We start from the raw sequence: 70,484 nt of genomic DNA on the forward strand, positions 1-70,484 counted from the left end.
GCCTTGATGGCATTAGGTTGCAGCGGAAACCACTCGGAAGCTGAATTGTGCGATCCGTGAATGGATGGCCTTTTCCGGTCGAGATAAAATCCTCCTCCTCGCGTGGTAACGAACGCGCGCGCGCGCCCCTTTTGTCAAGCGTACGGGGTCACTCGTTTTGCTGCTTTGTTTTTCCGGCAAATTTCCTGACCAACTGCCCTTGCCTTCTTCAGGTCGATAAGCATCCACGGGGGTAAAAATTAAGACCATAAGCACACGGCAAGCTGGCTGGCTGGCTGGCTCGTGGCAATGATGGTGATGGGGGTTGTACCTAAAACAACGGGGTGAAATAAATGGCCGTTTTGCACGTTGGAAGGGAACTGAAAGCAAGAGAGAGAGAGAGAGAGAGTGCCTGTGGTGGCGCCGCGGAAGAATGTTTAATTTATAGGGGCTAAACATCCGCCCAAAGGGCACCGGGTGGTGAGGTGGATGATTTTCTGGCCAAACTCCGGATATCCGGCCCACTCACGGGCCACCGGAATGTGCTCTCCGTGTGCGCGGCTTTCGCACACAAATTAGCCCGAATAATGGGCCGAGTGTACGAAAAAAGGAGATTTCAACGCAATGCCGCCCCTAATGTGCGCCCGTCGAAAGAACTCGTCCTCGAGGGTGGCGACGAACGCGCGTGGAACGCTGCTGCTTGTTGGGAAAAGCGTTGCGTCTTCCCGGCACTCACGCCTCGGGGCAGTAAATAAGCGTGAGAGACCACATGTTGCTTGTGAGTGAACAACCCCCCACAGGGCAGGTAAATAGCGAAGGTCGTGATCCTTGCGAGCTAACTCCACCCATCCGTGAGAGTGAGCTGAAGCTCGCTCTCTTTCGCTCTGAGTGCTGCTTTTTCAGCTACTCTCAAATGCCCACCGCTATGTGTACATAGCACACTCAGATGTCGATGGAGATGAGAAGAAAAAAAAACAGAGAGAGCCACAAACAAAACGCGCAGCTTTTGGAGCATCTGCATTCTTTTTTTTTTTTTCATTTCACCCTCAGTAGGCGGAGCTAAGCGCGTCGATGGTGGCGCAAACTCATTCTGGGCTCCTGCCTGGACACGATGCAGAAACAAACGGACGAGCGAAAACACACAAAAAAAAGAACGTTTTGCAAAATAAAGCAAACAACTGCACAAATCCTCCGTTTTTTTTTTTGGTTTTCTCCGCAAAAACCGTCAACCCAGCGGTTGTTCGGTGTCAATTTGCCCGGAAGCCCGAACCCGGGACGGTTTTCTGCGCATCGAAATCATCCCCCATCGGGTGAACGGTGGAAAAAGCGGTTCTACTATTCTCTTAATCGTAAAATGACATGTTGGACGGGTTGCTGCGCTACCGTGTTCATTAGCGAGATGGAGGATTGTCGGGTTTTTTTTTCGTTTGCCCGCAAAGGTCACAATTTTTGCAAAAAGTGAACTGCCGCGTGTTGGAGGTGCCGTTTGCGGGTTACCTGTCCTGTGGATCCAATCCTCCAGAGATTGACAGTTTGATGCGTAGACGGAGGAGCAGAATGTAACGATTTCCGCTAATTCGCAGGATATCTGTTACGATATTCCCCGATTTCGGAGGATGGCTGTGTTCGGTTTTCCTGAACGGCCTATTTTCAAGCCCGTTGGATCATTGATTTGACGTATGCAAATTTTCTGGCTAGGATTGCTGACGATGTTCGTTCTATGCAGGGGTTTAAACTAATCTAAAACGAGTTTTTTAGCATTTAGCAGAATTTTATCATTGACCGCAATCTTCATAAACAGTGCAGGTTTTTAGTAGCTCTCAATTCAGGCTCACTCTCCCAGATACTTTTAAATTGATTTACACAATAGCTTGCTAAATGTACGAACGGTTAAAACATCATTCGAATTGTTCTAAATGGTCAATAATTTCATATCATTCCTAAATCCGATCCAGTAAAGTAAAAATTTCAACGTACGTTCGCCAGGATGGTCAGAAAAGTTCCAAAAGTTCATGTCCGTGTCCAAAAGGGCTCCCCAAAATAGTCCTCGCTCAAAAACGAACTGCCTGTGCACGTCTGTGCTGTGTGCCATTTAGCTCTGGTGCATTTTATTTTTACCCACCATCCGGCCGAATAAACACGTAAAATACATTTACACCAACACTCGCCCGGAGCCCGGTGACAGGTTCGGGTTTTAAGTGATTTAATTGAAATTTGCATGTGCGAAGTGAATAAATTGTTTCCCATGCCCGACCCGGTCAGACCCGAGGGTTGTGTTGTGTCTCCATTTTCCACCAATTGCAGGACATCATCCTGTGGCAGCGATGTGTGTCCACCTTTTTTTCGGACTAATTTACCCACTTTCGTTGGCCGGAATTTTGCGCTACAAATGGGCAAATTTTGTACATTTTATCTCACCCACCAGCAGCCCACGCGTTCATGCCCCTGGATTCGATGCATTGCACCGTGTTGTACCGTAAATGCATTCTGCCTGTTTCGTGGGCCTTCGATGTGGCAGGCAAGAGAATTACGTGGAACCGGGAACCGCTGTCCGTCACCGTTTCCCGGTGCCGTGGATGTATTTGCCATGGTCTTGCCGAAAAGTGGTCTCGCAAATTGAAACCAACCACCAGCAGCACGGAATGTGTTTCGCACGTGGGTAGAAGAGTTCGTCTCCGCTTGCCGAAGAACCGTTGACGTGTTTATACACGTTATGAATATTTCATTTCGTTCTACCGAAAATGCAGGAATTTGGCGACAAAAGTTGCCCTGCAATGCTGCAATGCTGGTGGGAAACGGTCGAGTGCCATGTTCTGAAAAAACCACAATGGACAGCTGCTGCTTCATGGTCGGGCATTATCGATGGTCAGCTGGGTTCGTTTAGAGCGTTGGCAAATAATTTGTTTAGAGAGGTATCTAATAGGGCGACGAGTGGGCGGTTGAAAAGTGCACTTAAAGTGCTTTTAAATCACGTTTATTGGATAAAAGGATACTTGCTGTTTTTTTTTACATCAAAGCTCATGAAAGAATCACACATTTTCCCATTAAAAGAGGTAAAATTTTACCACAAAAACCCAACCCAATGAAGGGACTGTCAAATTTGGACCAATTTTTTGCTCTTCCGGTGCCACAACCGGTTTGAGAGCCTTTAGATGGTACGTTTTCACCACCAAAAGACCTCACATACTTGCGCACGCATACGACATTGAAATTCAATTCATCCTTAATCTAAAATGGCAGCCTCGAGGATGGTTGTAATGCTGGAACGGGGTTTTTTTTGGGTAGCTAAAGGTTCATAATCGGACCAAACAGGACCAAGTTCGCTTCGGTTCTATTTCATGGTAAAAAAGATGTCCGCTTAAAACGATTGGCAAGCGGATGCGCTACTCATTGAGAAGAGGAAAAAACACACAATTGGAACACAAGGACGTAGAATGGGTTCTTCTGTTGTTTCTTACTCCATTTGGGGCTCGCTGAATTTGTCGGCGAAATTTAATCCTCTCCCAACTGAGGCAACAAACCGATGGAGTCCTTGCTTTTTTTTTGTGTTCTAGCTGTATAACCGTACAATAAAAGAATCATGTCCGTTTCAATTGGAAAACGATTCGTCCTTTCATTTCCTTTTCATTGCCGAAATGAATCCGATACCCGTCTGCTGGAGGGGATCCGAACTCTCGGTAGAATGAATGAAAAATCAGGACCCGGTACGACAGGCAGTGGGTTAATGAAAGGAAATCCTTTTTATTTTACCCGTTCCAGATCAAAAATAAGGACCTTTCCAGCGCCATTTCTCTGCAGTTGAATTCCGGTTATTGTTCGTACAAAATGTTCCTATTGGGCGAAAATTGGGCATATCGCCGTGCGCACGACCATAAAGTTCCCAAACCAAACGGCTCCCAACAGAAATAAAGCACACATTAGCGATCTCTTCATCCGCTGGGTGTGTGTGTGTGTGTGTTTTAATGCCCGCTAAACGCTGCACCCAATTAGCCGGGCGAGGGATTTTGCGTCGGTTTTTCACGTGCAGTTTTTCCAACGTGCGCGTGGAAACGACACGAAACGCGACTCGTTCGTGTGCACCGAAGGACTCGGTTATTCGGAGGGCACCGAAGAAAAACGCAACGAAGCTTACGCCAGCGTTTATTTATCGTGTTTATGTTCCCAACCGTACATAAGCGCTCCCCGGGATCCGCAAACCGGGTGAGCCACGCGTTGCGAAAAAAAAAACCCTCTCGATACACAATGGCGCACCACGCAAGGCTCCCAGTGGCTGGGGCTGTACACATGGAAAACAGGACCCTCTGGTGAACACCGACCGAGGTTGCTCGATCAAGCAGGCGCTGCGGAAAAAGTTCACGTGTGCGTGCGAGAGAGAGAGCGCGCGCTCGCGCTCACCCGTGAAAGAGAGCGACTGCGTTGCACCTTGGCAAGCGTACGTCACCCAGCACCGGCGCATGGTGCTTTCTCGCTCGCACGCACTAAACCGTGAGCGCTACAGCAGCATCCATCCGCTCGAGCACTCCACCGAGTGTGAGCGAGTGCGCTTGGACGGTACATTCGCTTGCTCGCTCACACCACCACGCACGAATGGTTCGCGATCTTCTCATCGCGGTCACCTTGGGCTGTCATTTAGTGCGGCGATACCAGAGGCGCTCACGGGCCTAGACGACGACGACGACGTTTTGGGGCCCGACCGTCGCCCAACCGGGGGTTTCGCCCTACAATCGTTCGCTCTCGCTCTAGCGCTCGAAGCGGAGATCCCTGGCTCCCGGGAGCACACAGCACACACTTGCTCGAGAGGGTGGTTTAGGCGTGTATCGGCGTGCATTGTGCAAACACACTCACGCATCCGCTGGCTCGGTTGGGCGACGACCGAATGCTGGGTTTTCTCTCTGGTCGTCTCGGCTGTGCTGGGTTTGGTGGGCGCTCGCGTCCCAACAGGGCTTTCATTCATCCATTTCGCCTCAAACCGGTCGGCCAAGGTTTTTGGTGTCGATTTGGTGATGCCGCCGCTTGTTGGTGTCTCTTTGGTGGTTGCCTGTGCGAGCTGAACAACCGAAGCAAACACACGGAAAGGATTTCGTTCGTGTTTCGTCCTTTTGTCCGCGTGCAGTGAGCTTTCGTCTGCTGGTGGGTGGGTGGCTGTAAGGGTGTTCTTACATGCGTGTGTGTGTGCTACCTGTGCGTGTGTGTGTGTGTGTGTGATTTGAAGGAAGTGAAAATCGAAACGTACACCCTCAGTGACTTCAACGCACGCATTCGCCAAACGGGCACGCCAATGAGCAGATAATCAAAATAAAACAAAAAAGGGTATCAGCACCAGACGAAATCGTCCTCGAGTGTCCTTATTCTACGGTTTGCGGTTTTTTTTTATTGTGTTTGCGTAGTGACATCGTTGTAATTAATTCCGTTCCGTTAGCACGTTTGTTAGCCGGAGTTTGTTTATCGTTAACTGAAACTTCCCGATTCGCTTTTGCCCCCTTTTTCGTGCCGTGTCATGTTGAAAGGAGCTGCGTTTTGTTATAACAATTGTGCGGGAATTTTGCGTGATTTTACCGCGTGCGTATGGCTGCGATGGCCATGAAGATGCTCTACCGTGGCCCAAGCAGCCGATTGGAAACGTTGATTGAGAAAATTCAGCAAAATACGAACGGCAGCATGATCGCACCCGGTGCCTTGGGTGGCCTCGCTGGGGTGAAGGACTTTTCGCTAGGTCAAGGTAGGCAGGATGTTGGCACGTGACCAACAAGCGATGGAGCGTGTCTTGAGGAGGGAAAACGAAGGACCTTTTTCGGGAGACTTCAATGCGCGTCATACAAATAGTCCTAGCAAATGCTTTTTTTTACTTTTTTTCGTGGCATTTTTATAATGACTCTTGTCCTGCAAATGCATACTTCAGTTTATACCTCGCTCTAAATTTTTCTCCATATTTCAACAACGCTTCTGATCATCCCCTCAAGGTTAAAGGCAGAAAAATGACACTTTCTGATAGTGGCAAACGAATGTTTAGTCTACGATCGTGTGATGTGACCGTCGTTGACTCGACAAAAAGCGACATGAAAATAACACTTCCGCCTTTTCAAAGAAGCCTCCAGTTTTGTAAACAAATCATGCATATTTCCTTGCGATACACGTGGCAAACCTTCGTGATTGTGTATTTATCGCGAATACAGTGTGAGTCGTTGTGTCGCATATCTATCAACCCCGGGGGTGAACCAACTGTGGGTGTACTATTTCATGGTAATTGCCTTTGGGCATTAGGACAAAACGAATCCGATTGGAGAGCATTGCTTCCAAGGCAAGGGTCACGACCGTCTCCTTGAAGTGGTTTATGTTTTGCTTTGTTTTCGTGTTTCGAGTGCTGATGAACTAACATAAAAAATGATCATAAGAAGCTTAGTTGGTTCTAGTATTTGCCTTGTCTTTGGACGTCTATGCGATTATTACAAGCCACAAACCTCGCGTACCTTGAAACACACAGGTCTTATGTTGAACGTCATTTAACAATTTTTTTTTCTCAAATTGCAAGCTACAGCAATAGATTGAAAATTTGCTAGACTCTCTTATTAACATATGTATGTTTGCTGATAAACAAATAAAATAGGGAAACCTTAGAAGAAATAGTTTAACTTTGGTCAATTAAATATATTGATTGAACTTGTCCTGAGTTTATTTTTTTTGTTTAGTAAAATTTAATTGCACCAAAACTCTGCTCTCCATAAAAGAGCTCTTTGTAATTATCCATTTTACTATTCCGCACACATGGATTCCATCTAGATCCAACTATTCCAATGCCACACCGGTCTTTAAGCACACTTTCAAAACACCCATAAATCAGTTTAGCTTTATTAACCGGAGGGATTCATTTATCAAAACGCCACACGACTCCCTCCGAGGGCAAACGACGCACGCGCCCGGTGGAATGGGGGTGGCTCCACCCGCCCCCCTCCCTTCCCACACGGATCGAATGAAGCCGAAATTTAAATAAAAATTACTGTATCCCCTCTAATTACACTGGTTAGCACGCGAAAGGAAGTTTCAATTAAACGCAGCGACAGTGAGAGAGAGAGAGAGAGATAGGAGAGCAGAAAATCAACAGATGCGCCACCACCGCCACGGAGGGATCCCCTGGCTTGTGGAGGGGATCCCCCACAGCTTTTCCTGCTCGATCACAAAAACCGTGTCGGTTGCCGGGAAGGAGAAAGATAATATCCAAGCCCTGGGATCCACGCGTTGGCCACAATCGCGACAATTGATAATGTCCCAGCCGCGGCGGATGTGGCTACTGATCGTTGGATCGGGCGGGTTTTCCTGGGGGAATGATAATGAAGGCCTGCTTTTTTTCAACACCCCCACCTCTTTTCCTGCTCAAGCCCGGGCGCTATGCGCTAGGGCGGGGGAGCAATTATGACATTAAGGCTTAATATCAAGATTAAAGACGATTTATCGCGTCACATCGCGACGTCTTTGCCTTTCGTACGCAGCCACCGAGTCGCACAATCACCATTTGGTGTGCTGTGCCGTCAAAGGAACCCGCCGGAAACGCCATCCGAACCGCCGATGGTGCGAGAATGAGCGTCACCGGATATACCCTGTTGACCTTTCGGTGCGCGGATTAACGAATCCCGGAGCTCAGCAGCTGTGCCGTGGTGGGGGTTTTTTTTTTGTTTTTTTGGTGTGGTGTAGTGTTGCTGCCACAACCCGAGGCAATTAAATTAGAAGCGATTTTCATTAATTCATTTGCCTGCGAGAGCCGCCTATCATATCACCACCAACGTGGTGTGTCGGTCAATGTATCCTGGGGGCTTGGGTCAGAAGATGAGTTGAAATGATTACAAAATGAGGCGTACACAAAATCGCCCTAAATTTCACCAACAACCTGTGAACCGAACGAAACGCCATTAGGAAAAGTGGAATGGAATTCAAAAATATGCCCAAAAACCCTGCTAAAGCGTCAAGCTAATCAGGTGCCATCTTTTGCACACAACACAACTGGTTGTCGCCCTGTCAGCCCTTAACCGACCCTTAGAACCACTGCAATTATGGTTTCATTTTATCACCACCACCCCCCACCCCCCACCCACTAATTGACCCTAATGTGTGCGGAAAAAGTGCTTGTCCATTATTCCGCGGATATGCTTCAACTTCACTTCCGAGGTCTCGTGAGGGCCGCCTGTTGTTTTGGGCGCATCTTGGCCCCATGGAAATGAAGTGTCTTAATTGGGGCCAGTCCAGGCCAGGGTGGAAGATAAGAGGAGAAAACGCGCTTCTCCCGAGGCCATTCCGTCAATTGGCATGCATTTTTTATCGTCCCTGCAAAGTGATACAATTAAGCGGGCCGAGAGAAAAGCCATGGGAGCGCGCGAGAGTGTTACTTAAGATTAATCAAGTCAAACACCCACAGTGTGATGGCCTTTGGACGGGGGGTTTTTTTTTTGTGTGTGTCGCCCGGGCAGGATGTGCGTAATTGTTGGGACACGCGGCCAGAATCACGATAAACAGCGACACAGTGTGAATCCGGACGTGAGAAGTGTTGGTTTCGTGTGTATTTCTTATCGAAAAACGTGCAATTTTGCTTGAGAATTTTCCCATCCTACGAGTGAAAATTTCATGAAGCTTCTTTTGCAAATCCAGATAAAGGTTTGAGCAAAATGTGGACATCAATTCTCCGGTCCAAATCGCACTCCTTTCCTTCGAGAAACACGCACACGTGAGTCGTAAATTTCCATCTCTGCCACTGCCCTTTTGTAAAAACAAAACTCTCCACTCACCTGAAGGTGTTTCGTTTTCGTCCTGGTGGTGGTGGTTTATCCTTACACCTTGCTGCCGGTGAAAATGATGTCTAAACAACGACCGTAACGAAAACGAATGGGCTAAATGGATGGATGGATTGGTTGGTTGATGGGCTATCATTTGTAATGTGCATTTGCCAAATTAGGGGACGGGAGTGAGCGAGCCACAAAAACGAAAAACAAACGCAAGGGATAAATGGCTCCCCGCGAATAAGGAAAAAGCAGTGCCATTAACACTCGGCTTCTTCGTCTGCCATCTTTCAGGCACGCAGGGAGTGAATTTATTATCTCTCACCTATCTAGCTGCAAGCGAAGCGAAGCGAGATCCTTCCATGCGTTGTAAATTCATGCATGTAAATCCACAGATTTTGTGGCAAATTGTGATTGATTGTGTCGTTAGGTTTGCCCTTTTTTTTGAGATGTTCGTGTGTGTGTGTGGCTCAAAAATCACGAATAATAAGGTTGCTCCTTGTTTGCTGATAATACGCGTAAATGCTGTGCTATTCCATTAAAATCGAAGCTTCATCCATAAACCAGCAAATTATGTCAATCAAACTCTGATTAATTCTCATCTTAATGCCGTGCGCTTCAACTCACCCACACAGAGCTGTACTCCTCGCACACATCGTCCAGCTTTTCGCCGTCCATCTCCGACGGCATGACAACACCGAACTCGATCACGAATGATGGCACCAACGACGGAACCCTGCTGCCGTTGGAACCGACGGGTGAAAAGCCATTCCGTCAGGGTAGCAGCCAACAGCTGCATCATCACGTGCATCCTCGGCATCATCATTTGCATCATCGGCGAGCGGGTTCGGGAGGTACCGGAGGAGGACATTCGTCTGCCGGGAAGGAAGGTGGCAAATCGAAACACCAGCATCATCATCATCATCATCACAATAATAATAACAACAGCAGCAGCCACAATCATAACAGCAGCAACAATAACAACAGCAGCAGTAAGGGTCTGAACAGCACGTATCATTGTCAGTTTTGTGAGAAGACGTTCCCGCGGCTCGGTTATCTCAAGAAGCATGAGCAGGTAAGCGTTCAAATGTTCTTTTAGAAATTTTTGTATTAATTTTGGAGCTTATTGATTTGTGTTTAAATGCGTACTTTATCACAAGAGGCATTGTTGAGATGAAAGTGGTACTCGATGATTAACGATCGTCATTCCGGGGTGCATTTAATTGCTCCTCCTTATACCTCCTAAGAGATAGTTGCAGCCAACTTCGAAAAAACAAATATTTAACCCATTTATTAGACAAAACTATTACGCTCCAGTTGTTGATCTTAATCCATTGTAGGTTTTGGGAAATATCATATAAGCAGCGGGGGACCATATAATGTGCTAATAATCAAAGCAAAAAAACTGCAAGTTAGTGTTATCTTAATGCCTTTTACTTTTTTTTGTGTAAATCGAGGCTTTTTTTTATACGGATAAGGAATTTTGAAGCCCTTTCCGTTCCTTATTTGCTTTGTATTGGTTGGTTATTTGATAAACCTACCCAAATCTAGATAAAACTAGCTACCGTTCCTGTTTAGTCAATCCAGTAACATCTTTCAAAGCCTTTTGCCTCTTTTATCGTTCCTTGTTTGAGGTTGAAATCTCGCTGGTGGTCACTGACATTGACCAACATCTCGGACTGGTTTCGGGATGAGGTGTCAGTGTTTTTTTTAATACTGCTGGTTCCCTCGGAAAGGCGAAAACGCTTTTTTTTCTCTCTCTCTCGCAAACCAACAAACAATTATCATTTCACGCGTCATCTCACAACGCACCCTTAAAATTCGAAGCGATCCATCGAAGCGGCTTGTACAACAACATGACCCTCTCGAGTCACATACACCATATCGAGTGCGTTGTACGTTTCGAAACCTGATGGGCAGTCGATCGATCGATTAGTCGAGCTTCGTTGCGAATGAGCATAATTGCGGCCGTCCTGATTGTGCGCAAGCAAGCAAAAAAAACCCCCCCACAAACCACCTTGACGCGTATACTCGCGAAATCCAAAGTCAAGGTGAAAAACCGCAAATCCTGTTGATCGAAGGGTAGTGGCGCTACTTCAACCGCTACAAGGTGCACGTTTAGCGCGACGTTTGGGCGCACAAAGTGACACTACCCGTGTGACAGTGGACAACAACAGCTTGTGAGAAAAGGAGATGAAAACTGCAAGAAAAAGCCTATCTTTCCCTCCGGAACACGCCGCATGTGTTGTGTGGTGCAGCAGCGATGCGAAGAATTTCATCCACATCCGATGCAGTTTATCCCAGGGGGGGGGAGGAATTTTACCTCGCATGTTGACTTTCTTTCAGCGGCACGGATGGACAATTAATTAACCTACAACAACGATCGATCGGTGCTCGAGAGCAGGTCCCTTGCGCTTTTTGCGAACGATCCAAACAAGACCTTTTTGAAGAAGAACAAAAAAAAACAATCAATCAAACGATCCCAACGCTGCCCCAACAACTGACGGAAATTGCGATTGCGTTCGTGAAATGCCCCGGCTCAAGGTGAATTCCCTGGGTTGGTTTGCCGATAAAATTGTCACCCGACGAACGGGAAAAGTCCCCAAAGGGTCCCCAATCCGGATGGTGCGAAGAACAGGTCACACAACAGGTGGTCGATCAATCATATGGTGCGCCATAGGTCGCTTTAAGCTGCGGTAATTAAATAGCCACAAATAGGGGGGGCCCGCTTTATTGAGCCCTGGGAAGAACAATTACGGGACCGCGCTCTTTCCGGCAGGACACACACGCCGTGTGAAATCACCGCGCGGAGGTCAGAATGACGCACAGAGACGATGTCAAGTGAGGATCTAACGAGTCTAGGATGTAACCAGTGCCATCGGTGGAACGCGAAAAGAGGCGCATCATTAGACTGGCTCAGGAATGTCCCCCGTCGGTATCGATTACTGTCAGGTTGGTTCGAGTGTTCGAGTGTTCGGAACCAGTTCGATGTGGCTAATGAGCCTCGATGTGGTGGCAAAGGAAGTCGGATCCCTTCGGAAGCTCGTCAACACGCTCGTCAACAGCATTTTTGTCGGCTTTTAAATACTGCTGCAATATAGTCCCATTTTTTTCTCTGCTGCTGCTGCTTCTGTTGGCGAAAGATTAACGCCCGTCGGTGGCTGAAGATCGCGCATTTCTTGGGACAAACTGCTTTCGATTCGTTGAGCTTAAGACATTAGAGACAACCGGATTCTACCATTTAAATGTCCCTGTTTACACGAACCGGGGGGGAGGTTTAATTTATTTATAAGACAAAAAACGCCATCCTCCAGGTATCAAAGGCCAATTTGTTTTTGCCAGTTCTGCACAAACCCGGTGTCGTGTCCTGTTTATTAGGCAGGCGTCCTTTCCATGGTTTGTGACACAAAACGACCGCCCGACTCGTTGTTACAAAAGCCAGTCCTTTCGGTGCTGTAAAATCGGGTTTCCAGGAGCACCGGCAGAAAGTTTCGCCCGGCGCCTTCCGAATGGCCGATTGTTGTCTTTCCTTTCGAAGCAGTGCCAGCAGTGCAGTGGGAATGAATGAGGATACAGACGAACACATCCCCACAACACGATGTTTAGCGTGTTATTCGGAAACGGTATGAGGAAACGCAACTCGTGCCACGGTAGCGTCTTGCCAAATACGCAAGGACACCCCATCCTGGATGTTTGGGAATTGGCCACTGGGACGGTGCATCAGCAGCAGTGGATAGTTCAAAAGGCGAGACATAAAAGACAAACATCTTGCGGTCGTCTGCATCCGTGGCCCTTCGAAAACCGGGCACTTATTTTCTAGCCCTTCCCGGAGCAGCTGCCCCAAGTTTGTGTGTCAGGGATGTGGCTTCGTGTCGCCATCCGAAGGACAACACTCCCGCCCTTTGGAGATCCGTGGTGTAGTTTTGTGTTTTAATGATTTCTTTATTAGGCATTGTGTGTGCGGACTGACTGCGAGTTTCATTCAGCTCTTGAAAAAGCTCGCTGAAAAGAAGCGAGCGGTCGGTCCGGACGCTTCCAGGGTTGGTTGGGAACGTTGCCACGCGGCAATAAAAATTTCCCGGAAAATCGCACCAAACCCGGTGCGGTTCATTATCGTTTGTTCGTGCTCATACTTTCCGCGGATGTGACGGCGGCGATGTTTATGTGTCTCGCGGCATTAGCTCACGTCCGTCACGGGGCTTACCCTTTTGAACAGAACAGTTGGTTGAAGACCGGAAAGAAAAAAACCGCTTAAAAAGGTGCGAAACTGACAGAGAGAATCGCCCTGAAGGTTGGCAAATCATGAACGCACGCTGTGGTGGCCACGGAATGCACGCGCGTAGGAACTGCAATAAAAAAGCGAGAAAAAGGGCTTCCAGTGTTTGAGAGCAGAAAAAAGCCACCATCTGGGAGATGGGAACTCACCTTCAGGGGGTTTGGATGTCATTTTTTAAATTCTTCGTCAACCCGGGTTAAGATAAGGATTGAACAGGGAGATGAATTTATCACGCTACTCGCCCTTTTTTTTCCACGGGCTTATTTAAACCGGCGAGGGTGTGATATTGTAATGAAAAAATTAATTCCCGCTCTCAATTTCCACACGCTTTATCTCACCAACATCGTGAGAAATTGGCGCTTTTGCGCGTGCAAAAGGTGCATAATTTCCACGATCGGCACCCAGCGATAGAGCGTGCAAATCAACGATCGTCAAGCCGTCAAGCCCCCACTCGGGGAGCTAATTAATGAAGCTATATCGGCCTTTTTAGGTGAGGGAACCGTTTAGGCAAGACACCGGTTGGGCACCTTCCGTTTCGTTTCGTTTTTTTCCTTTGCTTTTCATCCCCAATTTAGCCGCAGTAATTAGCAATCGCACGATCGATCTCCCTTCCCGCGAGGAAAAAGCCATTGCGATCGGTGTCGTTGAAACGCTGCGAAGGACCCAAGCCCAGGGCGGCCACCCAACCCATGTCCCGTTTTGGTGTGGCTTTGAAACACCCAGGTCCTGGGGCTGGGCGGGTTTAATTCACCCGTCGGGTTGGCCGCGATCGATGGCGTGCCCAAGGAGGGAGCATCGATTGGGAGTTCGTTTCGGTGCGACTTGCAAGACTAAAAACGAATGCTAATGCGATGGGCTGCGATGTTTAGCCGGTTTTCTGTCTTTTGCTGCCACAAAAGCATTCGAACCACTCAAGGGAAGTCTTTGGTGGCCATATCTGAATTTCCACGGCCATATATTCTAAAGGAACGTGTCTCAGACAAAGCGGAACGAGGTGTTATGGCGATCGTTTTGGGTGCTGGAAAACGTTCGCATACATCTCACTAATGTACATCGCATATATATTATTCAACCCCTTTTATTATGGGTAAATATCGTTCATATCTCTGTTGCGGCTTTCGGTACATAAATATCTGTTTTTCGTGTTTTTGCATGCCTCAAAGTTTATGGCAAAAAATATTTTCTCACAAACGAACGTCTCTGTTTTGTATTGACGCATTATGGGATTCTTTTTGTTTGTTTGTTTGTTTGCTGGCATTGCAAATTAAGATCATAAAAACACCCTTTTGTCGCTCGGTACACACATCTTATCTACCCTGCGGCTCAATCCCATCCCAGTTCCATCAGCTCACAGGCACCATTCAACGACAAACTTACCGGGCTTCGGAACAAGCGAAGCATCTTGAAGCGGAACTTCGTTCCATTTCTCAAAACAACGCGCCCGGGTTTCGTGAAAGCATACCGATTCTTCTTCTACAAAGCGGAACAACCCCACAAGGAGGTGGCTCCATCTCTCGGTGAGAAAGGGAAACAAAAAGAAAAGAAAAGAAAAGAAAAAGCGGAAATCAGAAATTGCTCCACAGCGGGCGCGCGAAGAGATGTCACCTAGCTGATAAGGAACCCGCTCATTTTGCCTGAAAAGATCGCCCATCCAAACTGCGAAACCGAGCCGCCGGCGGATCATAAGGTTCCCGCGGCCGGAGAACCATTTTCAAGGTCCCGAAACGGTGGCGGAGATGCGCGAAAAGGAAGCAAAAAGCCGCCGCCTCAGAGACGGGACGAGCAACATGGAACACGGTGCAAGGAGCAGAAGAAGAACGGTGGACAAATTTCTGCCCGTCTCGTTGATCCAAAGGCGCGATAAGAGAGAGAGAGAGAACCCTCCCCCTGCCGACGAAAGGCCGCCCGTTTTTTTTTTTTTCTATACGCGAAAGAGGGCGAAACCGGCCCGGAATCCTCTCTTCAGTTGCGCAACACACATACGGAACTGGGACCTTCGTTCCTTGGCTTTTTTTTTTTTGAAGGTGGAAACCCAAGCGAACCCTTTTGCCACCTTCACCGACGACGGGCGCAAAAGAAGCGGGCCCATTTATGCATTCCTTCGATCGCCTTCCGTAGATGCCACCGTCTGGTCGCGCAGTTGCGCCTCTCGGATGCTTATCCCTGTTGGGGAAAACCCCAGCAAGTAGGGAGGCGCAAGATCAATATGTATGAGAAAAAGGGTTTCGTCCATTCGGTCCCCGGTGGAGGTTCGGTTCTTCGCTGCTGTCATAATTTGGACGCCTTCCCCTTTCGGGCGGAACGGATCACAACGCAGCCGTGAAAAAGGGAGACTGAAATGAATGGAGCCGAATCAGCGATGGAAATGAAAAGAAAGAAAAAAAAACACACGGAGACCAACACGCCACAGGATGGTAAAACACGGACACACGGGACGTGCAAAAATTTTGACAAGTGTGTCTCAAACTGGCCACTCGAAGCCGCCCTCCGTACTTCAACTCCCGAGAGCTCCCGGAGAGTGTGAATTCCAGTGCCCTTTTTCCCGTGGACTTGACCGGGGCTTGGGGGGGCTTCATTCCTTATTAATTCCACAGCCGCGGTGGCGAGGTTTCCAGTTCCCCAGTTCTCACCTGAGCTACCACCAGCAAGAAGGACTTGATCATATCATACTCCAACTGCGCGCGCGCGCAAAACCACCAGGAGGCCGTGTTTGCGCAAGCATTCCGGACGCGCACCTTCGCGAGGCGATGTAGAAGGTCCTAACCCGGTAGGTCGTCCCTTGGCCGCGTGTACACCAAAGCATGCGCGGCGTTTACTATTTTGCGTTGCTTAGTCCGCTGGCCCGTTTGAGCGGTTCGCTTAAGGAAACCTTCTCCCCGGGGGGAAAAGATCTCGGGCGCTGGATGCCATCTTTCGCGGCCTGCAGGTCTGTGGTGTTTTTATGGTGTTTTTTTAATAATTCATTAAAATACCACCCGGGAGATTTGAGAATTTTGTTGTGGCAACCAAAAAGAGCAGCAGCAGAAAAGCAAACACAAAATGTGCCAAAAATTATAAATGCATCGATAATAGAGCGTGTGGTGTTTTTTTTTTTTTGGTTTCCTCATTTTCCCACATTCCACAGGGGTTTAATGCCTTTTTGTTATTGTGTAATGATCTATTTTCTTTCAAAAAGGACATTTGTTTTTCAGCGTCTTTCATTACGCGAGGATGCCTACGAAGGACCACCTTGCGTACCAGCTGCTAAAAAATGTCCTAATCTTTCTTTTTCTCATCTCTTCTCACTTCCCCAGAGCCACACGGAACACATGCCGTTCAAATGTGAATACTGCGCCCGATTGTTTAAGCACAAACGATCCCGCGATCGCCACACGAAGCTTCATACGGGTGATCGCCGATATCGGTGTCTACACTGCGAGGCTGCCTTCTCCAGGAGGTACGTATACTTGAGCCCTGGGCTCTCCCGGCTGCAGATTGAGGTTAAAAATGTGTCCCTCTTTTTCTCTCTCCCCCCCCCCTCCACGCCGCCAGTGATCACCTGAAGATCCACATGAAAACGCACGACAACCAGAAACCGTTCCAGTGTACGATCTGCAACCGAGGCTACAACACGGCCGCAGCCCTTACGAGCCACATGCAAAACCACAAGAAGCAGCTGGCACTCACCGGGAGTCCGAATCTCACGTACAGCCCCCGATCGACGACGAGCTCACTCTCGAGTGGGGGTGGCAGTGGTGGTGGTGGCAAGCGTGGGGCCAAATTTTCACCCTACGCCAACGATCCGCTGCTGTTGATGAGCCGCGGAAGCGCTAAACTGTCGGCGCTAGCGAAAGGCGCATCCGGTGGAGGAGCGCTAAACACGGCACAGAATACCAGCCATCGAACACCGACCCCGGGTGGCCATCAGGAGCTGTTGGCGTGTCCTTACTGTACGCGCACGGATTTCGCAACACTCGAGCAGCTCGGGTTGCACGTACAATCGATGCACGGACACGGTGGTGCGTTGGGGTTGCTGGCGGGAGACACTCCGTTGCCGTACTTTGCCGCCCATCTCCGGGGTGGCCACGGTGGTGGTGGTCGCCGTGCGGTCACACCGGATGCGAGTTCACTTTCACTCGGTGGACTCGGCCCGTACCCACCGATTAACTGCGAGTTTTGTACGATGAAGTTCCCGACGGTGCCGCTGATGTTCGCGCATCTTAAAGCGGCTCATCTGGACCGGTTGGCTGGGGGGACGGCAGTTGGTGGCCACCAGCGGGGTTCACCGAATCATGGCCAGCTGGGAACAAGAGCCACCGCCAGTGGGTATGCTTCGCTCGAGCAGCTACACTTCGGTAAAAGCCTGCTGGGAAGTGCGTTTCCATCGTTTTACGGTGGACTTGGAGCAGGATCATCCTCAACATCCGGTGCGCGAATGTCCGGTGGGAGTGTAAAAACGGAACAGCACCGATCGTCCGCGGTGGCCACGGGTCGTGATGAGAATGGAAACGAATCGGATGAACCGTCCAGTAAACGGCGGCGGCGGCGTGGAGCTGAAGAAGATGATGATGGGATCACTTCCGGTGCGACACAGGACGAACGTCGGCAGAAGGAATCGCGGCCACAGAGTACCGATCGTTCGGAAGATGACGTGCCACGTGAGGAGAATGCTGCAGACGATGAGGACGATGATGAGGACGACGACGATGATGACGCTGGGGATGACGCTGGTGATGACGATGGTGGTGATGGAGGAGACGAAGATGGTGGTGGTGGTGGTCCCGTGGACGTGGTGGACTACAAGGAAGAACCGGACACTATGCGAGAAAACGACACGCGATCGCTTGAGCGCGAGTCAGCGTGTGGAAGCAGGATCAAGCAGGAAAGAAAGGACGACTCGGATCCGCTTGGTCCTGGTGGGCCAACATCACCGGGTTCAATGTCCGGGCGCTCATCGCCATGTGAATCACCGGCCGCATCGTTGACGCGTCCTTCAAGCCATCCGACGACGTCCCAGCGGGAAAGTCCAACCGAACAGCTTACCCCGACCGATCTCAGCCAACCGAAGATGAAACGGCTCAAGCTTGAGGCACTCGACGATGAGGATGAGGACACGGGCCAACCCGTGGAGGGAAGAAACGTTCCGTTGGGCTCGAATCATCGTGAACGGCACCGAGATTCTGGTAGACGTGAGAGTGAACCACGGGAACAACCGCGGGCCTCACAGGAAGGTACGATTCGTCCTCATCAACCTCACGGTTTTCAACAGCAGCAACAACAGCACTCGTACCATGGCTCGGGACCTCGGGAACAATCACAACAATCAATCGCACAACCCGCACCGGGTGCATCCTTAGCAGGATCTCAACAACAGCAACAGCAACATCAACAACCACCTGGTGCGTACCTCTGCAATCAGTGTAACGCCGCTCTACCCGATTTCGAGTCGTTCCGTACGCACCTAAAGGCACACCTGGAACAAAGTGCGGCCAGTGCTGCGGCTGCCGCAGCGATGCGTCTTTCCGGTGAGCAACACTCGAGTTGTGGTTCGGCTGGGGCTGCATCCGCCACTGGCACAGGATCCACTGGATCCGGTGGGGCACTATCGCTCACGGCGTTCCTGTGTCAGCAGTGTGGCGCAACGCTCAGTTGCCAGGCCGAGTACGAGCAGCACACGATCGGGCACTTTCTTGTGATGGCGATGGAATACCGTTGCCAGGCGGCTTCTTCAACCGGAACCGGTGCGACGACCGCCTGCCCCGGGAAGACCACATTCGCGAAGGTGGAAGACCTCCACAAACACCTGTACGAGGGACACATGCAGCTGCTCTACAAATGCACCGTTTGTGGGGAAACGTTCGACTCCAAGGTGCAGGTGCAGGTGCACTTTGCCGTAAGCCACTCCGTGGAGGTTAAACTGTACCGCTGTTCGGCCTGTGCGGAAGTGTTTCGATCGGAGCGTGAGTTTAGGTAAGCGCAGGATCGATTTATCCCTTCGATCACGCTCACTAACCGCGTGTAACCGTTTGCTTTATCCTTGCAGGCAGCACATACGCACCCGTCACCTAGCGGCCGGAGCCATTCAGTGCATGTTCTGTCGGATGGTTTGCGCTTCCGAGCTGGAGATGCACTTTCACTTGGCGTCCCACGCCCGCAAGTACAAGTAAGTATGCAAAGGAGCTGCAGTCGGATTCGGGGACAGTCTTCCTAACAACGCTGCTTCTCTCGCGCCGAAACCCACAGGTGTCCGGCATGTCCTGAATCGTTCCACGTCGAGTTTCTGCTCGATCGGCACATCCAAACGCACCACACGCAGAAGGAAACGGTTTCACCGAATCGCCGGGAGGCGATCACCCATTCGGCTGTGGCTTCTACGCCATCGTCCTGCACGTCCACTGCCGCTGGCACGAGCTCAACAACGGCCGCATCTTCATCATCCGTTTCAAGTCAACCGGCTGGAGTTTCTGCGGGGTTGGACTATCTACAGCTGCACGGACAAATGGCGGCTATGGCGGCAGCGGCCGCTTGGCCCAGCCTCTACCAGACGGCTAACAAGTTCTACGCCAACCCGCTGCACGTGGACACGCTGAACCAGCTCAAACATCCGCAGCATCTTCTGCACGGGTTCTACGACACGATGATGGGAAAAGCCCAACAGCAGCAGCAGCAGCAGCATCGTGCCTCATCGTTCCTATCCGATGCCCCTGCAGCTGGGACAGGCAAAAAGAACCCGTTCACATCAGGCCACTCACCGAACACGGGCCATTCGACGACGCAGCTTGCCAGCTCGCTTTTGGGGCTCGGATACGGTGCCACGACGAGCTCCTCCACCGTGGCCGCTCAGTCCCAATCGCAAAGGGACCGTTCCGGTGGATCGCACCATCACGCCCACAACGGTTCCTCGGCGGGAGTGTACTCTCCCGAGGGTGGAAACGGCACCGGAACAAATGGCACCGGAACCACCCCGGCCGGGTCGAAGCTGTACTCACCGATCTCGATGATACAACGATACGGAGACGGAACCGGTTTGGGGCCTGTGGCACGAGCGGGTGGAGAATCTCCCCCCGACCATCCGCTGCTGGGAACCGACCAAGCGACCCGGAAAGCCACCCAACAGGCGAGTCAACAGCAGCAATCACAGGCTGTTCCCAAGCCATCCTCCGCGTCAACCGGTCAGCAATCGTCCGGTTCCGCTGCTGCCCAGATTGCGACCGTTTCGGGCAGCAACTGCTGCTACAGCTGTGGTATCTGCGAGCGGTCCGATTTTAGCACGGAAAGTGAGGTCCAAACGCACCGAAAGATCGTACACAATCTGAAGACGGGCGTGAGCTTACGGTGCGCGTACTGCAACGGTGACTTCCGGTCGAGGTAAAACGACCAGCGAAATTTCCCTCAAGGTTGTTTGATTAACACCCCCTTTTTGTATCTCTCTCTCTCTCTCTCCCACATGGCGTTTCAGAAACGAGTTGGAGAACCACATGAAGGTCGCTCACAACACGGGCGGTGGCAAGCACAAGTGCTTGATTTGCGATGAAATATTCCCCTCACCGGCGGTGCTGGCCGAACACAAGCTAACACACTGCAAGGTCGGTGCATCCGGGCGCTGTTCGCACTGTAGCCTCCCACTACCGGATGCTCACACGTTCAAGCAACATCTTCCGGCGCATCAGCAACCAACCGGAACGCAACCGGTCACGCCGGCAAGTTCTGGCTCGACCACGGCCACTGTCACAACGTCCGCAAACTCCGCCCAAGGTGGTAGTGGCCCTTCGGGTGGTTCCTCCAGCACCGGACAAACCGCCCCAGGTGGATCCTCATCGGGAGGTAACACGGTGGCCACGGGATCAAGCACCTCTACTGTGGCTAACGCGAACCTGGAACAAGAACGCTTCCCCCAGCAGTGCATCTGTTGCCGGCAGACGCTGAATTCCGAGTTCGAGATAAGCCTCCACGCCAAGTAGGTGTAGGCGATAGAGGTCTATCGCGTTACCGAGGGACCCCCGGTTTCTAAACATCTGCTGACATTTGCTTACTTTATTCTTCAGATTCCACACCAAATCCCCGGACACTAACGAGCGCACGTGTGCCCTCTGCCTGGAACCGTTGCCGACGCACCCCGAATCGGTGACGAAAATTTGCGATCCGTGTCTGAAACGGCACAACTTCCCCTCGAAGCTGCTGTCGATGAATTTCCTCAAACCAGCCGGTTCTTCTGGCACCACTCCGGGAGCTGGTCCACATGGTCACATCGGAAGCACCGGATCGGGAGAAGGACGGATCGCAGGACCACCACCACCGGCAGCACCACCAATAGCAGGTTCAACGGGTCATCACCATCACGAGCAGCTCGGCGGTGGCACGCGGGACTCCGGCACACCGGTGTTCCAGTGTAATCTGTGCAAAAAACCCCTCCCGACGGGTCAAAGGCTGCAGGAGCACCTGATCGATCACACATTTGCCGGGTGTGAGGAACGCGGCTACGTTTGCTACCTCTGTTCGGCCGTTTTTACCTCCTCCGCCGGTTTGCAAGCACACCTGCCCGTAGCGCACGCGAGTGCGGCCGCCAAACCGTACGACTGCGAACGGTGCGGCATGGCGTACTTCTTCCGGGCCGAACTGGAGCATCACCTTATCGATCACGAGCTGGGATTGAGGTTGCCGGTGCCACCACCACCACCACCAGCAGCTGGGGAGTGTTTCGAGCGTGAGGATGAGCGACGATCCCGGCGACGGGCATCGGTGAACGTTGAGGACCATCATCCGGTGGGAACGCGGATCAAACAGGAGCAGACGGACACCGATGGAATGGTGGACGATTCACCATCGGAGGAGGACGATCTGCGAAAGGATTGTGCAAGTTTTCGCGGCCAGTTGGCATCAGATGGCACCTTGGGGAAGGATAATGAGGCGCGTGGTGATGGTTCTGAGCGCCAGAAACCGGTGCAGGAGGATGATGAGGACGCCGCAAAAGAAGAAGAAGAAGCAGAAGAAGACGAATCGATTGAACATGATAAAGCTGATAATACAGGCGTGCGGCCAGCAAGAAGCAGCAGCATGAATGATGTTGAAGCTGAAGATGCAACTGCGGAGAATGAGCATCCTGCGTCACGGCGGCCACCGGATGCCGAGGAAAACGAACAGGAGGGTGAAGAGGAAGAAGCAGACCAAGAAGAAGAAGAAGAAGATGATATGGATATGGAGGATGGCGATGGACCGGAGGAGGAAGAGGATGAAGATGAGGAAGAGGAGTACATCGAGGTGGAACATACGGCCCTCGAGGACGGTGGAAGCAAGGGTGGCAGCAACAGTTCCGATCACCCACCCCGAAGACCACCACCGAACGTGTTGATGAACGGTGGGAAGGATTGCGCCACACTGGCCGCCGGTGGTCCTGCCGCACCATTTCCGGTCGTAACGGCGGCCGAGTGAACGTCGTTTGCGCGCCCGCAGTTTGTAGAAACAAAGCGTGCTAATTTGAGAACGCAAGAAGACAGCAAACGACGGCCATCCGTAGCGCGTGCGTAAAACGTCCGTAAGCGCAAGAGCGCATTTTGTTACATACGTTTTCGTTACTGCGAATTGTGTGTAGCCCCCCCCCCCCCTGGTGTGTAGTGGGACATTTTTTTGGCATATTCGCTTTGCTGCACACCCACGATACGCAAACGCTCACGCTCGCACATCCTTTTCGATCCCCACCATTATTGTGCACCACCCGTACGAGAAAAGCAAAGGAAAAAGGGGTTAAGGCAGAGGATAATCGCTTGTATGGAAGGAAAAAAAACAGAAACAGAAACGGACAAACACACCAAGACGCTTTTAGACCAATGTAGTACCAGTGTTTTTTTTTTTTGGTATATTTATTAACCGATTAGCCAAGTAAGCCACATCCTCGCTCTCCTGCCCTTGATTTCGCGCGTCCGCACACGATATATTATTCGATGATACAGTAAAAATAAACTAGCGAAAAGTCCTTACATCTAAATTGGCTTTAAAACTGCATTTTGTCATTTTGCGTTTACGAAAGAAAAAAAAAACCACACGTGAAAGAACAAATTCGCTCGCGCACATTTGCACGCAAATCGCACGCTATATTGCGTGCAAGTTGCGTTGCACGCAATCGGCAGCACGCAAATTACAACACCACACATTGCGCGCAAATGGTAAAATTTCGATCGCCAAAATCGCCTCGAAAAGCCGAGCGACACCAGCTGAAGTAACAGGAGCGCATGATCATAAGCAGGTAGCGCAACCGGGCGCCCGAGCGTATATAGCGGTACCGCTCACTCGCGCGGCGCGCTGCTCTAGCACAAACACAGGGTGGCTATGATTGCGATTCGCAAATTGGATATTTATTACAATAAGATTTAAGAAATTTAACAAAAAATTAATAAATTACAAATTTTACCCATAATCTCACTTTCGTAAAACAATCCAAAAAATAGTCAACCACAATGTTTTTTTTTGTTTTTGCGTAGTTTATTTTAATCATTTGAATAAAAAAAATGGCTCGGTTCAATAAACTCAGCTCAATAATAACTCTTAACTGCGTTTCGTCTAACATATCTCTCATATATTCATATCTCCCATATAACAAGGGAAAACAAATGGATACAAAGCTAAATGATTTTGTTCATAGCCATATTTGATGATACATTAAAAATAAACTTGCGAAAAGTCTTAATATTTAAGCGAGCTTCACTGCACATTCACTGCTTTAGTGTTACGATAAAATGGACGCTACAACACACGCAAGAACGAGTACCGTACGCGCGCTACACGCAAATCGGCAACCGAGTCACGCAAACGAAAAATTCGCTTTCGCCAAAATCGTGTCAAAAAGACCAGCGTTACCAGCCGAAGTAACAGGAGCGCATGATCTCATGGAGGTTGCACAAAGCCAGTTGTTCGAGCGAATATTGCCGTCCCGTTCACTCGACCGGCGCTTCCCAAGGCCTAATTTTGGCACAGGGTGATTGTGATCGTCCGCGAAATTAAAAATTTAATAAAATAAGCTTTGAGAAATTTAACAATAAATTATTAATTTATAAGAAACAAAAAGCAATTAAATTACTAGATTTTATTCATAACATCACGTACTTAAAATAAATAAATAAAAACTCCAACAACGGTGGTTCGTTTTGTATCGTTCGTGTATATTTGAATCGTTCGAATGAAAATTCCTTCTCTTAATTAAGGCACATAATGTATGCGGCATATGTATGATTATATGTATCATAACCGTCGGTATAACAACTGATCCGTTTTCATCTTCTCTTTTGTGGTTCTTTTCGGCATCCGTCAACTGGAAGAGATATTCTAGCGATTTTGGAGACGCATATAAGCTTTACGGTCGTGCTGAATTTAGCTGGATTAGGAGAATTTTGCTGTGCCGTCCTCTATGTCTACTGTATGTTTATATATATATATATATCAAACCGAATACGAGAATCAATATATATGTGTAAAATGTATATAGTAGATGAGTCCCATTAATATAACGTTTTGAAATCGTAGAAACAGCGAATAGCGCGCATATGATCGTAATGCTACGGATTAACACACTTCGTGCCACTTACTATTACTAAGTGTTAAAGGGTTGGGTAGTAAAAACGAACTTCTGCTCAACCTGATATAAAAACCGACAAGTCAAAAATCGAATATATAAACTTGAATGTGAATCGTAAACATAGTAATTCTCTCCAAAGCCAAGAAACAGCAACCCGTCGCTAACAGTTCGCTCGATCGATATTGGCGCATTTCAGTGTTCAAAGTATAACGACACACACACACACACAAAAAAGCCGGATTGGAGTCAGTGTGTGCTGCACCTTTCGAAAGATCGCCTTTGTCTCATTCTCCAAAAAGGATGATCGTGATCGTTCAACTTAAAAAGACAACAAAAAACAATAATGCGCTCATTGTGGCGGGGCAATAGCGCCTCCTGCCCTTGCATCCCTTCTTCCCATTCGCTCCGCTTTCTTATCACAATAATTACGACCTAATACACCTGGCAATTCTACCATGCGGCGTGTCCGCTAGTGCTATAACAGGAGAAAATAACTGGCAAACGATGCTAGACCGCCACACGCATTCTGCTGGCTGGCGCGATCGTATAATGTAAACCGTGGGGGGTACAACCCTGAACCGATTCCAGGAAATGAGGCAAAAAACGCATATCATATGGTTCCTTCATTATCACAATCACAAGTTCCAAGTCTAGGACTCACTTAATGCTAATGTACTTGATACTCCGGAAGCAATACCTTCCTAGAAACGGCTACTTCCACCTTGATCTTCCCGATCGGGGTTCCGTCCGCAATCAAGGCTCGTTAAATCCCTCGATCTGTCGATCGATAAATTCAACGTCGTCTAGAAACGGGAAATGGTACATACAAATAGTTATACAGTTTATTCCCTTGCGCTCTTTATGTCTGCAGTTCTATCTTTCTTGCGCAATCCTACAAATATAAAGATAAGTTCCTTTCGTTCCGCGTAGGTACATAAAATTGAGAACGTTCCTGCGGCTCGCCGAGCGAACAGACTCGAACGCGGGATGCCTGAAAGAAATTCCGTTGGTGAATAATTAAAACGATATCTTATCTGCTAAAAAAACACAATATGTTAGAGGGGGAAACAAGCAAAATAACCTAATATGAAAAAGATGGAAAGCAAAGCTTGCATCATTTTGGCAATTTGGATTCTAACACCTCACTTCTCTATCGCTCTCTCGTTTCTCTCTTATCTCTGCCTCAAATACACCCTTCCATCGATCGTCGTGTGAGGTGATGGTGTAGCCTAATGCTGTTGGAAACCGTCCCCCTCTGTAAAGTAGCGCTTATTACTTTCCTCGTTGGAAGTTGACGAATTTCGCATCGTCACCCACAACAGCCACCGTGCGCGTTGAGGTTAAATAAATACGACAAAACAGGGAAACCTATTTAGTTAGCATCTGTATAGCTTCTAGCATATCATATACTTGATCCCAAAAAAACGAGCCGTATCAAGCATCTTAAACACCGTATTCGTGAAAAACGATCAGCAATTCGATTATCCTTTTTTTTTCGTTCCAACCCAAGGAGGCACGAGATAACGAACCCTTCACGAAACAAAACGTTCAAACTTTATGAATGATTTTAATTTCCAAAGGGGCAGCTCTCTGCAACATTTCGTTCGATTGCTTCAAGCAAGCAGAGATTACTCGATGGAATGATACTTATCAATACAAAAAAAACATCAACCTGCCTTCTTCCTGTATTCTCTTCCTTTCTGTGCCGTGGATCGGTCTAGATAATTATTTTCAGTTAAGTGTTTTAAATATATGTAATGTACGCGTGTTCACGATTAACATGCGCGAAAATTAGCAATATCAGCAATATTAATCTCGTGTGGAAAAATTAAATATGTTCGATGGCTAGCAAAAAGATGCAAGCAAAGAGAACTGCAATAAATATTCGTTTGAGCATTCGCTCCCACTCTTTCGCCTTCTCGTGTGTAAGCGTACGCCGTTAAACGGTGTGTGCCGCAGCAGTATAGACGGCACGTCCCTCCTCAACGAGCGTCTTGTGAACGTAGACATCATCCTCCGAGGACACGTCAATCAGCTCCAGCTCGATCAGCTGCTCCTGCGGGTTAAGTTCGTCCGGCTGAATGCTGCGCACGACGCTCGCGAACATACCGTTGACCGTTAGTTCCTTGAAGCGCATCGCATCCGAGATTTTCCAGACGTTGTGTAGCGGTTTAACGCCTGTATAAAAGAAAAACAAAAGTTACTTGATTCTTGATCGTGTTGATTCTTGCTTGACCTGTCTCAATCAAACCATGGTTGCCATAGCAACCAACATGCCAAACATTACTGAATAATCAAAAAAGCGTCTCTCACCGTAAAGCTTTGCTTTAATGGCCTGCTGGGGAAGCACGCGAAACTTCGGTGGTAGGACGCGCAGCGCACCAACATCCAGCTGCTGGAACTGTCCAAAATCACAGAAATGCGCGTGGATGGGTGTCGGTCCGAACGGATTAATGTTCTCCACGATGGCGCTATTGGTAGAGTAGCAAAAAAAAACAAAAGAAAGAAAGAAAAACCTCTTCGTAAAATCGTACCACATTAAGCTTTCCTGAACGTACCGGTACCAGTGGCCGAGATTGTTGAGGGCGGCATAAGCCTCACCCTGCCGGACCTGATCCTTGCGAACCGGGAGGGCTTTTGTCATGCAAAAGTCCTGCAGTTCGCTCATGAGCTCATCCAGTTGCTGCAGGTACGCGTGCGGTTGAACGAAGAAAAACTGCGGATTGTTGGCGATCGTCACCTTCACGTTGAACAGCTGGCCCACGGGAGGAACCGTTAGCTTGGCGAGCTTTGCGATCGCCTTCGTTCCCGGTGTCGGTGAGACGACCGGTGACGGTTTCTTCGAATCTTGCAGCTTCAGGTGCAGAGCATCGAAGCGGTTCGCGAGATCCTTTCCATCGCTGCTGCTCAACGAGTAGCTTCCACCGGTCGACATCGATAAGCTTGTGGTCGTATCCGAACCGGACAGATCGGCGGATGAGTTCAAATCATCATCGAAACTGATACGCTGTGGCACGCTAACCCGTTCCGAGCCCATCTCGAGCTCCTTCTCGATCTTGATCGCTTCGTTCACGCACACGAGTATGTTGTTACCCGCCTCGCGGTCTGAGACGTGCACGTACAGCTTCACCAGGGCCAGCGTGGCGGAGGACATCGAGAACACCTTTGCCATCGCGGGTACGGCCGGCTTTAGGAAGGCACGTAGCCGCGCCAGGATCTGCGGATCGTTGCAGCTCGGTAGCTCGTACATGCGCATCCGGATCGCCTGCGGTGGATAGCTGCGTAGACCGAGGCTGAGCGAATCGAGCCGGTAAATGTTCTGCACGTTGGCACGACGGCGCCATCCGATGTCCACGTACAGCATGCGGCAGTACGGACCGGATTCTTCGGCATCCAGTGTGGCCCGGTACCATTTGCGGTCTGTTTCGTCCTGCACGAGGTACAGTTGCTGTTGAGGCGCTGCTTTTGAGTTGTACAGACCCCGGTGCGTGTCCTCGAGGGCATCCGACTGCGTCAGGTTGGTGATAAGTTTCTGCAAGCATTGAAGAAGGCAAGGATAACAGTCAATTGAATGTATAAACGTGATATGACACGAAAAGAGACACTTTAATACACAATCAAATTAAAACTCCACCATACCGTGACCGATTTAAAGCCGAAAACAGAGACGTGGAGAGTAGTAACGCACGATACCGGTGCACTTGCGATTTTCATCGGATTGCACATCAAGCGATAATAAAGCGTACACCGTGGATTGCAAACCGAACCGGTGGCACGGTTGTGAGGAGAAAAAAACCAATGGTGCAACCGAAAAACGAAATTAAGTAACCAGTCAGGTCAAGATGGGGGCATTCAATCGAAAGATCCAGCAACATACGACGAGATGGCGAGTCACCTTTCACCGTTGAAGTCAATCAAGTGGAACAAGCAAGCAAGGTTTTTTGAATGGATGTTTGGACCGGTGGATGGTGGTGGACGTATTATCAAACCTTGCCTTAGATAGCCACGCGCTTCTCTTACCTGAATGTAGTTCATCGACCCATCCAGCTGGCAGTACACATCACCCTGATCGTCCACGTACGTAATGCTAACATAGTTCACCGACTTTCGATTCAGCTCCGGTACCGGCATGCTCTTGCAGATCTTCTGCAGCAGGATCGGGTTCACGATCTCGTCCTCCGCCGTCGAGGTGTCGTACAGCACCACCTTCAGCGAGCTCGAACCGATTCCGGCGCTCTGTTCGGCCTTCTCGTACTCGTCCCGCTTGGTAAGGATCGATCCGATCAACACGCGGTGGTTGATGCGCTGCTCAAGGATGTGCTTCGAGATTGGGTTCTCGCTAAAATCCTCCAGCCCTTCGAGTGTGAAGCAAAGCGCCTGAGCAGGTAGCTCCAGGTACTGCGGATCACACCGATGGAGTTGATCGAGTCCGATCTCCTCGTTGTCGCCAATGTCGATGAAGAAACACTGGCATTGGTTCGACTCGTAGTTGACCTCAACCACACGCACCCGGAACCAGCAGTCACTGATCGAGACGAGGTAGTACTCACCAACCGCAGCCACCACATCCTTTTTAGCCTTCGTCTGGTTGGTCATCATCGACATTTCGATGTCGGTGATGAGGGAATCCATCTTGTCCTGCAAACGAGAGGTGTATCATGAGTGACCGCTTGAACGTGGACATTCTCTGCCCCAGCATACTTACGCTGTACTCCTTTCCGACAAGTCGCGCCCAAACCTCCACCGTCGAAACCGGATTGGTGACGTACAAATTCCAGTACTGCTCGTCCCACGGCAGCGTGAGCTGATTCATGGACATCTGGCGCGCCTCGGACGTGTTGGACGCGATATCCGAACCAGAAGGTTGCTCACGTGCGAACACAATCGAATCACGCGGTCCGTCCTCCAGCACAAACATCTGATTCGCGTACTGATCGATGATCCCGAACCAATGATCCGGCAGCAGCGCCCGGTGCGTCTCCTGGAACGCATCCGGGATTTTCTTACTAAACATACCGTGCGGACAGTTCGACAGCAGCTCGTAGATGTGTTCCGCAATCTCACGATCCGTATCAAGACACACCGTATACAGCTGGCGTGAATCATCACGCTGAACTGCTTCGATTGCGATCAGAGCCGCCGCAAACTGTCCCTGGAACTGGCTAACGTAATCATCCGGGTAGGTCGAGTACGTAGAACCGTTCACCGTCACCAGACACTGGTAGCGTCCACTCTTCAGCTTGTAGTACCCGTACTCAGGGCGACTGTAACCCTTATGCATGCTGTACCGCATCAACAGCTCCACCGGTGTCGCATTTGTATCATCCCAGCTAAACGGTCCATCAACACTCGGCGGTGTTGCTGGTGCTGGCGCCACAGATCCTCCGTTCCCATTCATCGGCACACGGTTCGGTGCAGGACACGATTGCGTTCTCTCGAAGGGTTTAGGCGTCGGGGCAGGAACGTTGGGTGAAACCACCGCCGCTACTGACGTGTCCTGCGAATCATTGTCTTCCACCTCCTGGTTCAGCTTTAGCCGATCCTGAAGCGATTTCTTGCCCAGTAAGGTTGGCAGCGGTTTCGGAGCGACTCCATCCAACAGGGCCGGCGTATTTGCTGGAGGATTCGCTATTCCTCCCCGCGCATACGGCTTAGAGGATACGCTCGTCCGTTCATCGAGAGATTGCGCCCGCTGGTACGTGTTTGGTACGGCCGGTGCCGGCACAGGAACCGTTGGCATCGGTTTGGCGCTCGTCGGCAGATCAGCCTTCGCTACGTTCAGTCTTGAGTTTACGCTTTTCGTCATCGTCGTCGGCATGGAGACTGTAATCGACATCAGCGGCAACGGTGGCACGGTGTGGGGAATGACCATAGCCGGAGGAACTACTCGACCGGAACCGGCCACAACGGCACCACCACCCTTCGGTCGATTATTCGCACCGCTTGACGGTGTGCCGTTTCGTTGCGTTGATTCCTTCGCATGGGAGGATCCCTTCGCGTTTGAGGTTGCTTGAGAATTGGCCACCGATGTCGGCGTATTTTCCCCGTTGAAGGCCAACTTTCGTGCGACGGTTGTTCCACCACCCGAACGGTGCGATGCTACGGAGGTGGACGAAACCGTCGGTAGAGCTTTACCGGGTTGGCGCATTTCAACCGACGATCGGCTAAGTGTGCTGCCTCGTGCGGTCAACCGGTGCCGTAAATCGTTGGACGCAAGCTGGACCTGTTGGGATTGCTGTTTCTGCTGCTGCTTTTGCTGTTGTCCATTCAAATTTTTCGTCGCCCGGCTGTTGTTGTTCGCTTCCGGCGAGGACGAATTAGAGCCCCGGTTTGGGGATGCCCCCGGTTTGCTTTTCGTGATCGCTCGCGATTGTCCCGCCTTAGACGGGGTCAACTGTTGCGCCCCACCAAAGCTCACCTTCTTAGGGCTCGGTGCGGTGCTGTTGTTCCGTCCACTATTCGGAATCTGCTGATAAATCCGGCTGTACGCCGTCGTCATCGGACCTTTAAAGCCCTTCCCGTTTAGGGCCGGTGCGGTCGGTTGGCGTAGCGCCTTGAAGTTCGATTTCTTCCCGCCGCCGCCACCACTGCCACCCCCACCGGACCGGTTCGTCTTTTGGGCGGCCACCATCTCCTGGATGTGGGCCGAATCGCGGTTCGGTTTGATGTAGATACGCGTCGCCTCGCCCCCGTTCGCTTTGATCACGAACTCGCGGCTCGCGAGCAGGAAGTCCTCGACGGTGGAAAACCCAAACCGGCGGTACGGTAGCGATTCACCCTCGAGCTGGCGATAGTCCCGCATTACGCTCAGCACGTTGGAGGTTTCCTTGCGCGAGGCAACCAATGCCCGGATCACCGAAATGGCCGCCTGCGCTTCCTCCGACAGGCCACCGGCCGGAGGTGCCGATTTGTTTCCATTCGGCGAAGGCATCTTCCGGCTCGGGATTCAGCAGCACATGGGTCCAAGGTACACAAGTGTCCCTCTTCCCTTCTCCACGTCCACCCGGGACTATCGTAGGGCTAGTCGGTTTATCTGCTGCAGTCTATCACACCTACGGACGGTTCCATCGACGACGAAGACAGCCACGACCGGGTGATAAGGAGAAAAAGAAAAACAAAACGTTTAACAGATTAATGACATTCCAGCAATTGTTAGATAACGCACATACGACATGCACACGCAATCAGTCACCGGAACAACACCCCCCAGAGGTACTCGAGTGTATGTGTGTGTGTGTGTGTGTTTTCCCTTCCACTAAGAAGGAACAATAACAGCACACGTTCGCAGTGATTGGGTCAAAAAGATACGAAGGAACTGCAATCCAAGAGCCCCTACAACAAGCAGGCAGGCCACGGCCAAAGACAAAACCACAAGACGTTCCACGTCTTTCCGGCCGAACAGCACCGCCTTTTTCCTGTTTTTCTTTCCCAACCCGCCAGTTGGGGCAGTTTTCCATTACGTCGCCTTCATGCTGTTAGTGTGCGGCCACCAAAAGAGAGCGAGAAAGAGAGAGAAAGCGAGAGACGGGGGAAAAGCCGAGGGCCGGAGAGGGCAATTAACTTCACTTTTCCCAACGGTACACTCCCCCCCCCCCCTCCCACCCGCTGGTTTCCACCACCACCACCCGCGAATTCCCCGCGTTAATGGAAACAAACAACTCTCGCCCCAAAAAAGACGTTTAGACGCGATGGACACGAAATTGGCCGCGGTGGTGGTGCAACGAGGGTGAAAGACACACACACACACACACCAAACGAAAAACAATGGCATTGGAAAGCAGTAGCAGAAGTTGTTGGAACAACGCTTGTTTGGGTTGTGCCGGAACATTTCCAACCCTTTGGGGATGGGAGGAAAAACGACGATTCAGTCAACGTCCGGTGGAGAGAGAAAAAAAGCCAGTGCAATTTTTAGATTGGTGTGCATTAATGTGCATCTTTTTAGTGTATCCGTTGGAATTGAACGTGAGCTAGAAAACATTTCAACGCAGTATAAACTAACCGAATTAAGAAAAGATGATAAGCAAGATCCCAAGATCAGCACAATGCATCCGTGTATTATTAGTCGTAGATCATTGCATAAACCTCTCTTGCGGACATCACAAAGCTCGAGGGTGATCTCTCTTTTTGGGGGATGAATTTATTAATTGCAAAATTAAACTCTCACCAACCGGCCGCGCCGGTTGACGCAATGAAAACCCATTTCCCTACACTAATTTATTTTCAGAAAAAATAAATCACTATATGTATATTCGCAACCGAAAGCAGCGAATAGGAGAGATAACGAAGGAAAAGAATGCTGCAACACGCTGCGGAGAACCCGAAAAGAAACGGCTCCAAAAAACCCCCTCATTTAAGGGGTGGTGGGTGGCTTCGAAATGACGCACCAGCCGACGATCGTGGGGTGGGTAAAATGAGAGAAAAAAAAAACCATTTCCAGAGTACAGTTGCAGGAAAAGAAACGCATTAGCGGCACACGATGGAGTTTCGATACAGATCGAAATATCGATGAACGATTTGCGGTACTCATTGGGAAGGAAATGCGCACGTACGTACATTTGGGGTTGGTGAGTTTTCGCCGTTTTCTGGTTGAAAAAGGAAGCACACTCGCGGTGTTTCAAGAGCCTTCCGATTAGGGTACGATGTTGGAAGAATATACACCTTGCAAAGAGGCAAGTAAAAAAGCAACCAAAATGAGCTTTTTTAAGTGAGAAGAGTAATTTGGACACGGCCAAAAATTTGACTGGCAACAAAAAACGAAACAGAAAATCTCGCCGCACCACAACCTGCTGCTGAAATGCGATCTGTACCAATGTGAAACCCTACATCTACTTTGCGGTTACTGAAGATAGAAAGTAGACTCATTCTAAGCTCAGTAAATTTAAGCTGTACATTCCACGTCAACAACGACTCAGTGCTCCATTCCAGGGCTGGTTTTAATTACTCATTTTCCGGCTTTTGTGTCACACGTCTTATCACACCTATCTAAATTCGCAAGCAAACATCCTTGCCTGCACACACGTACAAGGCGGTCGGGTCGAAAAGCCATGCATTTGCTGCATCGAGCCGTTGTTGCCAGCACCCAAAGCCAAAGAATGTCGTCACTCCAAACGCAAATAATGAACCGACCGAAAACCAAACCCAACAATGCGCATTGGAAGTAGGTTGCTTTCTTTTGACACTGTTAATCTTCGATTTCTTGTGTGTGTGTTATTTGCATTTCGATGCTAATGCTCTATTTTCGTGCACTCTCCCTCTTCTGAGGGGGTTGCTTTTAACCGGCAGCCTGGGTTGAGAATTGCAAATCAACGTTCATCAAAAAATTAGTATGTGCAGCGGGTTGAGCGATAATAAAAAAAAATAAAAACGCCGATATGCCTCATGCCAGCAGGAAGAAATGAAGGAATGCAGCTGGCTAAAGGAGCTTCGGAGCGCGTGCGTGCGTGATTTTTGTTTTAGTATTTCTTTTTTAAATAAATAAAAGCAACGTGCTCCGATGGGGCGTGTTGTGGTGGACGTGCCGCGGCAGGTTGGCAGGCTGGAAACGTGATAGTCTTTCGAATTTATAATCAAAACCCGGGAATTGGGAACACATTCTCCGCTCGTATTTAAATATGGGTGGCTTCATTTGATCCACTGTATTTAAAACAGCATCTTTGGACCGGTTTGGTGGCTTAAAAACACACTGAATTGATAAGGATGTTTTTTTGTTGTTGACAATTTAGCGTTAATTTGCATAGGAAAGAAAAATCACGCCCGCTGGATGTTGGGAGACATACACATTTTTCTGATCCTCGATCGTTCATAACGCGTTGTTCCGCACAGGTTTGATCTTTCGTTGTGCTTCAACGACGAAACGATACCCCGCCGCTTATGCAACTGCAGCGTTCGTTTCGGGTGAAGGAAAAAGCCACACGCACGGTCGAGCCCCGGATTAGGCGCGTTAACGCTTTTTTTTGCGTTTCTTCGGGTTGCGCTTTAATCCGTGTGCATTAAAACAACCGTGCACACACGTCAGCACTCCATAAAGCAACGAAAAGAAATCCGCTGCCTGCCTGGTGATTCGTGAGAGGAGCCTTGATGTGGAGCGATTTTCCCCGTCAGTGCCCTGGATTTTAGAGTGCAATGGTGTGCATTTTGTGTTTCATTTTCAGCGTGCTTTCTTTGCTGCAGGTTTCACTATCAGATACGGGTGAATTTAGCCATCTGGTCAGCCGATTGGATCGGATAAGCGCATCGTTGCATCGTAGCTCAAATAATAAACTCGCTTTAAAATACAACAATTTTTTCCCCGGTAACAAAAAGCCACGTGTCTTACGCGTGAGGGGTTCTTTTACCAAAAATAAAAGCGAAAAAAAGAACAATAATCAATAATCGCCTTTAGTACCATTTTCAACCCCTGCATCATCGCTATTACGGTACTGTAGAACGTTCGACGAAAAGTTGCTGCATTAGCAACATTGCGGCTGTTTCCACGGGTAGCGTGGGTGGGGAGAAGAACGTGCGTTGTATAAACAAAGCTTTCCACCACCCGCGGAAGCCCTTCGGAGAAAGAAAGAAAGAAAAATCTCCCTCACGCAAGCCGCCGCGCAATGTCACGACGGCGTTGTTTACAATCAAACGCACCAAATGTCACAGCTGTCTCGTTCCTTCGAACTCTCGCGTCTCGATGGCTGCAAATAGACGATGGAAAGCAAAAAAAAAAACGAGGGCAATCATCTGGGTGGTGGTGGTGATCATCTGGTGATCTTCTATCGTCCGTCAGCACACGATGGCGATGATGATGATGATGATATACTCTCGCACTCACGCGCACGCGTCGGTCCCGTTAGAGGATCGCTGCAACGTGCAGATGTTCAAGAGCTCGCGATCACCTCGTGTACGTGTGTGTGTGTTTGGAGATCGGAAACACTCCGAGAGACACGGCGATCTCGAAAACGCACCGTGGGCTCAGACGATCGTCACATTCTTAGTGTGCCGTTGACCGTAACCATTTTGCCGCGACACACGCGATCGCCTCGAGCAGGGGAGAGCGAGACGCCACGATCCAACGATCAGATGGACCAGATTGAAGGCTAATTGATGGGTCGTCGAGAGGAAGGTGGGGGAGGGAGGAGGGCCACCGTTAAAAGGCAAATTCCATCACAATCTGATTGCGGCCAACACACACACTCGACGGCGAAACTAACACACTCCACTGCAGTGGAACCAATTCCAGCTTGTTGGCCCATCGACTCCATCTTGTGCACCAAAAACTCACTCTCTCTCTCTCTCTCTCTCTCTCCTCCGCTCTAGGTTTAGATTGGGGGGGGGGTTTGTTTAATCTCCTCGGAAAGGGCTTGAGGCGTCTCGGAAAAACAACACAACATTGGGTGGCTTTTGTTTAGTTCCATCGCTCGTTTCCCCCAGTGTGCTCAGTTTACCGACTTACGCACTTTCTTCTGTCTGCTGGCGTTCTGCTGCAACGGTCCACCGATCGATTCCCGCGCGCGTGTGGGTCAGCTGTTGCTGGGATTTTATTACACGTATTTCTCTCACGTTTTCGATTGTTGACGCTTTCTTTTTCCACGCACCCGCGCACCACAGGGGCGCTCTTATCAAACCGGCGGGGTTGCATGACAAATCGTCCTTAAACGAGTGGCATTTTACAGCCGCCCTCACAACGGCTCACGGTCACAGCAACAACAACAAAAAACACATGCACGCGCGTTTTGGGGCGTTGTTATCTAAGCGGCGCGCGCATACACAAAGCCACGTATGCAACCAATGGCACCAACACACACACACACATCATCATCATCACTGCACATCCCACACCGAGTTGCCGACGATGGATGGGAGGAAACTTGCGCGAATAAACGCGAGCTACATTGCCATCGTCGGTCTGTTCTGCGGATAAAGCGGCTAACAACAGGGGAGAGGGGGAGGGGGAGGGGGAAACAGAAAACGACAAAGAAGAAAGAAACTTCCACGAAAGCCATCCCGGTTGCCCAAAGCCGTTGCGCACTCGTTTTGGCCAAATCTGGCTTGCCTTGATTGCGACGAGGGAAAACGAAAGAATATTCCTTTCTCTTTGCACGCGCCAACGACGGCGTCACAGCCTACTTTTTTAGGTTGATTCCCGTTTGTTCCCTAGCGTGGGATGTGGAAATGATGGGCAGGATCACAGGACAGACCGTGACACGGGTGGCTCCTGAGGCCATCAGGGGGAACTTGCCATTTCACGCAGGTGCTGCGTGAACGTGAGCCTGTCACCTGCCGAACACGTTTCACGGAAGTACCAGCGCCATTTTAATGCGAGCACATCCAACGCAGGATAATGGTAGGTTGAAAGAAATCACTGTTTGACACTCTAGCTAAAAAAAAACCACGCGAAATGGAACATGCTTGGTTCCGGTGTATTGAACCGGATAATTTGAATTTTGTAATAAAAAAAAATGGTTGACTTTTAACACCTCTCAATTGGGGTTTGCTTACCTGAGCGCAAAATTCACAGCAACGTCGATGAAAAGTTGTACGGTGGTTTTGTCAGCATTGAGCACAGGATTTCTCCCCCCAGTGCGGGTCGCACGCCCGGCAAGACCCAAATACTCGCGATGTGCACACGGGCGGAATTCTTGTTTTTTTCACGGCCAACTGAGTGCGAAAACGCGTTGCACCTCGATGAAGGTTCCGCGGGGTTATCAGAGCAGAGTTTCGGCGGTTGCGAACAGAGAGAAAACACCGCCAACGCGTTTAGGGTGGCGCACCACCGATACAAGAGCCAACAACAGCGACGACGACGACTAACTGACTCTCCCGCGCGCGCACGCACACGTTTCGAACAGACTGAGCGGGGAAAAAACAATTGACTTTCCGTCTGGCAGCCGAACGCTGATGAGGCAGAAATCTGACAATAATGCACCCTGAGCAACGGTGGACAGAGCGAGAAAATCGTCGGCCTACTGGCAACGGAGTGAGCCGAATGAGAGAGTGCCATAGCAACTTGTTGCTGCGGTGCGTTAAGGGGCAAGCGAGAGCGCAGCTGATTGCGTGCCCGATATTCGTCGCGCATGCTGTCAAACTTGGTCGTCGCTGGCCACTTGCGAGTTCCTGCGTTTACAAGCTTAAGTTCAGCGTCTTTACAGAGGCTATACTCTGGCCATGCGTCACAGATGGCAAGTGCAAGCATGTTCGCACCATCATTGGAAAGCGTCCTCATAGTTGACTTGGACGTTTTGCATCGAGCGTTAATTCAAACATATTAACAGGCTGATCCACCCGAAGCCACCTGTACAAAAAACGATCGATCCGAGATAAATTATCCACAAAGATAATATTATAAGAGAAGATTTATTGTCTTTGAAATTTCAGCAATGGTAGTTACAGATGTTATGTTAATCCGTGCATGCTATTTTTCTTCAAATTCTTTTATTTTCATATAGTATATCAGTAACCTCTCCAACTCAGAAAAAATAAAGTGAAAAAATTATGATAATATTCTGACCAGCCTTGGCTATCCAGATAAATGATGACAATGGGTATGTTGTTAATGGCAAATAAATTGTCCTTTAATTTCTCCTAACAGCTCGACCAGCTTGAAAAGACGCTTATTTATCGTAAAAAATCTCAAATAACACGACTGAGTTTAAATATCTGATTATTCCAAGTCTAATGTTTTGATTACTTCTATTAGACTTGCTGCTTCGTTTACCTTCTCTTTCAGAAGAATCTTGTTGTCAGCCAAGAGAGCAAGCTCCTGATTGTCTAATTCAAGCAAAATTTCAATTATTTCACAGGCATCAATAGACAGCATACCTCTGATCAACGAAAGTAAACGATTTGCGAGTGATTGTTTCGCCGAAGCAAAATCTGTAACATCATCAACGTGTCCAATTGGCTGCGAACTAGGAGGAGTTTTTACTGAAAAGAAAAAATTGTTACCTTAATTCCGGTCACAACTATAATGGTAAGTGGATAACAAACGTACCAGAAGGATTTTTGGGCTGATACTTCGACGGACCAGCCACATTTTGATTGCCTGTGCCACCCTGCTGATACACCTGCCCAATGTGCTGCATACGCAGGCTATTTACGCGCTGAATATACTGGCTAGCCAGATGCGATTTGCACTCCTCCTTGCGCTGGGCTAGCGCCACATAGAGTGGCTTGCTGCCGACAATACGCCCGTTCATTTCCGTTACCGCCTTCGTGGCTTCATCCAGCGCCGAGAAGCATACGAAACCGAAGCCCTTCGAGCGGCCTTCATCCAGTATCACCTTGGCGGAAGTGATTGTACCATACGGAGCGAACTCCTTGCGCAGGCGTTCGTCATCAATTGTGTCATCCAAGTTCTTCACGTACAGACTCAATCTGCGGTAACTTGTTAAGTGCTGCGACTTCATACGACTTTTCCTGATTAATTCTTCAAACATGTTATGCTTGCGCTTATTCTCGGGAATCTTAGCTTCCACTTGCAAACGTTTTCCATGCACGATTTGCCCATTCATGACATTAATAGCGCAGGACGCCCCTTTTTCCGTTGTGAAGCACACAATGGCCCTGCCAGAAGAGAGGCCCTTGTAGATTCCACGGTCGTTTATAATTATGCTGACAAATTTCACCGTACCGCAACGTGTAAAAATCTTTTTTAGCTCATTCTTGTCTATCTTCTCATGCAAGTTCGTTACCAACACGCTGTTACTCTCAACCAACCGGACGCACAGAGTATTTCCATTAGGAAGAGTCTTGCCATGCATTGCTTTTACGGCTTTTTTAGCATTTTTTAACCCTTGAAAAGCCACGAATCCAAATCCACGACTTTCACCGTCGCTCATTATCAAACGATGCCCAATCGGGTCGTATTCTTCGAACATCGTGAATAGATTTACATTTACATCTTGTCCCAAATTTCCCACATAAATATGGTATTTGGACAAATCGTCAACCATGTGATGTGGATTACACATATTTTGGTTTACCGTTGCTAACACACGTGCGCCTGCAATAAATTATACAAAAAATTACGAACAAAATGCTACATTATTCTTTAGATTACAGTGCTCGTATGCGTTAGTCATAACACTAAAACCCAGTTTTCGACCACTTGAAACCCAGTTTTCCTTTGAAAGGAATAGTTTACATAGACACTGACGACTTGATGATCCTGATAATGGTAAGTAGACGAAACATAGTATTAGATATATCACATAATAAAATCAAATTGATGCTGATATACGAAATCTTCGCGAAATGAAGTAGACCGAAATGTCTCAAAGCTACAGTACCGAGAATAGGTAAGGGTGATGCTTTTGTTGAGCATACAGGCTAGAAACAACGCAATTCTGTTGTAAAAGCACTTTCGTGCTATTAGTTCACGAAATGCCCATTATAGTACCTTATACCCTTCTTTTTAGCTGGCACACAACGATTCAAGTCCAGTAATATCCTCTAATAGGGAGAAACACTTCTGATGTCCACAAGTTATTCGTGTTGAAACACCTTCTAACCTGCTGCGTTGAGCTCAACTAACCACGCAATTGGTAATATCCGGTTCACTCATGAAAGACGTAGCCTACTGGAAAGGACTATAGCACGTAAAGATGTCATCCAACGTCAATGATGAATATTTGAAATTGCCGTTGCTTCCAAATTTCAAGCGTTATGCGGAACTAAAATCGTTTTAATTTTGGACATCTTACCAGCAGAAAAGATAAACGACAACGGCAAGTGAATTCTTACACAAGGACGTCAATATGAAAATATCTTATCTCTTCATCCACTTACGAAATTGCATTTTATTTGACTACGTACGAATGAAGCATCAACTCCGGATTTGTCGTTTTATTGAAATCGAAAATATGAAAAGTACGTGAACAATATTGTTGTACGAATGTTAATGTCCGGATAAATTAATTAGTACCAAAAAAAGAACTTATCTCGGGAACCAATTTGATCCCCAAGATTTTTCCTCAGCTGCTGCCAAACTGCAATCTTCCAAGCCCACATCGATTTTACGCCACAAGAGTTTACGTTTGCTGTATTTTTATGAATATAATGGCAACATGTGCTGAACTGATACAAAAGTTCTTAGTTCTTTAATCACATTCATAACTGTTGCTTTTGTCTCTATTAAGCGCAGATCTATAGTTCGCTAGAGCCCAGGACAACACTATAAATGAATTCGTATATAGGTGGAATTTGCGACCATTTGATAGACATGCAATTCAAGTGAATTTCTCATTCAATACGAGGCAGAAATGAGCTTCTTTTTACTGCTTTTATTATGGTACTCATCGGACTTTTTGATACTGATTTTATGATCAAACATATTTTTGTATTTTTCTAACTACCGTAAAGTGGTACGGTGCATTGAAAAAGTATCACCTTAACTGGATTACTTTAACATTAAAAAAATGTTTGCCGCGACTTTCCAATATACTTTGAATTTCTCCTTGTTCTTAGATGGTTGAGATAACCGGTGTACGGTTAAGCCTGCCTTGTTAAGGGCTTGCATTAACTTTTTACGTAGCCGGATTAGTCCTGTGTACGGGGGAGGCTCAGTCGAGATTTGAACCTGATAGTATCGTATGTTGGTGCCTCACGCTAATGCTACAACTATCGAGCCTCCCATACTTTGAATTTAAAAAGTGAAATTTACGTGGATCCGTTCATATTTTTTTCTTTTCCCAACAGTTTTTTTTTCAACGGAGTAATTTTATAGTCATCCTTCTTTTCGTCTGCGTTAGCATGCGATTACCTTGGGTGCACAATTCAGTACACTAAACCGATGTTTAGTGGTTTCTAACACGTCTTTTTGGCGAAACAATAAACCATAAGCCTCGGTGAAAAAGCTATTTGAGAATTACGAGAAAAGAAAACGTCTAATGGGATGGGTAAACAAGTTTACTGTCCAACCAGGATGGCTCCTTCATGGATATCTCTTCTTTTCATTCTGGCAGTTGCGTGCTAGGCGAGAGGTCGTCCTATCAAAAACTGAAAATAATGTACAACTAACGATTGATAAGATCCTTTTTTTTCCACACGAAGGATGGTTGTTTTCGCATGCACTTATCATCGAGCTACCTCTCTATAATTCAAACAAACTGTACGTTTGAAACCGCTGTTCAAATCTGAATTGCTAAGGTTTAAATTTTTGTCTGGCTCTAAGTTCAGAAATAATGTTTGTTTTGTTTTCGCCTTGGCAGATCACAATCGCTCCAAATCCTAAATTTAAACCTCGGAGATGACGCGCCCTCTTTCACTGTCTTCATGCAATTTGCTAGAATAACAACGAAAACATATTACTCTGGTAAAAGAACAACAAAAGGCTCAAGACTATCATTTTCTAGACCAATCTGCTTTAAACCAATGGGCAGGTTGACACATCTACGATCGGTTCAACAATTCGTCATTGTTCCATTTCTCATCCCCTTTTTGTTTGTAGAATTTTCAGTTGCAATTTTTTCAGTTTTTTTTTCAGTTGTTATTTTTCTTCTGTCACCTCTATCCTCTCATCTCGTTTACTCCGTTACGTGTGCTTTTATAAAAGCATAGTTTCTACCACCGGTTTCTTCACAGTGTCTCACGTAAGTTTTTCTCTTTTTTGTTTTTATGTATTTTCACTTTTTTTGCTATTTTTCAGTTTTTTGATTTTATTTCGTTTATATATTCAGACTGTCGCATCGGTTGTTCTGTTGTATCTCATTGAATTAAGATCTTTTTTAGTATTGTGTGACTCACAGTTTTTTTTTCGTGGTTTCATTCTTCCTCTAAGGTTTTGTTGAATTGCTTTTTCACAGTTTCCTTTGAAATTCTTTCTACTTCATGCCTGGGATATTTAGAAACTTAGAATCTTCGCACTGTTCAAATTCCGTGTATATCTTCTAGAATCCTCCTTGTTTTCTAAACGTTCCAAATTGCTCAGTAGTACAGTACTTGCTTGTCTTGGCAAATTATTAATGATTTACTTATTGAAGGTTCGTTAAAAATCAACATTTGACATTTTGAATTGTTTTCTGATTTTTTTTGCAATTTTCTCCTCTCTCTGTCGCAGGTGTCCTTCTTTACGAACTCTACCTACAATTGTTGGTGTTCGTCAAGAGGATTTACTTTTCCATTTTGCAATATTTTTGAAGTTACCTTTTTCATCATTTACGATTTTTATAGTTTCTTTTCAATTTTTTTGTATCTTTTTTATATATACTTTATGCATATATATATTTTTCTGTGTAATATAATATTTGATAGGTTATATTATTGTTTTAAGAAGATTGCAGTGTGCGTTCTGCAAAAGCTGGAAAATCGTTAAGAATTTTCTTTGACGATTAAATGACATATTCAATTTTATAATATGAATAATGAAAAATACGAGCATTCGCAAAACGATACCCCAGCGCCTAAATCAATTAGATATCGTTCGATTAGCAAATGCTGCACTGTTCAATTGTCTTACCAAAAGAATGAACCTTGACGAGTGAATATAGCTACAATATATCATTTAATGGAATTTGTCTACATTCACATGATAATTGTTTTCACTACAATCTGCATTGCTTAAATGGATACTACAAACGAATCCTCAAGAATTTGGCAAAGAAGGATCATTTGACAAACGCCGCTCCAGCTGCTACGCTATTCTGCGCTTAGTTGTTCTGCCCGGAGGATTTCTGGTGAGCCTGCAGCACAGCTACAGCTTCTTCAGCCTTCGAGTTGAGCGACTCTTTATGCTCCAGCATGTGCAGCAGCTCCGAGTTGTCAATTTCGAGTAGCATACCAGTAATCTTACCCGCGAGGTTCGGATACATGACTTCAATCAATGGGAACAAACGTTCTCCAAGCATCTGCTTTTGCTCAGCCGGTTGAGCAGCGGCCAACATTGAAGCAGTAAGTGGTTCTTGTCCTAGAAGCACAATAAACAGATTTCAACAAATATTAGCATTGATTGTATGCAACATCATTTAAAAAAATGGTAAAAAAAATCGCAATTTAAAAATAACGTAACGGAATGAAAAGGAATATTTGATTCTTACCTTTAACGATGACAGCTTGCTGAGCAACGGGTTGTGCTGGCATGGGGACAGGCTGCGGCACCGGTGCGTTGCGCATGGCTTGCGTGTACTTATAGTTGGCTGTACGGGTTTGTCCGGCAGCCAATGGTGGTGCAACCGGGCGCGTTTGCATGTTGGCTGCAGTCTGCTGACCAGTAATCGGTCGAGCAGAGTTACGCATAGCAGCGGAGGTTGCTTGAGCAGATTGAGCGTTTGCAACCTGCTGATTGCCACCGCGCACGTTGCTCGCTTGGCGGTACTGGTTGTTGGCCACATGAGTTTGCATCGCCGGATAACCACCGGCCGGAGCATTCGCAGCCACATTTTGATTGGCTGTAGTCGGTCGGATCTGCGCATTGGCAGACCAGCGCGGAGCAGTACGTACTGGCGCTACCTGTGGGCCATAGTAGCGCTGAGGCTGTGCGAGAGTTGGCATGAAATAGCTGCCACCCTGCTGATACACCTGCCCAATGTGCTGCATACGCAGGCTATTTACGCGCTGAATATACTGGCTAGCCAGATGCGATTTGCGCTCCTCCTTGCGCTGGGCTAGCGCCACATAGAGTGGCTTGCTGCCGACAATACGCCCGTTCATTTCCGTTACCGCCTTCGTGGCTTCATCCGGCGCCGAGAAGCACACGAAACCGAAGCCCTTCGAGCGGCCTTCATCCAGCATCACCTTGGCGGAAGTGATTGTACCATACGGAGCGAACTCCTTGCGCAGGCGTTCGTCATCAATTGTGTCATCCAAGTTCTTCACGTACAGATTCACACCGTGGTAACGCGTCAAGCGCTCCATCTTCAGCTGCTCGAAACGACGTTTCAGCTCCATCTGACGCTCGTTTTTCTTCTGAGCACGACCAACATACAGTGTCTTTCCTTCGGCAAGATCTTTGCCATTCAGCTCTTGAACCGCTTGCTCGGCTGCCTCTGGACTCTCGAAAGCCACAAATCCGAACCCACGGCTTTTACCGTCCTTCATCATCACGCGAAGACTCGTGATCGAACCGTACTTCTCGAACATCTCGCGCAGTGTCTCTTCATTCAATTCCTCGCCAAAGTTCTTTACGTACACATTAGTGAACAGCTTAGCCTTTTCGCCGAGCTCCTTCTCACGCTCCTTGCGCGAGATAAAGCGTCCGACAAATACTTTTTTCTCGTTCAGCAACATGCCGTTTACCTTTGAGATGGATTCGTTTGCCGATTCCTCCGTCTCGAAATGCACAAAACCATATCCCTTGCTCTGTCCTTTGTCATCCTGAGCCACCTTGCAGCTCAGAATATTACCAAAAGCCGAAAACGTATCGTACATTGCCTTGTTATCGATCTTTTTATCCAAATTCTTGATAAAAACGTTGCCTACTCCGGATTTTCGCAACGAAGGGTCACGCTGCGACCACATAATACGGATCGGACGTCCTTTGATTGGATCAAAGTTCATCGTATCCAACGCACGTTCAGCTGAAAAGTATAAAAAGTATATACATTGTTACGCACAATTAACAAAATAAGTCTACTTGAAATACGTAAAACACGACTAATCGGGCAAAATGGTTTCATGATAAAACACAAATAGCTTATTATTATGAACAAAGAAAAAACAATTATGTACAGGCACGCAGATAAGGATACTTTTTTAAATTTAATCATGATCAGCGCTGTTGCAAACATTATTGAAAATGAAATTCATCCAAATTGCTTCTTCGCGTATCATTAAATTTCTAAAATAAAGGGTTGAGCAGATTGTTGCAGCAAGTAGAAATACACTCTTTCCTCGAATGAAAGAGAGAGTAGCTTGTAAGTGCGATCAAAGTGTTTAATTCAAACCATCCTGGGTATTCGATGATTCGAATCAATGGTTATTCCATTATGCCTGGCACGCATATCAATGTACGATACTATACATACATCATAATTGCATTAGCAGGCCACTCATGACGCAGCACATTCCGCTGCTTATGTGCAACGTCGCGATAATTGCAACAAACGAACAGGATCTCGTAAACACAGACAAACTAATCAATATTTGGCTAAAATTTAATCTGAACCAGGACCAGTAGAATGCAATCAATTTATCAATTAATTGCTTTTATCTTACGTCCCTCCATTCGCTGGGACGTCACGTGCGAGACGCTGTTAAAAATCAATTCACAAAACGAAGAATAAAGAAAAATATTTGCATTAGATTAATATGCAAGCAAAATTAATGATATACACGAATAATATACTCTCTAATGCCGGAATATATATCTTGAAAATTCCTGTTCATAATGTTCAATTATCTTAATTAGTTGTACAGGACGAATAAGTTTTGTTCGAATATATTTTTAAAATAGAACAATTTTAAAATATAATTTCCATGCAAGAGTAAATCAAAAATATTGAACTATAACTAAGCGAAGCCTGTAGTTTGACTTTCCTTCACCATTAAACGTGGTTGGTCGCTTAAAAAAGTGAAATCGACACGTAACTACATGCCACAAAATCCATTCACACAAGTTATCAGCTTTGTCTTTTGTTTTCTTCGTCTATTCGTTAAAACCCAGAGACTTTCGAATGAACATGGATGAACGATGAAAACAGTTAAAAAACATGGCTCAAATTCTAAAACGCATTTGTGAATTATCATGAAAAACCGATAAAGTATTAAGCGCAATATATCATTATCTAAATTCCAAGCCCATAATATTTGCAACTGATCGGTTCGATAGTTTATGTCTGCTTTACTTTGAACCATCTGTGACTCTTCAATGTCGCTATCTGTTAAATTCATTCCATGAAGGAAAGAAACTCCCTTCTCTTCATTGAAGGACAACCAGTACTTAAAATTCACCCAACCATTTGAAACATGTTTTTGAAGCGAATTGCCATTCGTTATCAACTGTCTGTTCAGTTCATATAAACCAAAATTTATATTCAGCTGAAAATACCGTTGGATAGCATACAATTGGAATCAGTATTTCAATACCTTTTTTACATTTAAATAATCGAATAATTGAGTGACGCAATTCATCAGCAATGAATCATACGTGTGGAAAACAAATGTTTGCACAATCAACTTTACAATTAATCGACTATTTTATCAGATCACCTTGGTCATAATACTAATACGAGGTTCGTACATTTGATAACGCAACTTGGCAACAGGCGACTTTAAAAGCCGCAAAACGATGTGGCGTGAGATTTTGCATCTGATTTTTTTACGCGTGAGTTATGTGCCTTCGAACTAGTACAACAATTTACAGTTCATGACTACAGTCGAATTTTAATAAACACGAAACAAAGAATAGTCAAGTTCAGTTCAGTTTGCTTACACATTTTTGCAACGCAAAATATCTACACTAATTGAACGATTTGAAGCTTTTTTCCGGTAAACTTTTATCGTTCACACGTGTCCCAACTGTAAATGCAACGAAATGAGGAATACCCCAACATTTCCTGCAACGTGTTCCTTCATGCCATATGTGTGTCGCCCCTTGCAGACAACGACGGTGTAAAGACGTGCGTTCGTCCTACCGTACCGAAATTCCTTTCCCTCTTTACAAACGAACGCATCTAGCTCGCAAACGAAAGAGACGGAAGCATGCGAGACACACAAAAAAATCCGCTCCGGTTGCAGTGGTTTGCCTCGTTCCCCTATTTTGCAGCTGTGATGCCGTGGCAAAACGATTGCATCCCCGGGTGGGAACCGTACGTGTACGGGAAAGAAGTTTACCCACCAAAATGAGCTTTCCACATGCACCGCTAGGGGGAGCTCTAGTGCACTCCGTCATCAGCGGTTGACTGCGCAGTACAAAGGGAGAATAAGGGAGAGATGGAGGGAGCGAATGAGCAAGCGATAAAGGGGGATCCGCATGAGAGTAAGCGAGAGGTTATCCCTTTTTTCAACATGGCGGTGCCTGCAGCAATCGTTAGCACCGTCATCGACCGTCAAATAAAAAGCACGTGTAAAGCGTGTCATGCCACCCGGAATGAGTTGTTTCTAGATAATTTATCAATGCAATAGTTGACGATATTTCAAGCAAATGGAGACAGGATATAGTTATACTCACCATCGGCTGGCTGCTGGAAGTTGACGTACGCGTAGCCAAGGGAGCGACGAGTGATAAGGTCGCGGCACACACGGATCGACAGTACCGGTCCGGCGGTGGAAAATTTCTCGAACAGCGTTGCCTCGGTAATATCCGAGTGCAGATCGCCGACGTACAGCGAAGCCATCTGGTAGTTCGGTGCTCCGGGATTCATGATGGTTCGTGATGCGCTGGAGGTATCTCTTTTTTCTCGAAAAGGTGGTGACGCGGCGTCAACAGTGACGGTGTCTGTGAGTCTTAACTTTCACTTCCGCTTGCACACAACTCGTGCAATTAAAGCCCGCGAGGTTGGCTGGGGCGTTCTCCGAAAATTTCGCACTCGAGCTACGTACGCACGGACACGTTGCTACGTCGACGACTTTGAGGAATCGTACCACGGGGGATGGAAATATATTTCCTGTTCAAGCTGCTGCAGTTGTGTTAGCACGAAGGTGAGAGAAGCTGGCTGCCTTCTTTTTTGTTTGCTGAACTGGTAACAGAGGTTGCTGTTCGCTGGAGTCACGAAGCAGAAAAGGACGTCGGTGGCTTCTGTTCACGCACACAATTTGCAACGATTCTTTTGCGAAATGAAAAATACGATTTTTTATTGTGTTGTTTGGGGGGTTTTCACTGTTTTGCGATTTTTTTGGGGTGATTTTTGTATTTTTATGTTTTTTTTTGTATATTTTTATTGGTATTTTTTATTCACAAAAAAATGTGAGTGGTTGTGCGATCTTATTCAAGAAGCACAACCGCACAACTTCAGGACGTCCGAGCGAATGACAATATTGACAGAAGGTGCCGTAATGCAGGGTTAGTGAGCCAACGTGTACCCATTAGCTGTCAGTGACTCGTATTAGGAAATCATATACTCTATGAAATACATATCCTCACATTGCAATATGGGAATCAAATGCTCTTTTGTATTCGATTATTTATTTTGAGATTACATTTTATCGTTTGCATTTAATGTATTTGTATACATATTTAAAGTATGAAGCAGCAATGTAAAGAAAGAGCTTAGATGATATTTCGATATATAATACCTATAATCATCATGGATTCTATTTGGCCTACGCAAGGTGTATAGACAAATGAATACCATCAATCATGCGTGATAATTTCAATGAATCTAGATTTACACAAGATACTGTGTATATTATAGGCTTGTTTCTGTCATACTAGCCCTGGAAACTGGCCTTTACGTGAATACTGATTTGACACCCGGAAGTTCCATTGATGGCGCTAGCATCGCATAGTAGAATACGATTGGACTCGAATTACGCCAAGAGAAATGTCAAATAATTTAAACAGAAGAAAAGATAGGTATTTTAAACCGTTGCTCAAGCAATGTACGCAAGGATTAATTAACGTATAACTTTAAACTATTCTTACCACTCGAAGTGCCGGCAATATATTTTCGGAATAATTTTTTGCTTCGTATGTCACCTGGATGGGGCTTTATTTTACACCTTCTGCAATCGCACGTCGAACTGGTTTCAGCAGACCTAGCGTCCTCACGAAGGTCCTGAATGAGAACGGATTCTTAAACTCCACACATGTTCAGTGTGAAATTTGTTTAATTAACATCTCCACGAAAATGTTACAAACTCAAGCTTCTTTTTACGCTTTTTATCCCCCCGTTTTTGGTGTTGGAATTTCTTTAGTTCAAATGCACGATACGTCTTGCTTTCGAAAAAACCTAAAAGGAAATGATTGCCGGTCGCAGCGCAGCGATCAATGACTACCTTGATTGGGGTTGGTCTTGAATAAGCGCTTACTGGATTACAATTCATATGTCATCACCGAGAATGAGGCTACAACGATTTAGTTTGATATTGGATAATATTTGTATTCATCCAGCACGTTGCCGCCCGTTAGTGAAGTTTGGTATCACATTTACACCATGTTTATCATCACTGTAAGGCTAAGGTTCTGGTGCCTGGCTGTATGAAATACTATGACACAGATTCTTGTGTCTCGTATATAAACGCTACTAAATATGATGAAACAAAGAATGCGGCATGACGAAAATGAATGAAATAATAAAACGCCTCCTAACGTATGTATCACCAGCGTGATATTTTGATTCGGGTAAACAAGAAATATTTTTTAATTAACATTTCCCCTTTTGTAAAGCAAGGCTTCTATCGGCTTTGATGGCTGCGCAAGGAATCGTCAATATTACAAATACCGCACATGTAATATTTATGTCGTTATACATCTCCCTATTCTAACCGTCGTTAAAGCATTGTATAAAACTAAGTGTTGTGTGTTTGTAGAAAAATGTAGTTTGTTGTTTCCGCTGCTTCCTACAACTTTGTGGATTTTTGGGAATGTTTTTTTTTGTCTTGCTTTCATGAATTGAGGTATCGTTACTCTTCCCTAGTGAAGACGAAAATGAGATCCAAGTGTTCTAAACTCTAAAGCAAAGCAATGCACATCGGGGAGCGTCGCTGACATAGAATGAAAAATAAAGAGTTATAATATAGTAAAATAAAACCTAAATACACAGTCGAGCACCACCGAGTGGGCACTTTTTAAACAAATGAATTAGCTTACAATAATACTACGTTTGTTTTGATATACACGCAACACCTGCATCATGGATAGCTTCTTCACAATCACGCGAAAGTGAAGGATATCTCATTCTTAAGTATGATTCGCTTCCTAACCGCTGCTTTGCGCTTCGTGTACTCTCTCTCTCTCTTGTTTTTGGTACCATGTAAATTTCAACGATTGATCATAACTAAAAGCACGTGTAACAACGCGGGCGATAAACATGCGATAACTACTGATTATCTTTGCGGCCTGGGGATTTAACTAGTAACAAATGCTTCCATCCGCTAGCTCTCCGCGCGTATGCAGGTCGCTGGTAAATTGAACGTTTGCTCGTACAAATGAAAATAAAGAGTTGCTGAAACAATCGCGAAACATTTGCCCGGGTGGATGTGCAAGCCTTTCTAATCGTTCTTCCCTGCACGCATGTCCGCGTTGCAGATAATCGAAACGGACAGCGCACCGGAGCATAATTGTTGCCGCAAGGGTCCCACAGGGTCCGCTGGCGTGTCCTCGGTGTCGTTCGCGTTCGTGGAGCAATCGGTGCGCCAAGATTGCATCGCCTTTAGCGATGGCACAACATCGATCACCTCCGAGAGGGCAGAATCGAAGCTTAACACTATTTCTTTGCTACCGTCCTCGTACGGATGGGCCATCATCTGGGCAATGTTCCCATTCCGATCGCTCCTCATCCTTGTGTGACGAGGATGCCAGGGTACTTTTTCACGAGCAGCACGATCCTGCAGCTCATCAGCGCCGATTTGTGGAATGGGTTCTTTCGTCACACTCGTACCCTGGCCTTCGAGCATTCGTATGAGCTGACTTTCGAACGGTTTGACTAGCATCGTGTACGCATCAAAGCCTTGCTCCGTGCTGCTGGAAACCATATCTGAAGCGATATCGTCCTTTCCACCTTCGGAGCTGCCCTTACGGCGGTGATGCGGCAGCGATAAATCATTCCGCTGGCCGTTTCGCTCCTTCAGAACCGATCGCCGGTTGCTTGAGGCAATTTCGCTCGCCCTTTTCGAGTAGGGATGAACGTGATGGTACGGATGGACAAGCTTTTCCTGCGCTTCACCGGGACAGTGCGTCGTCGAGGACACTTGACCGTGCTGATCCGGTTCGTACGATGAAGCGAATTGCCGCCCACGTCGAGGTAGGTTTTCCGACGAGGATCGAGGGTTTTCTTGCCGATTTTCCTTATCATGACGAGACGATGAGGACGAGGTGTCGATGGCATAAGAATGATCGAGGGTCGCTTTCGTTCGTGGTTTGTGGCCATGGTGCCGTCCATGCCGGCTGTTGTTACTGCTGTCGGCAGCTGATGACGATCGGCTCGTCGACGGGGCCGGTTCGTACGTTCGCGAACTGCCGGAGGAAGTGTTCTGCAGCGAGTACCAATTGATAAGCCAGTTGTTGCAGCTAAAGCAGATGTGCTTGTCCGCGTTATCCCCACGTTCGGCCTAAAAACAATCAAGAAGATAGTATAAACGATGGGAAAATGTAACCAGTGCGTGTCATTCACATTTCTAACGAATCTAAATCACAAAACAAGAACTAGCCGTTCATTCGTACAGGGTCGCTTCCGTTCTCTCAAACGCGGGAAAACCACCAACCCCGGAGTTGAATTAGAACGGCTTCTGCCACCTTATGACATACAATATATTTTCTCTTCCATACCACCGCACGGTCGGAAAGAAGGACACGAGCAAAAGGCAAGGACCTGCGAAAGCGCATCCACGGTGGAAGCAGGATAAGATGCCCTACGACACGATAGAGACAGCACAACCCCTAAAAAGGCGTACACGCAGGTCATCCTTGCGAGCGAGAAAGGTGAGAAACAATAAAACACAGCAAAAAAAGGAAAAAAAGGGCGCTCTCTTCTTGCGCCCGTTGTCCTGCGTATGCGTACCGCGGACCGCGCGAAGAGGAAAATCGATAATACAGAAGCCCTCATATTACGGGTGGTACGTACGTAAAGGAATGCCGTAAAGTGGCAGCACGGTTTGCGGCAAAGGACAAACTTCTCCGAACGCTACTTACCCGAAATTTGTACTTTTCGTAAATCACGTCCACAATGTTTGGTCCGTTTCGGGGCTCGAAAATGTTGAGCGACAGATTCGTGTAGATACCGCAAATGAGACAAACGTTCGTCTTCCTTCGCAGCACCGTCCCGGTGGTATTGGCCGTCCCCCCTACCGTCCCTCCACCGTTGCTTCGATGATGGGCAGGCGAAGAGGTATCCGGGTCGGTTCTGGTGTGCCCTACACCACCAGGACCCCCACCAGGAGGTCCTTGCTTTTCCAGCACGCTTCCTTCGGTGCCACTACTCCCACTGTTCCCGTGGCCACCGCCATCGGCACCGTTTGCCATCCGTCCTGGCTGGCCTGCTTGGTTCGGTGCAGTACCAGCTGCACTGTTTCCGGCTGTGGAGGACGAGGCACTACTGCTCATACTGATTTTCGGGCCGTTTCCGGTACCGCTCGCTGGACGGAGGATCCTATCCTATAGCTTTCCTGATTCACTGATGCTATTGCTGTTGTATTTTGGTGGGGTGAGTGCTGCTGCTGCCAGGACAAAAAGGTGCCTCTCAATCGTCACCGTCTGCAGCACGAGTCACTGGCCGTTGCGAGGAGGCGCACCGACACGACAAATTAAATTAAACCGCAGTGCGTTCGGTTCTGCATAGCAGGTGGAACAACGGGTGCAGCAAAAATAAAGAACTGGCTAGCTAAGGCAGAGCGAGAGTGTTGTTGAACTTTTATCCGTGCGCCTTTCGCTGCTACTGTATCGGCACGACCATCATCCCCGTAAGGACCACCGAGCACTGGGGGTTTTTGACTTTGGTGTGGCGCGGATTCGATCACGTTGTTTCGCGTTTGCCGCTCTTGCGCACGAAGCGACCGCCTTTTGCATAAATACACATCGACACACCAAAACCGGGGTTGACTTTTGAGAGGACGAGGGACCTGTTTTTTTTTTCGCGCACGGGATCGAACTGAGGAAAAGCCACTGGTGGATCAATCGATGGAAAGCCTCATCACGCCAGCCGTCGGTTTAGGTCCTACGAAATGCTGGGTTCCGAAGGGCTGGTAAGCAAACAGCAGATGTTTTCTGTTCTCTTCTTTCCCGCTTTCCATCGTCCGTACCTACAGTGGTTGAAAGATGCAGCGAGACACCTCGTGCGTTTTCGTACGCTCCGAAATCCTTACCTACAGTCGCTTTTATTTGGTATGCAGTTTGAATTATTATGCGCAATTGTTTCGTTTTAAAAATGTTCCATAACATACGTGTTTCTAGCGTAAAGCTATCAATAAAAATTGATAGTTGTTAATGGATTTTAAGCTAAACATAACCGTTTCTCAACATACCTTGGTATTGAGCATATGTCAAGAAATGTCACGGATTATGCTGTCAAAGGGCTGCCAAATTATGTTGGCCTAGCGAAAAGGAGTTATAAAAAAATCTCACTTTAAAAATGTTGTATATATGATGAATTTAATAAAAAAAATTAGTTTATATTTCAAACATTTTATTTTAAACTAGGACACAGTTTTGGGGTAGGGATCACAGGATAGAGGTTTATTGTTCTTTGAAAGTATATATATTTTGCCGATTTTGTCCGTTAAATCCATAGGCAATAACACTATGCATGATAGCACTTTTTAAGGCATATAATGGATCTCGAAGCCCATTATATGCCTTAAAAAGGGGCCCATTATATGCCCATTAATATAAGGTTAACTAATATTTTATAGCTTTTCACAGATGTAGTTCTGGTTGAAGCTGTTTAAGTATGTGGCTATGAGTAACCATTGTTGGTCAAGATTTCAAAGCAGCAAACATATGTTAAATAGCAATTGTTATTAACCATACGAGCATATAGATAACGTAACATACAGTCGGTGAGCGGTATGGCGCGAAACTTAATCCTTTCGTTGCATTCGAAACCTTATTGGCGCGAAATAGTTGCATGGCTCGCTAGCTGTACAAAAACCAAACTTGAATTTGAACCTTTATTTATCGTGAAACTTAGTAATTTATCGTGGCATTTATAAGCCAAGGGAATGGTTGATTCGAATAGGTTGTAGATAGATTAGATTAGAAACAAACAGCAAGGATTTGAAAATTTCCCCACACGATTCAACCATCAACGTTTATAGACTGCGATGGAGTTCTTCGCATTTTCGAATTCGAACTTCGAAAAAGTTTTCCAAAATGTGATATTACCGTTACGTAAGGACGAAAAGGACATCCAATGACCTGGCAACGGATCAGTTTAACTGAAAAATACATAACTATGGAAAATAAGGCATTTTTGGGGATTCTGTATATGTTTAAAATAATGAAGGATGCAAAGCCGTCAAGAGGGCTTTTATACGGAAAAATGTTCTTGTCACCTTGCAAACTAAAAACACATAGATTCAGCTGCAGTTTATGATGAATCACTAGTGGATGATGAAATGCTTCGTTTAAGTGCATTTCTGAGTAAGCTGTATGACATTAACAAATAGAAGGTGCATGAAACTAGCGTTGCAAAGCGTCTCTAAAATACATCCGCCGAATTCTCGCCACCATTCGCCACCGGCCCAAATGCAACCCGGATGCATTTGTGTATGCATTAAATGGTGGGTCAATTTGCTGCCACTTTCCAGCTAAATACGCTCGGTTTCAGCCAGTAACCGCCGCATCTGGCGATGAGCTTCCCACACCGGCACCCGCCCAAAAGCCTCCCGCCGGTCATTTGTGCGTAATTACGCCTCGCGGTCCCGAGAGAGCGAGTTCCCTCGCCGGCCCGCCGACGCTTGAGGGAAATTGTTTGTTATTTGTTGATAAATAAAACACACGCGAACGGGCGCGCGCGCGCCTGGCAGAGCACTGGCATGTCCTTTCCGGGACAAATCCACCCGCCGGCATGGTGGTGCATTTCGCTAGAGCCTCGTTGTGCCAGCAAAGGGACATCAGGTCGGGAGCTGGGCTGGACCCTCTGATGCGTAAATACTTACGGGGCTTAGCGTGCGAAAAGCCACACGCACAGATGGGAACCGCGCGAATTATAGCTCGCATGCACCCGCGTGTGAACGATGGGTTTCCCAAGCCAGAGAGGCGCGCATGTTCCATAAGTACCACTGATGTGCCGTTTGTGGATATTGATCGTGTGTTTTTTCTTTTCTTCTCTCCATTGAATTGCTGCCCGAGGATGCTAGAATTATGCCGTCCCAAGTCAGCATTCATGCGTGACGTCGTAGCGCGGGTTTTCCGACCACCATTAACCCTTCGGTGCGTATCAAACGTCACTCGAACGTTTCGAACCATCAAAGTAGGCCATATGCAGGAGCAAAGGTAGCATACAATTGTTTGCCACTCATACATTTTGACCGCCCAAAGCACCCAACTCATGACGTCATCAGTCGCCCCGTATGAAGGGTTAAAAGGGGGCGCAACACCCTATTTTCCGCGATTACGAGCCACCGACGGGGGTTGCCCAACCAGGTTAAGTTTGCCAGTGCCGAGGACGAGCTCGACCCTCGCCTGAACCAGCACCGTTTGTGGTTGGGTCGTTTTTTAGTACCAACCCCTCGGATACTTCCACCCACGAGCCCCACAGGCGACCACCAGGACCGCGCCGTGCGCACTTTGCCATGATTAGTGGGATTGGGTTTGGGGTTTTTCGCACCGGAAGTGCATTTCGGTCGCACGTTCGATAGCACAAATGCACAATGCACCACGCTTGGCATGGAATCGTGCTTGTGATTCTTTTTTTATTCTTCTTCATCGCCCGCTCTCTCTCTCTCTCTCTCTCTCTCTGTGACACTCTCCCACAGCACGTCCTGGACGCTCGTGATGCACTTCCTGCCAAGCCACGCACCGGAAAATGCGCTTAGCGCCAGGGAAGGGGGTTGGATATATGCACAGACGGTGGGATATATTTATTTACCGAGTCGCTGCAAGTAAATTTAACGCACGCAGTCCAGTGATTACGCGCAACCGGGACCGGTCACCGAATTGGAGTGAATTTTGTGGTCGGCTTTTAGGCGTGCGCTTAAATCCGTAGTTAAGCTCCTCTTCCCGCTTCCCGAGCGGTGCTGGGGAAGCTATTTTTACACCTCCCACAGCCACCTGGGGGAGCCACACACACACAGGGGTGGGTTTAATACCCACCCACACCAGGATGCGGCTCCCACCCGGCGCGTGTGAGGTTGAATGAAACGTGCACCCCCCGATAATGGATCCGCTCTAAATTGATTACGCGTGGCGATATAGCGCGATACATTACCGCTTTCACGCAGGGCGCTCTGTGGGGTTGAGAACAAAACAAAAAACGGAAGGCCCTTTTTTGTAGGTTTGCATCGGGTGTTTTTTTTTTTTTGCTGGTACCATTTTAAATCACTTGGTTTAAGCTCGCCCACATTTGAGACAGCGTATCTTCACCACACCGCAAAAAAAAAGCTCGCCTTCAACAGGGGTTTCATATTTAAACCAGCACCGGGAATGATGTCGTCGGATTGGGGTGTAAAAAAAAAACTGCCCCCAAACACACGCTAGCTCGAGAGCTGAACGCCGAACGGAAACGACAAACAAAGTCCCTAGTTAGCTAGCCCACACAACTCCGTCAATCAGCGCCATGTGCGGCCATGTCTCTAAGGAAAAGGTTGCCCCACCCACGCGTGTGCGGATAGACGAGATGCTCGTGTCATTCCTCCGCGCCAACCATCGCCCCCTTCTCCCCCCATCCTCCGGGTGATAGTTTGTCCCCGGTGTGGTTAAACTTTTTCTCACGCGTTCTTTGAAGTCGGAAAATGTTATCGCCTGCGGCTGCGGCGAGCGATGTGTCGGGTTTTTAGCATGCATGTCACCCATCCGTGTGCCCGTTCCCGTAGCTGAGACAATACATTCCACTTGGGAGAGGGGGTGAGGGTGGGAGGGGGGGAGGAGGGTGGCAAAGGCGCCTCCACCCCCGACAGCGCTCCTGGTGGATTTCGCTGATTTAGTTCGCTTGTTGAATTGGACTTTCGTTCCCGTCGCTGGAGGTCGTAAGGACACGCAGCTATCGGTCTGCTTCCGGTTGGAGTAGGGGGGGGGGGGAGGGAGGAGGAGGGGGGATGTTTTCACACACACACACCCACCCATACTCGCTGACGAACGGATGGATGGTGAATGAGTTTGTCTTCTTGGGAAGCGGTTGTCACCGAGGCCGAAATTCCCTCCGGTAGCTCGATGGGGGTGAGTGGGTGGGTCGCACGAAGGACACGAAGGACACGCAGGACCCTCTCCCTCTCCTCAACAAAAGCTACTTGCTTGCTGTCAAAGGGACCTCGCTCTAATCGGCAAGATTGCGGTCCGCTAGAGCTGTGCCCCCGTGGCTCGAGGGAGGTCAGAAATGCAACCGTTCGCAAATATTTAAGGACTCGCATTCGGATCAGAAACGACCTCACCTCCTGTGTGTGTGTGTGTGTGTGTGTGTGTGGTTGTGTCAGTGTCTTGAAGTGAAGTGCCCCTGAGTCATGCGGCTCGTACACACATGCCTGTCGGTGCCAATGGGAGGCAAATTATGGTTGCGAGTACGATGCACAGAGGTTCTCGAAAAAACAATGCAAAAAAAAAAAACGTGCGAAACTATTCTCTGGTTTGGCAAAGTTTTCGAACGTACGTCTCGAGGGAAATTCGTCCCGCTTTGGGGAAAGGGGGGGGGGATTGTACGCGTACGGAACCGGCCAGTTTGCAGCCGGACATGGGCTCTTGTTTTTTTTTCTTCTTCATTCAAGGAAACAGAGACCCAGACGGGAATGAAAACTCAAACCCACAAACGGACAGCCAGTCTCGGAGCGAACGCGCTGGAAGTGAACAAAACCTCCGGACCGCCGGATTGTGGTTGTGGGGTTTTTTTTGTCGTGTGTCTCGGGCAGGACGAATATCCGGTTGCAGGAGTCGTCCAGCTTCACGAGGCCGTTGTGCTGTTTTATTGTATTTACTTTAAGTTTGAGACGACTCTGATGAGTACCAAAAAACAAGGGCGAACGGCGTTATTATGGCGTGTGGACGCATTCCAGGACATTCAAATCAATTGTAACCATATCATCCGACAACAAACCCCTTGAGTTCTTTGATTATAGGTATTTCTTTTATTTTTTTTGCATTAAAAATGACTAAAATTCCCATGCCTCCCACGAGGGAACCGATCAAGCGCACGGGAATGTTTCGGAAAATCGCTTCAAATCTAAACAAGCGTGACAAAAACAAGAAAATCGCGTGACACAGCGATTGTGATACGGTCATAAAATATGTACCAGCATAATAACAGCATTACGGGAGGCTTTTTGTCGGAATTGCAGGTTTGGTATTAAAATTTCATGACCGTTTTGGTGCTGCTTCTAATGGTGGTGTCCCCTTCGAATGTAGCCGTTCCAACAGCTCTATTAATTCCTTCCACGGTACTCGCAGGCTGTGAGTTTTCCTCCCCCAAGAGAGAGAGAGGAAATCGAAGCAATGAATTAAGCACTTCAACACGTTTCGCAATTGCATTAATGTGCCCCCAAAGGGGCTCAAAGTAGCGCTCTTCACACGAGTGCCCGTTACGAAGGGGGACAAAAAAAACCCCTATGATTTGAGGTCCCAAAGGGGTGTTGAAAAAAAAAAAGGAAAAAAGAAAATCATTGCAAGGAAATGGGGCTTAAAAATTCCCTTCCCAAAGACTCGGTGAGTGTTAACTCGCCTCGAAGGAGTCTCGCTAGAGCGAGGGAGAAGAAAAAAAACCAGGGGGTTTTATAATAAGTTTCCCACCCGAAATATACATATTGCATCCGGGAAAGAAGCGTTATTCGCGCTCGATCGCGGAAACTCCCCTTGGTGCAGCACGATCGCGTGGAAACTGTGGAAAGCTTCCAATCTGCCACCGGGTTTTCATCGGGAAAAGCCTAGTCCACGAGTGGGGGAAGAAGTGTATGAGTGTAGTGGCAGTATGAAATCCGATAAATTATTGGTGCATATTAAATGTCACCGGCAGGTTTTGCAGTGGAAGGAAATTTATTAAAATGCTCCCCCAATCGGCGTTACAAGCAGCCAGATAATGGGAGAGAAAACGTTTCCATCTGGGGCACGGTTTTCGGGGTTTAGTTGCAAGCAAAGAAATCGCCGACAGGATTTGCAAAAGGACCCCGGGGAGGTCTCTCACGCTCTCTCTCTCTCTCTCTCGTCCGCAGTCTTCGTCGAGCTGCCGGGGGTAAAATTTGCAACCTCCCCGCACTGAATCAAAATGGAGATGAAACAAATGTTTCAAGCCCGAGCCAAGCCGAAGGGCGGACAAAATGTCGGGCAATCGCAAAATGCCTGAGCTGCCCGAAACAGATGCCAGCCTGTTCGTGCTGGTGCAGTTTCTTGCGTTCTTGTACTCGTACTCGTACTGTTTTTTTTTTCTTCTCATTTTTCCTCCATTTTTTTTGGGTATGCTACTCTGCTTTCTAGCACACAGCCTCTTCACAGGAGCTTCCTTGCAGTTGGCTTTTCTGGGAGTTCTGCAGTCCTCCAGCAAACCGGTCCACCCGCGTTGACAGTGAGCAATCGAAAGAGGGAAGAAAAATGGCCGTGCGCTGCCTTTTCGGTGGCAGGAATTGGCGCTTCTGTTATGAAAATTAAACGATCGCTTTGGAACACGCCCCCTACCCCGAGGAAAAAACGAAAGGATATAAACGGACGTACAAGTGCGCCCGATGGTGTGGGTAGTTGTTCAATATTGTCGGAATAAATTAGCCCACCGAATCGTGCCGCCGTCAAACGGGCCGTTTATTAGTTTTATTTTAACGAGAAACTGTCCCCAAGCCATGTTTCGGTCCGGTTTGGGGTCGCCTTAAAATGTGTAGCTAAATAATACCCAAAATGGCGGCGGTTGGATTTGAAGTTTAGTCTAGCGGATGTTTGACAACATGGTAGCGGTTGGGTTTTTACATGACGTTAGGATTTGCTGTCTGAGTAGGCTATGACAAAAAGTATTCAACCAAAAAAAAAAAAAAACAGAACAATTCGTTGCTGCTTTTGTTCAACAGAATACGTGAGATAAGTTGATGACAGATTTTTTTGATTTGAAAGATCATGCTAACTCGCCCAACAATTGATTCAATTTTACACTTGCACAGTGTATCGGGGTTTTCGCGCGTTCCAACTATTGCCACTGTTTCGACTGCCACAAAACTAATTTGACTGCGTTTCGATGTACGTGTGTGTGTTTGTGCGCATTTGCAAATTCCGACAGCTCATTATGCGCGGAAAAAGTCATTTTGCATAATGAACAATTCGCTTCAGTTTCTCTGTGTTTCATTTCTCCATTTTTCTTACTCTCTCTCTCTCTCTCTCGCTTTTTGGGTCGTGCAACTCCCCGGATCAACTATCAGGGGGATCGTTGCATTTTATATCACCGAATGGTCGATGCATATGCAAGCCTCCGTGCCGTACGGACACGCCGAAACGATCCGGCTAAAATCCCGCCAAAAACTAATTTTGCAAATTTCCACCTCCCCACCCCCCCCATGACCGGTCTTCCGGGAGGGATTTTTCCCCACAGCCAGGCTGAGGCACGCGCAACCCGCGGCATATCGATAGCCTGCGGGGGGTGGTCCAAACCGAACGCCGAAAATCGGAAATCGGCCTCGTCGCGAACTAATTTGTCGCGGCCCGAATTGAAATTCAAATGAAATTGTCACCTTAAATTCGATAAAGCTAATTTCGTCCGCTAGATTGCGCGGCTGGCATGCAGCGGAATGAATTCCCGCCAGAGCTCGACCACCCACCGAACAGGTCCTGAGGGCGGTGGGAGGGCTTTTCCAGTCGAACGCCCTGCGTCCTGCCGCTTATTAGCCCGCTCTTAGGCGCGCGTGTGGTGGCATTATCCTTGCCGGTGGTGGTGGTGGGTGGAGAATTATCCTGCGGGAGCTCATTATGGGTGCGCTACTCATCCCCTCGGGGGTGTGGAAAAACAGCACCCCACACTCTTTTTTTTTGGTTATTTAATTTGTGTCGCTAAAAGAAAACGCTCATTCGTTTAGCCCCCGCAGGGTGGAGAGAAAAAATCCGATTGATGCGGAATGGGGTCGCTTTTATTTAAATGGTGTCGTAGTCGGTGTTGCTCCTTTTTTTTTGCTTTTAAATTAGAAGGATGTACATTTTTAAGCCGTGCTATTTCATTTACCCACTTGCCCCGTCCAAGCTTCCGGAGTCCCGCGTGACATTTATACGGTGCCATTGCGGCATATGACGGTTCACCCTGGAAGCCCCGGTGTTGGGTGGCTTTTCTCGGTTCAAAAAGAGCTCACAAAAACAACAACGGGTGCGCCAGCACAAAACTGATCCTAACAAGGCCAACACCCCACTGGTGGGTGGTGAGTAAATCCGTCCAGAAAAAGGACAAACACAAAACGAGAAAGCGAGGGAGAGAGAGAGAGGTATAAAAAGAAGAGAAGAAAAAAAAAGCATGCTCGTCGCACATTTAAAACGCTGGAAATTAAACCCAACCCACCACCCACCACCCACGACCGGACAATGTAAAACGTGGCAAAACGCGCGATGGCGGATGCGAGGTGTCGTCGCACGTACGCACGCAACTCACACACCCACACACACACTGGGCGTGTGGGTGGGTGGCGAACAAAGCGCCCCTGTCTGGCGCCGTCCAATTAAAATACTGCGGTTTTATTTCAACATCCTATTTCTGGCATTCGGCTCGCGCTCCGGACCGGACGTCCGGTTGTCACGGTTGTCATGGCTCTGGAGGGAAACCGAATGGGTGGGTGGGTGTGTGGGGGATGGGGGAGGAAGAGAAAATGGTTTGCGAGGGCGTTGGTACACGAGATTTGTGATGTTTGCGGCGGGGCGTTCGGTGTCGGTTTGCGATGAGAATATAGCTTACACTGGGCGACATTTATTTGGTGGAAGGTTTTACAGCTTCCGTGGCCGAGCGATGGGGTGTGTGGGAGTGTGGGAGAGAGGACAGATAGTCCCAAAATGGCAGGCGGATGCGGCGCAAAAAAAGGTTCGCTCAATATTTCACTCTTAATCTAGTGGAATCAAACGGGAATTGCTGATTCATTACGATGCTAGTTGCAGTAATGCTAGAAGATATTGCGAAATATATTACACAAATTTAGAGTGAAAGATAGACGCTTTCATCTTCCGAAGCATATTGCGGCGCATGATTGAGTTATAATTAAATTACACAAATAGAATTCATTTCATTACATTTCATTAAATTATAGAAAAAAAAATCAAAGTAAAACTTTCGATGGCTACTTGTGGAAAAGACGACGCCATCTTCTTTTGCCAGTGCTCCTGTTTCCATAGCAACACTTGTGATAGCCACCTCGTGACGTTTATCTCATGAAAGCTGCGCTTCGAATCGTTACACCGGAAAATGTACACATTAATTGTTCCCATCAGCAATTGCGAGAAAAACCGGAATTTACAGGCTGTGCCGAAATGGACGAGGTAATTGTTCAACACCAAAAGCAATCGGTATTGTAACACCACCCACACGAAAATGGGGCATCAGAAATTTTGGTTGGAACATAAATTCTAGTAATTTCGACGTGCAAGTTATAGCACTCGCAATTCGGTTGAACCTACCGGCTTTTGTCTTCGCTCACGGTTGCTTTCTCGTTGGTGGGAGCTTTTTTCCTCGAAAAGTGACTTTGCGTACCCAGCTTTGCTAACCACAAAGGGGATGATAAATTCCACACGACGGCACTCATTTGCATAGGTAAATTGAAAACGCGTCATCACCAAACGCTGCGTTGCGGTACGTTGTAAAGAAATGGCTCAATTTTCAGCCAACGATCGTCCATCGGGCGCTGCAAGGGACGCTGGAAATTAAATGCTAATCAACCCGGCCAGATGATTTGTGTGATAACGCGTTATTTTTTATGCATCTCTCAACACGCTTGCGTGCAGCTGTAAAACTAATTTCCCTCGTTCGGCCGGTAATGAAGGTAAACATTCGAAGGCGTTTATTATTCAATCAATTCTAAAACATTTTTATTTTGTTTGCTTGAGCGACGGCGTATGGTTTGATCAAGCGTTCTTTTTTTTCCAGCCCCCACCCTCTGGAATGTTTTAATTAAGCGCATTTTAATAATACACGCCCGGGTGAATGACGAATGTTTTCTGTTCGAGTGAGTTTGAACGGAATTAGGATGGTAAGTTTGCGCAGGGTTGAATGATTTCTCCCATCTGTCCATAGCCAGCTTACTCTAATTACTTTATTTCAATTTTATGTGCAAAAATAAAATTGAAAAAAAAAGGAAATAATACAAAATCAACGTACAACCCCTTTCAGGTAGCAGGGATTCGTTTGAAAGCCCCAACCCAAAACGCACCAACCTAAGCCCTGGAAGCGACCGGAAAAGCATGCGGTTTCGGTTCCGTAGCAGCTTTCCGGTTTCACCTTTGGGGAAAAGCTCCTTGAAAATCGCACGCAGCAGTGAACGTCTGAGCAAAAGGATTACATTGCGCCGCTTGTACGCCTTGTCGGTAAGAACCCTTTTTCTTTTGCGTTTCTCGTTTTTTTGAAGCGAAAAATAGCAACAAAAAACACCCACACACCACTTTCTTATCGGAAAACTCGAGAGGCGGGCGGTTCGCCGTAATGATTGAAAATAGTTGCGACTGCTTTTAATCTTACGCTCCCGTGGGGGGTCCATTGAGGCTAAGCTTTTCCGGGGGGGTTGGGTCATGTTTTTGATGAAATTATTTTCTTCAATTTCCTACCCCGCTTTTCTCTCACACTCCTTTTCCATTGCTTGGTCCTTCACCGATGGTTTGAGAGCATGGAAATGCAAAACGAGATTTCGCAAGGTACGTGTGTTCATGTTCTTTCGATTGGATCCGGTTCCGGCCGGAACTGAGTGAGAAACGGACGAACACACACACACACGCTATTCCGTGGAAAGAAGTCACATTTTTTTCCCTCCCATTTTGCTCGTTCCTATGCTGCTGGCCCTGCTCGGGATTGGGGGCTTCCAAAAGCGTACTTGTAAATTGATTTCTTCCTTCGTTTCTGTTCCCCATAAACCGTACAACCCTTTGGGGACTTACGGAAGGAGGGATAGTTGAATGCTTTGGCCCAAGTAAGTGGGGATTTTTTTTGGTATCCCACCCCTAAAAGAAACCCGAATTGCGCCGGAAAAGCGGGTGCCGGCCGAAGGCGAAAACGCTACGCCGGGGGGAAATTGTGGAATTGAATGGGCAACAGGGCAACATCAAACAAAGTTCCCGTTCCTCGGTAATCCCGTCCCGTGGCGGAGTAAAGGATTATTTTTGGAAGCGTTTTTTTTGTGTCCTTTCACCCTCCATGGTTGAATTTTCACCCAAAGGGACCTCATTTCCGTGGCGTTCAATGAGTTCGAACGCTGGTGGTTTAGTTTGGTACGAAGATGGGTTTTTTTTGTCACTCGCCCACATCATTTTTAGACCCCTCTCGTGATATGAAAAAGCATTCCCAAGTGTGTAAAAAAAGACACTAATTTTGCTTGGGAGGGAAATGTAATGATTCTAAGGACATTCGTCGTTTATTCGGTACAGTGAGCCATTTATTCGGCTTTCCACCCAGCTGGGACTTCATGGTTTTCCGGCAGCTGATTCATCCCCGAATCGGTACGGTTGACGGCCCACAGCTGCCAAACGTGTAATGAACATGTCCCTATCCATCCCCCCCCCAAAAAGAACCACCCCCAAAAGCTCTCTTTCTCACGACCCAAGGATTTGGTGTTGCATTCGCTGTTTGCAACCGGTACCAAAACCCTCATCCGACTCGTCAGGTGAAGCGTTCGTTTGCAAATGCAAATCATCCTTCCCACTGGGTGATGCGCATCAATGGGGTAGGTGGGTGGGAAACACGCACCCCAAATACGATTTGCCGAACGGCAGCATCGCATTGTGTGCCGGTGTTAATTTAGATGCGGCAAACACGAGCCAAACAATCGGCTTTCCCTGAGAGTTGGCAGGACAAATCTTCCAAACATTCAACCACCCACCCACCTACTCACACCCACCCACCCACACTCCGCTGTGGAATGTGCCGTCGTCAGCAGGGATGCATTTTCCGTTGGGAGATGGGTGGTTGTAAACCCGTTGGAGCGAGGGATGGCACATTTGGGGCTGCTTTCTTGGGAAAAGCGTCGGGAAAGCACGCCACCGGATCCGGGGCGTTTGGCACTTCCGGTTCGGTGGAAAGAATGCACCCAAAGGGCAGAGGAGCTAGACGAGGGAATGCTAGATTTGTGCAAACGATGCATGTTTGTGTTAAATATCAGGAACGCTTCGTCCTTGCCCTTGCATTCCACCCGAAAGGGAATGCTCGGGTGCCAAGCATGGACTGTTCCGTCCTTGCCCGATCTCGGGTGACACGGGTATCGAGGTTGATCGGGAAAATGTGCACCGATGGAAAAAGGGAGCCGTGGGTTTTTCTTTAGCACACATTTTTTTCTTTCTCCACCACACAATGATGTGTACTTTTTGTCTCAAAATGCGGAAATTTGGCCTCCCTTTGGGGTAGAAACGGACGCAATATTAATGGCATGACTTTCCCGAGCCGAAGCTCTCCTCATCGGGGGTGAATAATCGACATATTTAAATTCCACGCGGCCGTTTCGGCATCTCTCCTACCCTCATTATTCATCGAGCCATAAATCAGAGCTCGATCGCGCGAGTGGTCGTTTGAAATGTGGGTCAATCAGTTGATTGCGGGCAGGGAAACGTCCCGCAGGCGTCAAGGAAAACGGGTGGGTGGGTGGTGGGAAAAAGCAAAGGAAACACCCGCGTAACAAAGGAAAATTTATCGCTTATTGCATTACCCGGTGGGTGGGTGGCAGACGCACAATACAATCAGTGGTGGGAGTGGTGTGTCGATGAATTGCCACTCGATAAGGATGGGTCAGGTGCAGGGTAAAAGGACAAAAAAAATGACACAGAAAAAAAAACACACACACAAGAAATACACAAAAAAGAAGACACACAAAAAAATCGCGCACAACAAAAAAACTGCTTTTAAACCTTTATTTGTTTATAATTTTCATCCTTATTGTCCTGAATGGTGGTGCAGTTTTAAACGCATTTTGTTGTTTTTTTTGTTGTTTATGTTATTTTGTTATTTTGTTGTTTTACAATTTGCTAAAAAATTACGTACACATCTGTGTGGGGTGGTGTTTTGTGGTAAATTAGATACCCCCCCGGCCGAGGAAGCTATGGAAATCGAGCATTGATCGGGAAACTCGCACTCACCCCGCTTGACGAAGAGCGCCCATTGTTTGATGACGTGTTGATTGTGTTTGTGTGTGTTTGTCACGAGCAGCAGCAACGAGGAAAAAGGGTTGGGTGCGTTGGACTTAATCAGAAGTGAAAACAACGCCCAACCAACCCCAATCGAATGGGAAAACAAAAGGCCCCGAAATAAAACATAAAAAAAAACAAGAAAATAAACCGGAACATCCGCAAAACATACATCCCAAACTTCACATCGCACACAATGCAATAAAGCAGCAGCAGCAGCAGCAGGAAACCCGGCAAACCTCGCGTGGAAAACTCATCATTTTCCCACCCCCACCCCCCCCCCCGAATCAGCCTTCTTCTCATGGCTTGCTGTGGGAGGAAAAAGTGACAAATCCGTGCACCGGTCGAATTAAAACATTATGCCGACGCAGGATCCCGTCGATCAGTGAGGGTGGCGCACGGTGGGCATTGGGTGGGTGGTGGGTGGTGGGGGAAAAAAAATCTACCGCACCCGCACTATTTATGCAGTGTGCGCGTGGAAAAACCACCTCAGCTGGTTCCGCAGTCGCTGCGGCAACGGCCTTTCGGCGTCAACGGGGCGTTGTAGAAAATTGAAAAGCAATGATCATAATTACTGTTGATGAAAATAATCCATTTCGAGTCCGGGCGCCCGTCAGGGTACGAGGACCCACAGGGGAGGTCAACAGCAGCAGCCCGTTCCTTTTTTGCCCGTTGTTTTCAATTAATTAAATCATAATGGGGCCCCTGCACGCACCCCAGGCTGGCGTTTGGGCGTGCGTTTGTATGCGTATCCGTCAGGACACGGGACACTGAATTGTTTCGTTTCGCGCGCGCGCAGGTGGCGGTTTCCGGTTTCCGGTTGCCGGTTTGCAAATGGCGGGAGTGCACTTTTGCGGAATGGAAGCTTTGGCACCTGCACTTTGCGTTTGGCACCGGGAGCCTGAAGCTGGATTATGCCATAATTGCGACGTGTGCCACCCCTGCTCGGGGAGGGACGTGCTTCGGTCTGTTTATCAAGCAAACTCCCATACGAACCACCCTCTCCCCTCCCACACGCCATGCACTCGATCGAACCGCACCCATGCATAAGTAAAATGCATTTATATTTTCATTAAGTAGCGTTTGGCGAGCCGCGTGGATTCCGCACAAATCGGGACACGGAAACGCGCGATCGCGCTGATTGCGCGCCGGATTGAACGCCTCATGGTGGTGGGGAAAGGATGCGGGGGAGAGGGGGAAATTGGCCCCAAAGGGGGTGGGAGTGGGCGTCGCGATAAAACGCATCTTTTGCGAGCCGCATGATACAAGAGAGAATCGTCCCGATCGGTGGTGCTTAAGTAATGGAAATTGCACAAGTTGGTTCGACGGGTTCGAGGAATTAGGTCACCGGCTAATGAACTGTAATATCGCGCGAGTTATTTCCCTCCCCTTTTTTTTAGTGCTGTCTCTCTCTCTCTCTCACACACACTCGTTCCCTCACGTATGGGTGATATCCTTTTTTTTAAGTGAATTTACGGTACGGTTTGAGTGAGCGATTGCGTAATGCGCGTGCTGATTTCGCATCCTCGAGGCCGCCCGAGTAAGACGTGATTAATGGAACGCGATTACGCACGGGAAAGTGCGCACACACAGATAGGACAAATGAATGTGTTCGGGGTGTGCCCAGCGCTCGAGGGAGGCATTTTTTCCATTCGCATAATCGCTTGCGAGTCGACGATTTGGATGGCTTCAAATGGGTACTGATCATGCAGTTGTCATGCTGCACGAACGTTCGTGATTGGGCTCGAATGGAGATATATTCTTTTCGGTATTTCCGGTTTTCCTTATCCACTTAAAATGTGATGAAATTGCCGGGAATATTTCCCACCACACACGCACGTATGGGCTACTTTGATGGACCGTAGCGAGAGAAAACCCGTCGCCATGGAGCCAGCAAGCAATAGGGGCGCCAAGATTCGCCGGAAAACCGGCACACTTTGATGGAGACGCATGTTTTGCATGCTCATTCGTTGCGTAAACTAATCAATCATCGACCATTCCACCATTTCTCGAGAGCGTACATAAATGCCGTTGCGTAATCACATTCCCAGACGAGGCGGCGATCGGCAGTGTCACATGCACATCGTCGTCCTGATGCCTCAAGGCACCGGTGTTATTTTCGTACGCTCACGCAAAGGATTCAAAAGGCGTCATCCGTTCGGCGATCGATGATTTGTGATGCGTGCGAGCCGGTGTTTAGTTATAAGTTGTCTTGCGTCATACATTTGCGGCTAAAATCAAATGTTCATCATATCCGAGGGATTGTGCCGCATTCATCAATCGCGACGAGCGTTTCTATTGGGGTCGTAGCTGATTTTCCACTTCGAAAGTTCGCCATCGAATCCTGACACCGCTGATCAGTGTTTGGAGATGTTTTTTTCTTCCCTTCCGATTGTGCATTGCTGATGAAAAGGATCCGTTTTTTGTTCGTTCGTTTTTTGTCGTGTTTACTTATTTCGAATTGGAAATTGGAGAAAATCGCTCATGTTCTGTCGGTCGGTCCCAAAACATTTTCACAAACATTTTCCGCCAATATACGCAAGTGAACCTCTTGCAAAAAAAAAGCGAGAGGGAGAGAGAGAGAGAGAAGAAAAAAAAAGCACGTAAGAAACAGAACAGGATCCGACGCGATAACCGGATTTCTGCCGAACGCGCGTACATGTGTGCAATGAATGGGATAGAAATTCCATTCTTCAGCCGTCGAGTCCCTGTCGTGGAGGCGGTTTTTTCTTTTTGCTGGAAGAAATTGACCCGAACAGCGTTGCGCCTGGCGCTGTCACGGCGCTCAAAGCCACACAAAAGTCACCAAGCATCGCCAGCAGCAGCAGCATCAGCATCAGCAGCCGTCCGTTCCGAGAAGTGGATATAAATTTCCATTTTTATTTCGTCTCCCTCCCCCCCCGTGTGCTGTCCCAGGACGGCATCGATGAGGACGAAACCGGACGGACGGTACGGTGAAGAAATATAAACTTTCTACTTTGCGCATTCTTGGCCGGTTCCGATGGCGAACTGGTTCCCAGGAAGGGATTGTCGTCGTAGCGAACGCGAACGCGCCGGCTTTGCTTTACAAGCAATTTTTCTACATTCTCTCGATGGGATCCCTTCCCTTCGGTATCCTGCCGGTATCCTTGTCGTGCGGAGACTCAGCCCGGCTGTGGGGCATTTCAAATATGTTTGAACTATTCTTCGCCCTTGCGGCACGAGCGGCTCTCGAATCGTCTTTGCGTGTGAATAATCTAATTCATTCCTTCCCCGACTCAATGTCTACCCTCCGCTTTGTACAGTCCTGCCGAAGTGAGTGGGTGGAATCCCCGTGGACAGGGAGGAGGACGAAGCCCCAGCAGTTCGATGACTGGTTTCAATTTAAATTTAAATTTTTATCAACGCTGCCATCGCCGCTATCCGTTCGATTGGGTTTCAATTCGAGCTGGCCCCAGCAGGATGCTGGGGGACGCTGAGATGCGACGAGTAGATCACTTTCGGCGATCGGAAAGGAGCACACAGGAAGAAAGGAGCAGTGTTTCTTTTCGCGTCGAAGAAGAAATGGATAACCAACGGGAGCTGCAGCTAGTTCTTTTCACGAATGCGAGTAAAAAAAAAAAGCAACCCACAATTCTCGGAAAAGCGTAAAGATACCATCTTCCAAGGTGAATGCAATTTAGTGAATCTTATTATGGAGTTTTTGAATTGTGTGGAAGTTGAGGAAAACCCGTCTGTTCTATTGATTTCAACCTGTGATCGTTTAAAATTGCAGTTGATCATTTCTTTTTTTGTGTTTGAATAAATCGAGTCTGTATGGTTTATTGACGGAGAAAAATCACTCTAATCGCAGTAACCCCATCCGTTCATTTCTATCGCCTACTGCGTCCGTAACAGCGAGGCACTTTCCCATCCATAGCCTACTTCTGGTGCATCCGAACAAAAAAAATAAACACCGGATACTCTTGCTTGTTTGGAGCA

The 70,484-nt window shown here is 47.7% G+C and overlaps 5 protein-coding genes across 5 annotated transcripts; 1 reads left to right on the forward strand and 4 right to left on the reverse strand.

Annotated features, from left to right (window-relative positions):
* Nucleotides 1-5,553: 5,553 nt before the first annotated feature.
* On the forward strand, nucleotides 5,554-22,731 carry LOC128727248 (zinc finger protein 423 homolog). The gene is made up of 10 exons (XM_053821142.1): nucleotides 5,554-5,623; nucleotides 9,356-9,816; nucleotides 16,311-16,453; nucleotides 16,549-17,579; nucleotides 17,673-17,738; nucleotides 17,823-18,966; nucleotides 19,040-19,159; nucleotides 19,240-20,364; nucleotides 20,456-20,953; nucleotides 21,042-22,731. The coding sequence occupies exons 1-10, from the start codon at nucleotides 5,554-5,556 to the stop codon at nucleotides 22,423-22,425; spliced, it is 6,042 nt and encodes a 2,013-aa protein (XP_053677117.1). The 3' UTR covers nucleotides 22,426-22,731.
* Nucleotides 22,732-26,501: 3,770 nt separating this feature from the next.
* On the reverse strand, nucleotides 26,502-31,493 carry LOC128727257 (uncharacterized). The gene is made up of 5 exons (XM_053821154.1): nucleotides 29,268-31,493; nucleotides 28,583-29,200; nucleotides 27,121-28,094; nucleotides 26,876-27,033; nucleotides 26,502-26,740 (listed from the first exon to the last, which is right to left on the reverse strand). Exons 1-5 carry the CDS (start codon nucleotides 31,491-31,493, stop codon nucleotides 26,502-26,504), a joined length of 4,215 nt encoding a protein of 1,404 aa, XP_053677129.1.
* A 3,698-nt stretch (nucleotides 31,494-35,191) lies between these two features.
* Nucleotides 35,192-39,507, reverse strand: LOC128727267 (polyadenylate-binding protein-like). Its single transcript, XM_053821165.1, has 3 exons — nucleotides 39,259-39,507; nucleotides 38,529-39,000; nucleotides 35,192-35,232 (listed from the first exon to the last, which is right to left on the reverse strand). The coding sequence occupies exons 1-3, from the start codon at nucleotides 39,505-39,507 to the stop codon at nucleotides 35,192-35,194; spliced, it is 762 nt and encodes a 253-aa protein (XP_053677140.1).
* Nucleotides 39,508-41,932: 2,425 nt separating this feature from the next.
* Nucleotides 41,933-48,424, reverse strand: LOC128720866 (polyadenylate-binding protein 4-like). The gene is made up of 3 exons (XM_053814565.1): nucleotides 47,640-48,424; nucleotides 43,570-45,048; nucleotides 41,933-43,439 (listed from the first exon to the last, which is right to left on the reverse strand). Exons 1-3 carry the CDS (start codon nucleotides 47,830-47,832, stop codon nucleotides 43,183-43,185), a joined length of 1,929 nt encoding a protein of 642 aa, XP_053670540.1. The 5' UTR covers nucleotides 47,833-48,424; the 3' UTR covers nucleotides 41,933-43,182.
* Nucleotides 48,425-49,525: 1,101 nt separating this feature from the next.
* LOC128720099 (uncharacterized) lies at nucleotides 49,526-52,670 on the reverse strand. The gene is made up of 2 exons (XM_053813744.1): nucleotides 52,260-52,670; nucleotides 49,526-51,679 (listed from the first exon to the last, which is right to left on the reverse strand). The coding sequence occupies exons 1-2, from the start codon at nucleotides 52,668-52,670 to the stop codon at nucleotides 50,621-50,623; spliced, it is 1,470 nt and encodes a 489-aa protein (XP_053669719.1). The 3' UTR covers nucleotides 49,526-50,620.
* Between the last annotated feature and the right edge of the window lie 17,814 nt (nucleotides 52,671-70,484).

This window comes from Anopheles nili, chromosome 2 (assembly GCF_943737925.1).
Source record: "Anopheles nili chromosome 2, idAnoNiliSN_F5_01, whole genome shotgun sequence".
NCBI lineage: Eukaryota > Metazoa > Arthropoda > Insecta > Diptera > Culicidae > Anopheles > Anopheles nili.

Bases quoted from the DNA above. Each gene is read 5' to 3' on its own strand.
- LOC128727248 (XM_053821142.1), top strand. From the start codon at position 5,554: ATGGCCATGAAGATGCTCTACCGTGGCCCAAGCAGCCGATTGGAAACG. The intron at 16,454-16,548 runs GTACGTATACTT...CCACGCCGCCAG, and splicing joins GAGGCTGCCTTCTCCAGGAG to TGATCACCTGAAGATCCACA. The intron at 17,580-17,672 runs GTGCGACACAGG...AGAATGCTGCAG, and splicing joins TGATGATGGGATCACTTCCG to ACGATGAGGACGATGATGAG.
- LOC128727257 (XM_053821154.1), bottom strand. From the start codon at position 31,493: ATGCCTTCGCCGAATGGAAACAAATCGGCACCTCCGGCCGGTGGCCTG. The intron at 28,095-28,582 runs GTAAGAGAAGCG...CAATGCTTGCAG, and splicing joins GGTCGATGAACTACATTCAG to AAACTTATCACCAACCTGAC. The intron at 26,741-26,875 runs GTGAGAGACGCT...TCTTTTATACAG, and splicing joins CATTAAAGCAAAGCTTTACG to GCGTTAAACCGCTACACAAC.
- LOC128727267 (XM_053821165.1), bottom strand. From the start codon at position 39,507: ATGTGTAATCCACATCACATGGTTGACGATTTGTCCAAATACCATATT. The intron at 39,001-39,258 runs GTCCGGTTGGTT...GTGGAAGCTAAG, and splicing joins CTAATGGAAATACTCTGTGC to ATTCCCGAGAATAAGCGCAA. The intron at 35,233-38,528 runs GTACGTTTGTTA...GTCTATTTGCAG, and splicing joins TCAGCCCAAAAATCCTTCTG to CCATCGAGACGCGAGAGTTC.
- LOC128720866 (XM_053814565.1), bottom strand. From the start codon at position 47,832: ATGAATCCCGGAGCACCGAACTACCAGATGGCTTCGCTGTACGTCGGC. The intron at 45,049-47,639 runs GTGAGTATAACT...TATACTTTTCAG, and splicing joins CTTCCAGCAGCCAGCCGATG to CTGAACGTGCGTTGGATACG. The intron at 43,440-43,569 runs GTAAGAATCAAA...TTGTGCTTCTAG, and splicing joins GCAAGCTGTCATCGTTAAAG to GACAAGAACCACTTACTGCT.
- LOC128720099 (XM_053813744.1), bottom strand. From the start codon at position 52,670: ATGAGCAGTAGTGCCTCGTCCTCCACAGCCGGAAACAGTGCAGCTGGT. The intron at 51,680-52,259 runs GTAAGTAGCGTT...GATTGTTTTTAG, and splicing joins ACGAAAAGTACAAATTTCGG to GCCGAACGTGGGGATAACGC.